At 40.2% G+C, this 72,089-nt stretch overlaps 1 protein-coding gene across 3 annotated transcripts; it reads right to left on the bottom strand.

The window, feature by feature from the left end:
* Positions 1-5,167: 5,167 nt before the first annotated feature.
* Positions 5,168-11,832, bottom strand: LOC132621456 (uncharacterized). Of its 3 annotated transcripts, none has more exons than XM_060335734.1 (5): positions 11,616-11,832; positions 10,257-10,445; positions 6,820-7,091; positions 6,030-6,266; positions 5,168-5,938 (listed from the first exon to the last, which is right to left on the bottom strand). In XM_060335734.1, exons 3-5 carry the CDS (start codon positions 7,072-7,074, stop codon positions 5,465-5,467), a joined length of 966 nt encoding a protein of 321 aa, XP_060191717.1. In that variant the 5' UTR covers positions 7,075-7,091; positions 10,257-10,445; positions 11,616-11,832; the 3' UTR covers positions 5,168-5,464. The 3 variants fall into 3 exon arrangements, with proteins under 3 accessions (XP_060191717.1, XP_060191716.1, XP_060191715.1); XM_060335733.1 differs by having other exon boundaries at positions 10,245-10,445; XM_060335732.1 differs by lacking the exon at positions 10,257-10,445.
* Between the last annotated feature and the right edge of the window lie 60,257 nt (positions 11,833-72,089).

Below are 72,089 nucleotides of genomic sequence, written 5' to 3' on the forward strand. Positions count from 1 at the left end.
AACTAATCTTAGTCGACCTATGATGCTTACTAGTATGTGTGGTGTACTGATACTACTTTTGCTACATCCTTTTGGGTGTAGGTACATTGCAGGTTTAAGTCGAAATTTCTTCTATGGATTATCAAACATCTTTCTACAGTCTCGCTCATCTCATTTCAGGCAGAGGCGGTGTCATTTATTTTGTTATCCTTGTGTAATAGGAGCTCTTGTACCTGTCTAGACTAGATCCGAGGAATTGTTCAGTTTTCTTGTATCGATAGAAGAGTCAGTATGAGGAATTACTTTTAAATTTGTGATCATTAAGTATTTGTTATTAATAAAACCGTCTGAATATTGGGTTAATTGGTAAGGGTTCGCCCACTAGTTAGTAATATGGTAGGTGCCCGCACAGCCCGTAATTTGGGTCGTGACACTAAGTGACCATTAAAATCTCCTCCTATCAATAGTTTCTCGGTCTGTGGAATACCTCTCAAAACCTCGTCTAACTCCTCCCATAAGCGAATTTTGACCTCCACGTCCAAACCCGTTTGCGGCGCATATGCACTAATTATGTTAAAATTAACCCTCCCAAGACTAGCTTACTGACCACGTGTGAGAAGGTGCAAATATACCCCTAAACTCTGCAAAAAGGTGCAAATATACCCTTACAGTAGCTTTTATTTTAATTAAAAAAAATTCATCAGCGAAAAGGGTACATTTGCACCATTTGTGTAACGGCAGGGTATATATGCACTACTTTTTTTAACAAGAGGTATATCTACTTTAAATCGCAAAGTTGAGGAGAATATTTGCACCTTTTCCCTTATTACTATTACATATTTTGTAACTTTTGAATATGTTAAAAAAATAGTCTTAGTATCTAAATCAACAATGAAATAAAATGCATTTATTTTCTTATTCAGTCCATCAATATTTTGGTTTGGGGAAGGAGGAGTACATATTTAGGCTATACCACACATAAAATATGGTTCAACTTAGTTTTAAAAAATAACAAAAAATGAAATATAAGGTAGACAAAATAAAGCTAAAAGAGTTCAAGAAAATGTTAAAACAACCCAATAATTCAAAACCCCAAATAGAAAGTTAAAGTTCTAAATTTTAATATCTCATATCATGACTTTAAATTTTAAATCTCAAATCCTAAACTCTGATTTAATGATACATCTTAAACCCCAAATTGTATTATAAATTTTAGACCTAAACTGTAAGTACAAAAACTAGATATATAAACTTTTGGTGGTAAGATATACACATTATTCCCCTCCACTTCATTTTATGTAAATTTATTTGACTGGACACAAGAATTAGGACATTAAATGAATGTTTTTGAAACTTATAATCTATGGCGTATCATTTGCAAAAATGTAACTTCTTAATCATACATAACTTATTTTTAAACATCAACATTTGATTTTGTTAAGAAATATCATAAAATTAATTTTTCACGATAATTTTCCTGTGTTTGGGTCCATGGGCAGCAGGTTTTATATAATGATGAGTAGATAGTTGGCAAGTGCTCGATGCCCCTAGGAAAGGGGAACTTTCACAATTACAATTTTTCTAGAAGTAGATTATACAAACTTATATATATATATATATATATATATATATAACCACTTTCAATATTACATATTGTATAACCTATATGGTATACTTTAAAAGCTGTCAATCCTCCCTCAATTATGACTATTCCTAAAATCTTGAATTAATAAATTGTAAAATATTAAATATAATTACTCCTTCCCAAATATCTCTCTCTCTCTCTCTCTCTCTCTCTCTCTCTCTCTCCTAGACTGTCGTGGGGCCACACTATGTAGGAAGTAGGAATGAAAAACCAAGTATATTGTAATATTGTATACGGTATATAATATTATTCACACTTCAACATGAAAATTATTCTAGTAACTTTTACATCATCAAAAATAATATATCAAGTATATTGTAATATTGTATACGGTATATAATATCAAGTATATTGTGTTAATGTATACATTATATAATATTAAATATATTATACAACATATAACATTGGTATAATATTAATTATTGTGCTATTGTATACATTACATAATATTAAGCATACTATATGCAACATTTAACACTGGTATATCATCTATTTTAATGAAATAAAATACATATATAAACTCACACACACAAACATATATGTACAATTAAAAAAGTAATAAGAATAGTTTTTATGCTGAAGCGCGAATAATAATTATTGTATGTTCATGTACTTTTCTTAATATTACTATATTCAAATAATTTCTTTTAGTCATAAAATATAATTGCATCAAGTGAAAAATAAAAGAATAAAAATAAAAAGAAGGAAATGAAAAAGAATCTTTTCAAAACAATAGATGTCAGATTTAAAAATCTATTAAAAATAGTATTCATCTAATTTTATTTTATTTGGAAAGTTACATTAATTCTCTCTCATGTCCTCTCCATATTTGAAAGAAAGAGAAAGTAAAAAATAAAAGAATAAAAATAAAAAGAAGGAAATGAAAAAGAATCTTTTCAAAACAATAGATGTCAGATTTAAAAATCTATTAAAAATAGTATTCATCTAATTTTATTTTATTTGGAAAGTTACATTAATTCTCTCTCATGTCCTCTCCATATTTGAAAGAAAGAGAAAGTAAAAAATATATGCATTAATGATAGTAACTCCTAAAAATATGTGTTACAAAGATACTTAGAATTTAAAAAGTTGTAAACTATGTAAATAAATTGGAGTAAATTGTATTTGTGTAATTTTTTTTTAAATAGTCATAATGTTTTTAAATAACTTTCCAAAAACTTGTATTTGTGTGACTTTCCCCCAGGGAAATTTATTGAAAATGATTGCATTTAGCTGGAAAACTATCTCGTCGGCCAAAAGGCCTTCGGGTATTCATGGATCACTTTGGGCGTAAGCTTTGGGCTATAAAAAATAAACATTTTTTTGCGCGGATTGTCCTTCTTTTGGGGTGGTCTTTAAATTTCGTCCCTTATATTTATGGTCTTTATGTTTTGCCCTTCGCTTGAAAAGGTGAGAGAATACCTGAGGTTCTGGGTTTGAATCCCGACTCAGGCATAAAATAAAAAAATAATTTCGTAAGGTAAGGCTGGGGGCGTGTATGCCGGATTCGGCATACACTCTTTAAGGAAAAACTAAAATTATGCCGGATTGGGCATAACTAAAAGTCTGCCCCATAAGGCAGAACTTTTTCTTAAGGCATAGTCTAGCTATGCCTTATGGGGCAGATTTTTAGTTAAGGCATAACTAAAAGTATGCCCTATAAGCCAGAACTTTCCCTTAAGGCATAGACTTTGCTTATAAAGCAAACTTTTAGTTATGCCTTAAGGAAAAGTTCCGCCTTATGGGGCATACTTTTAGATATGTCTTATGAAGCACACTTTTAGTTAAGGCATAACTAAAAATATGCCCCATAAGGCGAAACTTTTTCTTAAGGCATAACTAAAAGTTTGACTTGAAAAGTAAAAAAAAAAAAAAATATATGCCTTAAGGCAAAGTCTGTCGGAGGGGGCAGAGCGAAATTCAAACTCTGCCTTGCCAATTTTTTAAAAAAAAAATTGACTGAGCGAGGGTTCGAACCCTAAATCCATGGGTTTTATGCAAAGGGCAAAACTTAAAGACCAGCAATTTGAGGGGCAAAATTTAAAGACCACCCCAAAAGAAGGGAATAAATAAAGGGAAAACTACATGGCTTGACAAACTTCTAGAGGTAATGACATTTAGTAGCTACAGTTTAACTTAATTACTCCCCATAACAAACATTTGTATATTAATATCAGTTAGTAACTAACCCTCCCATCTATCTCCCCCACCTCTTCTACCCATTGCTCTGCCGCCGGCCACCACCGACCGCCGGAGCTCCGGCGAAATGTCATGCCCCTTCACCATCGTCACTGCCAGCCCCTTCCCCTTTTCCCTTTCTTCTCCGGCCGTGCCCCTTTTTCCTTTCGTCTCCGGCGCCAAAAAGGAAAAAAAAGCTCAGATCTACGCCGGAAAAGAGCCAAGACCGACGAATCTGAGCATTGTTGGAAGCAAAAAGAAAAAAAAAAACTCCGATCTACGACGGAGCAACCTTCTTCTCATTTTCCCTTCTCCAGCGTCTTCTTCACCTTTGACCGGAAAATACATTATTTCTTCGAATTTTTCAGATCTGATCGGAATTTTCAGATCTGAAGGTGACGGTGATGATGATAGAGAAAAGAAAGTGAAGGAGAAGAAGGTGTACACAGATCTGATCGGAATTTTGGATCGGAAGTTTTTTTCCAGATCTGTGTATACATACACTGTATACATATTTTTCGAAAGTTTTTTTTCAAATTTGTGCATACATACACTGTGTACAATATTTTTCGCGTTTTCTGAAGAAATCTTTTTGTATATCAATTTTATTTTTTGTATTGAATATTTGAGTGTATTCGTTATTTTTTTGGTGTACATATATTGTATACAGTGTTTTTCGTCTGTTTTTGTTAATTTTTTTTGGTGTATCTATGTTGGATACGCCTGTATTTGTTGTATACATACCAAAAAATATGGTGTTTGTAAATTTTTGATGTATATATGTTTTTATGTATTCATTTTTTACTCACTATATTTATGAATACAACAAGCCAATTTATAAATACAGATAGTCATTTTCATGAATACAGTGAAAAAACAAGAAAAAAAAATTGTTGTATACAATGAAAATAAAAAACGAATACAGTGAAAAAAACGTATACAACCGTTGGCAGCTGGATTGTTGCTACAAAATGTAAATATTGAAACATTTACTATGTGGCTTGATTAAAGCCCAAATGTTTGTCATTTATGTAGTTTGGCCCAATAAATAAATGAGTGTAGTTGGACTGTGCCAAAACTTAGCCCATCCTTGGTGTAGCCCATGCCAAACCCACTAAAATCTGGACGGATTGGGCGGGTCAAATAGTTTTGGACTGAATTTTCCACCCCTAGAATTATTCCATTACCATACATACTAACGATATCCTGGTAAATATGTTGACTAGAGAAACACTTGAAAGCATCTGTTTTTGTGAGGGATAAGCAGTCATTGAAGGCATATATCATCAACTGCTGAACTTTCCCATAACAAGTCTTACATGAAAAAGAGCAAATATTCACTGACTAGAAGAAAAAGCAAACTCGTTAATTCTCAGGAACTAAAGTTTTCATTGAACAAAGTAAGACTATCATTACTTGGTGAAAGGATAGAATGAACAAGTTAGACATCATAGCTTTAGTATGCAAATCATCTATATATTCCTTTTTCTTTCCCTTTTCATTTTGTAGTTACAAATATGGAGGGGTGTAAAAGAGGCCTCTGTACTCAAATTATTTACACTAGGCTCCTTAAGATAACCCAGGCCTGAGACACGTCCTACTAAAAGACGAGGGGAAACTGAAAAAAAAAAAATCCTCTAGTAGCGTGTTTGGTTGGAAATATCAATCCAAACGCATGATTTTTCCACTGGGAAGCGTCCCCATTTCCAACTTGCCGTTGCCATTCTCAAAGGCAGAGCCTTCACCATCGACCTCTTCTTCCCTTCCAAGTTCATCAAGTGTCCTCTTCGTATACACCGTAAAAACTACTGTAGTGATGATTGCTATAATGAAAGAAATCACATTATATACAATTTCAAGTGGAGTCAAGTGGATGTTTCCATATTGGACATCAGCAAATGTCTTTATTAGCAGGCCACTGTAGATGTAAATAAAGGATTCAGGGATCATTCCTGCTACTGATCCACATAAATAAGGCCAGAATCTCATGCTTGTAACTACTACAGCATAATTGAAGATTGTGTAGGGGAATGGTGAAATCCTAAATAATGCAACCACACGAAATTGATGGAACCAACTCCCTTCTCCTGCCAATCTAACCATGGCAGCTTGTCGAGGCCATCTCTTCAGCCATTGCTGCCATATTTAGTAGGAGGAAATGGAGCAGTTAGCAATTCTTAAAACTGATGAACCAACAGAGACTAGATATAATGTACCGAAATCTTACATGAATTCTGTTTCGGAAAAGCAAACCAATGGAGTATGGCAGGATCATCCCCATTGTTGTTCCAACCATGATTATGACAAATCCAAGACCATATCCAAAGATCATTCCTGCGAGCCACATCGACGGTCCAGAAGGAAGTAGGACTACTGGAAAGAGAGCTAAAGAAGCTACAAGCACGAGGGCAAGCACTGGACGACCAAATGCAGTGGATTCCCATTGTAGGAAGGGAATGAGAACCTATGTAAAAATATATTAAGAATCAGATACCAATAAAAAATAAAAATAGTGATCAAGTATTCTGTATTCAATGGGATCAAGAGGATAAAGTTAAGAACTGCAGAGATGGAACATAAGTACATAACAAAATAGACTTAACCATGGAACTCTACTATTAAGAAAAAGAGAATAAACATTTGTTGCAAAAGTAGACACACTTATAAGCTCCATCAAGACTCTTAATTATGAAAACTTGCACTGAATCATTTTCATTTCACCTATCCTTTTTCATAACAACATGGAGACATATAGACTTATCTTTTTATAGGCTACAAAAATTCCTAATATATACAATTCACAAAGATATTGTCCCTATTTTTAGACCTTGGTGAATTTTTTAAATATATCCCTCCTTTTTGTGTCCTGGAAAAACTGCAACAATGAGAGAAAATCTGCTGAGTAGTGACATGTCATAGGTCCCATTCAAATCTAATGATTTTGTTAAAATGAAATCTCATACATGCTAATTTGCCTAAACAGGGCATGAAGGAATAAGCTAAGTGGGATGAAATACCTTCTCAAAAAGAAAGGGCACTCCCCACTTTATGAAGATCAGAAGAATTATTACAATACTAGAACACCATATTATGGCCTTGATCCACCACACAGTAAACCCTTTTCTGGCTGGAACTTCAGATTGTAAATTAACAGCCTCAGTTGTTCTTGGTTCATTTCTTATAACAAGTCTCACATACTCACTGCCCTCGCTTATGCAACTCTCACCGTTTGCATTGGCTTTGGTTGAATCATCAGTTGACTCTGGCTTCATTATTTGAGTCCTCGAACCTGTCAAACACAAAGGCGCATGAACAATTGGACAACTTAAACGCATTAACACTCATAGAGTTCTCTCATGAAGGAACAAAAGGAGGAGTATACTCCATGCGATTCTTCAACGTAAATTCCAAGAGCCAACGTGATGTTGCACAATAAGAAATGAAAATGGAAACGAGAGAAAATAGGTGCTGAAAGGTCCATCAATACTTAATATTATTGTTGCCTCAACTTGATTCAAAACTACTAGTCCAACATTTGATTTCTTATTTGTTCAATAATACTAAAGACTTTTATTCCTGGTAAGAGGGAATTCCTAAGCCGTGGTTTGCATTTTTGAATAATCTTGAAAAACGAATTAATGATAAAACTTTCAAACGAACAACAAGGTGAAGTGATACGGTGTGTATGTGTTGGGCTCACCGTCCATTTTTAACTTGGTATCAGAGTCAAACTCATCTATATGGTTGTGTTTTCTAATTTTGGGCCCCACATTAGGTTATCCGCACTCATAGTTACAACATTGGGTGTGCGCGTGATGGGGCTGTGAGAGTGTCCCATATTGATTAAGGAAATGGGTTGTTGACTCCTTACATGATCTTGGGAAATCCTTACCGCTTTAGTTAGCTTTCGGGTTGAATTAAGCCCAAGTTCCATTTCTTAACAGGAATGAATGAGCAAAGTCACTACAAGCCATTAAAGTTCTACCATGGGCCAGTTGATTAGCAAAGGTCAAGCTTTTGACACATACAAACTCCAGGTACAAATGGAAAAAGAATAGGAGTTACCTAGTGAGATTGCATAAGTGTTAAGAGTATCAATATGTTCGAGGGACCAAAGACCCTAACACATAGAAGAATGCATGATCGTGTTATACCATTGAAACCTTGGGGCTAACACTTTGAGCTTAAGGCCCTACAGTTACAACAATTTTGTAAAAAAAATGAAATTTAAGAACTACTCCCTCCGTTTCAAAATGTTTGTCTTGCTTTCCGTTTTAGTCCGTTTAAAAAAGAATGCCTCTTTTCAATTTTTGACAACTCTTCAATAGCAACTTTCTACATGGCATACTTAAGACCACAAGATTAAAGGGAACTTGGTACATTCTACATATCTTTAGTTAAAAACCACAAGATTCAAAAGTCTTCTTTACTTTCTTAAACTTCGTGCCAAGTCAAAACCAGACAAACAATTTGAAACAGAGGGAGTAGTAGCTAAATGCTCAAGAATGGTATCCTACAGCCTAGCTATTCACCATTTTTATCTCCTATCCTGGTTGGTGAAGAAGGATGATACACAGGGATTCCTATTGAGAGCTTAACAGGTGACTACGAAGAACAAAGGTGATTTTCCTGATGAGTTGGCAAGACCAAGGTTCGAGTCTATGATAGATTTGAGGGATGGATATAATCAATCTAAGAAAACAGGAATCTGACATTTTAAAAACATGTTTTACGATCCATCAAGGACATTATGAGTACAAAGTAACGTCCTATGGTTTAACAAATGCCCCGACCACATTTCAGGGCCTAATGAATCATATTTTTTAAAGAGCAGCTTAGACAATGTGTGGTGCTTTTTGTCAATGATATATTAGCCTACAGTTTTCCTTTAAAGGACCACATTAGCCACTTCAGTCAGGCTTAGAAGATACTGGGGAAGGACCAATTATTTAGGTCAGGTGTACTCCTTTTCTCAAGTAAAGGTAGAATAGACGGGGCATATTATAACAGAAGAAGGTGATTCCACTGACCCATCTAAGATAGAGGCCACGGTCCCTCGGTCCAACATAATAATCTCAAAGCATTAAAGGAGCTTCTATGTTTCAAGGTCTCACTGGTAAATATAAATGATTTGTAAAATCTTATGGGAATCTGATTGTGCCCCTCATCATAATTGCATCTTATGATTCAAATGGAGAAGCCCAGCAGCTTGTAGCAGAACTGAATAACAACCTGATCGTCACCCAGGTTAAACTCTTAGTAATGAGATGTCAGGATAACAGAAGAGGATTTACACTGGAGCTCCACTATACTGAGAAGGAAAATTGACGAGGTTCTTCATCAACTCTAACAGGGGTCATCCATCCTAGCCAGATTATTACACTGAAAAGGATCTAGCTGCTAGTCTATTGGCCAAAGATGAAGGAGGAAGTACAGAGGTCCCCGTCGAAATATAACACTTGTCGGAGAACCAAGTCAGAAGTTATCCTACTATGGTTTCCTGCAGATGTTAACTACACCAGCTCACAGAGTTCATTAAGGGCCTACTCTCCACCTACAACAAAGATGTTGTACTAGTGATAATAGATAGATTGACAAAACATGGTCATTGTTATTGCCCTGAAGATCGTTGCTACAGGAGGGATAAAAGCTGCATGGCTTACCACAATCCCATCAGCATTTATAGGGATCCTGTATATATTATTTTTTCTCGGATGACCGAGAAATCCCTGAGAGCTATAGTGACGCACAATTCGAAACCGGTGGATAATGGGGCCGCCCCTCAACTCTTCACCGCTTAAATACCAGGCTTTTGTTTGTGACAGATTCTACTCGTGTCGTGCGCCTAATCCACACATCACACATTGAGCTGTTACCACTAGACTGAAATGGAGGAATTTTTACTAGTGTATCTTCACAGAATCTATTCAAGGTAACGGAAACTATTCTTAACATCTGTACAACCAACCATTTGTAAGCAAATAAATGAAAGGCTTCATATGTGTTTAATCGGCTACTTCAGGGCAATGACATTTCAAGGGTCAAAACAATGGTGTAAGTGGATTGCATTGGCAGAATAATGGTACCAAATACTATTCTGTCCTAATCTACATGCTGCCACACTTTGCATAGATACAATTATCAATTGAGGTCTCTTTCCCTTGTACCAGTAGAAGATATAGTATAAGAGAAGTCACGTACAACAGTGGCAACAAATGATGCACAATAAAGGATAATCTGAATCAAGCCTAAGTAGAATGAAATAATTTATAGTTGAACAGGTTACAAAGGGTGTTAGAAGCGGGATTGCTGCAGCTAAAACAAACCACCCTATAGGCAATCTTGAATAAACCTGTGAAAGAATGTTAAGATGCATGCACAATATTATGATCCCTAAGAAGTCTCTCCAAAAGAAGTGCTGTTACATACAAGCTGGCAATACCTGTTGACTCACCAATGCATCCAGTTTTCCATATTATATTTTCCAATTAAAGAAGAGAGTAGGTCCTCATGAACATCCACAGATTCACTGCCTCTGACAGGAGAACACAGCCAATTGCTTCAACCATTGGCCATCCTAGAGCAGAAAATTGCTTGCTATTGAAGTGATTAGTACATTGGGAACATTTGGTTCCTGAGGATACTACATCAGAAGGATCAGGAAAACCTCAAGGGCTGTTTTTCAGGAGGGAATGAATATGACATAAAAAGAAAATGTGGGTGAATTTAAAGAGGAGGCTTCGGACTATGAAAGAATTCTAAGCATCCTAAAAAAACAATAAGGCAATGGGTACAGTAACCCAAGACATATAAACCTCTCAGGAAACACTTACGCAATACAACAATAAAACTCAATGCCCTTTTGTACATGTAACCAGATTCTGGAGTGCACATGTGAACGTTGATGTGGACATAGTAATCTGGAATGACCTTATCAAAGGTTTGCTCAGTACCATGTTGAAGACTCAGACCTCCAATCCAAAAGCTTATAAGGCAATGGGTGGAGTGGCAAGACTTTTAGAAACCTCTTTGCAAGCCCTTACACAATCCATATGGTACAACTATACAAAACTATATTCAAGGAATTTAACAAAGTACTTTCCCTCATTTCCTTCTCTTCTCTCTTCCTCACTTTGATCTTCTTAATTCCAGGCCCAAGTTGGAGCTGCGAGAGATTTTTGTTTTTTCTTGTAATCATAATTGTTGATTGGATTTATGAATTACAATACCCTTGTAATGTGTTCTCTGAGAATGAATAAAATTACCCTTGATTGACTTGCATAAATTACAGTTTTGGTTGGAAAAGTAGTGCCACCCCATGTATGAAGTGAAAGGATTGATCAGCAAAATTGAAGGTGTAAGGTACTCAGTCATCCTACTTATGCAAATCTTATGATTATTAAGAGTTACTGTAACATTCAAATATATACAGCCAATGTCCATTTAAACTACTTAACCTTTGGATCGTCCTAATCCTCACAATACTTAATTTCAGAAGCCTAGTGATTTTCTACTAAACTTGAAAGTGGGGAGAAAGATTCCTATTCTAGCTAGAATATGGCAAGTATAGATTACAATATTCATATACTCCTTCTCTAACTGGTTGGGGTGGATTCTTGTATATCCACTCGGCTTTATTCTAGCCAAAAATATTTAAAAAGATAAAAGCAATTGGATCCATTTTAAAAAGATAAAACTGGTATTCTATTTACCACTGTGGCTAGAATGACAAGGAAATAAGCAGTACCCAGAAAGGGGGAATAGAAGTAACCCATGGAATCAAGTATGGAAGTTGTGAAGAGATAATACTTACAGAAACAGGCAAGGAAGTCTAGACGATCAAGAGAGAAAGTAGTATATATATATATAAATGGCTTTAACAAGGATTCTTCTTTCCGGTAGGTGACTCGCCGTTGGGTTGGTTGTTGTTAGGTACTACAACTCCCTGTCTATACTGCTTGCTTCCGTGCTTTGTTTTGTTACTCTTTTCCTTTTTTTTCCCAGCATGCGTTTTTTCTTTTTTTTTTTCTTTTTCGTGAATTTATATATTGGTTGCTCATTCCTTGGAGTCCGCCAACCTCAATTGACCTTTTATTTAAATTATTACTCCATAAGTTTCAATTTATTTGTTTCGTTTTGACTTGACACAGAGTTTATCAGAGCAAAAAAGACTTTTGAATTTTTTCATCTTAAATTAAAATGAAAATATGTGAAATTACTAAAATATTCGTTAATCTTGTTATCTTAAACATGCCATGTGTAAGGTTAAAATTAAAGAGTTGCCAAAAAATGTAAGAAACATTCTTTTTAAACGGAAAGTAAGACAAACAAATTGAAACAGAGTTAGTATCATTTTCTTCTGGCTTTCATTTCGGATGCAATTAATATAAATAAAGTCCTTTAAAAAAAGTTAACGTCATTGTTACTTTGATTATAAATGGCATGTTTTATCATAAGGAAAAAAAGGAAACAATCTTTCTACTTATGAACGAAAGTATATTCATTGTTATTAGTTTAAATAAATTCATATTATTTGTCCTCAATAACATTTAACCAAAATAATAACACTTAGATATAATTATTAATCTTTAATACTTAAAAATTTCGTTAAAATGCTCTTAAATTTATTAAAATTATTATTAATCTTTAATAAGTAGTACTTTTTCTTGAAAAATATTTTTCACTTACCGATCAACCACTAAAAAATACTTTACGCGAAGCACACATTTTGAAATAAACATTTTCGGGTATTTCATTCCAAATGAGTATGGACTATATTGCGTCTCTCTTTTTAAAAATAATTATGTTATGAATGATATGTGAATTGATATTCCTTGGTAGCAAATTCAGAAGATTATTTATCGTGTGATAACTTAATCAGATAACTGTCATTCTTTAAAGTACAAGATAAATGACGTTTACTGAAGCTTTTATTTAATCGTATTCAAAATTGGCTAGTAATTAACTAAAAATGGTATTCTTAATCAAATATATATAGTAATAATTACTAATCGAAGTAACTGTCACACCCCAATCCCGCCAGGGTGTGATGGGCACCCGACCCCATATTCGGGGCCGAGCGAACCCTCTGACCCTTATCACATACTTAATCTCTTTAGATTCTTACATCAATAAGAAATGAAAAACATAGTTAAGCCTTCAGAATCTTTCTTTCGTTGTTCTCAAATCAAACAAAATCTGCGGTCATGTGGAATCTGTAACATAATATATAAAGACACATCGGCTGGTGAAGCCGCTTTCAAGACTGACAAACTACACCCACGACTCTGTCTGCAAAGTGTCTAACTTCGGACAAGACATCATAGAATAGTACTCTAACCCGGCAACACTCCAGAGCAAATGTGTCACGACCCAACTAGGGGCCGCGACGGGTACCCGGAGCTAGATACCGAGCACCGCTCACTCTACTACTCATTTTACTCATTTAATGATCTTTTGCCAGTTTTATGCATGAAAGTATAGGAAACATAATTTGTATCAAAACATAAGTACTTTATATACATATGTCTCTCGGCTATCAAAATAATATATACATAATAATAGCATCTTTTGAGACCACCTGACCCACACTACGTATCTACGAGCCTCTACTGTCATAATGAATACATAGACGGAACAAGACTTCGTCGTGCCCAAAATATATATACATATATACCAAAGAGAAATCATAAGCACCTCCGAACAATGGAGTGCTCTCCACCGCTGACAGCTCCTAAGTATCTGGATCAAGCTCGCCTCCCTGTCTACCTGTGGGCATGAACACAGCGTCCAAAGAAGGGACGTCAGTATGAATATTGTACTGAGTATGAGAGGCATGAACAATGAAGAAAGGCATCAATAATATAATGAGAGCATCAATATAAAGCATATGGATCTGACCGATAATCATAAATGGAATAATGCATGTTGTCTTACTCATACTTATCATCGTAACATGTATGCATCATATGCAAGCTGCCCGCCCATGTCGGAACGGTGTGATAATCAATAATATAAGCCCGCGTCCAGGCCTCCCGCGTCCGGGGTACCATCTCATGCCGCCCACTAGTGGTGTCTGCCTACGCCCGAAGGTCGTGGTGTATCCGTATCGCCGCCCGCCGAAGCGGTGTCTGCCCGGCCAACTAGGCCCGGTATGCAATGCTAATGCCATGCTTATCATAAAATAATCATAATAATGTACTCATTGTAAAATACTTATCTTATCATAGCACATGCGTAAGGTTTGAGAACAACTTTACTCTATCGGGGTGACGTAAGGTCGTGACCCCCCGATTACTTTATGGAGCAATTACGGACATTCTGCCTCACCTTGAAAGGACTAGTACATAAGGTGAGTGTAGGCAAGGACTAACATCATCATCATCCTAGCATCATCATATCGTATAACTTATCTCATATAGGCATTTAACTTTTTGGAATGTAGGAGCTCATGGAAAGATGGTAATTCGGACTATAAGATTCATGCCATTGGAAAGAAAGGACTAGCCTCACATACCTTGCCGTTTAGCTAAGTTGTTGTCCACTTATTCTCCTTCGATACCACGTCATCACCTTCATGGGAGAATTCGTACTTCATTAGTTAATTAACTACAAGAACGGATCGCTAGTTCTAGGAAAATTTGGGCAGTACTTCCTTCGTTTATACTACTTTTCCCATGTTCTATATCTACCCCCAACATTCACAATGCTATTCGATCGCAATATCGCAATCAAAATCATCATTTATGCACCATTAGCAAAATCCACCATTTTCCTCCAATTTTCCCATATCTATAGCTCACCTTAGTGCTTTCGTGCATTTACTACTTGTTTCACGTTATAAATATCATTTATATCGTATTTGTACTCACAACACTTCAACATTCATGATTCAATTCCACTATCATTCATTTATGTCACTATTCACTCAATAATGACTCATTCCTATGTTCTTCTACATTTTAAGTATCTAAGCCTTCCAATACCCTGAATCACGTGGTATAGTCATGAAACATACCTTAAATGATGATTGAACAGGCCTTGAGTTGAAATACTTCACTTAGCAAAAACCCTAGTTCCACCCTTTTTAAGGATTTCTTGACTTAGATGATCCTTTGATGTGTTCTTACACTTGTTTTCATGAATTTAGTGGTGTTGGTCATGATGTTCCCTTTGATTCTCTTGAATTCTTATGGAGGAAATATTTGGAGAGTTCTAGAGCATTCTTGAGTTATATGGAAGAAAAATGAAATGAAATGAAGCCTAAGTTCCTTTTAATAATCACAAAACTGATCTTTAATGAAACATTGTCGGGATGAACAGTGGTCGTAAACCACAGTTTACGGACCGTATTCTGGTTTACGGTCCGTCCTCCGCGATCGTTTTTAAGCATTTCAAAAGCAGAAAGTTTGGCTAAGGGACATGGCAGTTTACGACCGAGGTTTACGGTCCGTAAACCAGTTTACGGGCCGTCCTCCAAGTCGTTTTTAGCCATTTCAACACTTTGACAGAACTTGAAATTTTTGGACAGCTGGAGGACGATTGCACTATACGGTCCGTAAATCACTTTACGGGCCGTATAGTGCCCTTTACGACCACTAAGCTGAAAATTCTCCGCCACTTCCTTATTTCCAAAAATTCATAATTAGCCATTCCCGACTTAGTAAAACATCATACACTCAAGCCCTTCATTGCTCTATTCATCACCCAAGTACGGAAAAATTTCCGAGGTGTAACATTCTTCCCCCCTTTTGGAACATTCGTCCTCGAATGTTCGACACTCGGGAGTTCTAGAAAAAGTTTGCCAGAGTCTCCTTTGTAATTTGACTCTACCAACCTGTCACAACAACCCACAATATCATGGCCTTACAGGGCTATATCACACTATCAACACATCCATGGCCACACACGACTAAAAGCATAATACTAAAGTGTACATACCTTACATCTTCGACGTTTCATCTTGAATCCCTTCTGGGGGTTGGAATAAATGCGGGTATTTGGCTTTCATCTTTTTTTCCGCTTCCCAAGTCATTTTTTCGAGGTTGTTGTTTCGCCATCGAACCTTGACCGAAGCGACTTCTTTATTTCGGAGTCGTCGCACCTGTCTATCTAAAATGGCAATAGGTACTTCTTCATATGTCAGCTTCTCTGTCACCTGCACATCGTCAACCGGGACTATTCGTGTAGGATCCCCGATACACCTGCGGAGCATCGAAACATGGAACACCGGATGGAGTGATTCAAGCTCCGAAGGTAGGTCCAATTCATATGCTACCTGTCCCACCTTACGGACAATTTTATAAGGTCCGATGTATCTTGGACTCAACTTCCCTTTTTTGCCAAATCTCATCACCCCTTTCATTGGCGATACCTTCAGAAATACCCAGTCATTTACCTGGAATTCTAAATCTCGTCGGCGGTTGTCCGCATAAGACTTTTGGCGACTTTGGGCTATTAACAGTCGGTCTCGAATCACTTTAACTTTTTCAACTGCTTGTTGGATCAAGTCGGGGCCAATCAATTGTACTTCTTCGGTTTCAAACCATCCAATTGGGGATCTACATTTTCTTCCGTACAAAGCTTCATATGGGGCCATTTGAATACCGGAATGGTGGCTGTTGTTGTAGGCAAACTCAATTAATGGCAAATGATCATCCCAACTACCGCCAAAGTCTAGTACACACGCTCGTAACATATCTTCTAAAGTTTGAATGGTACACTCGGCTTGCCCGTCAGTCTGTGGGTGAAATGCCGTGCTGAATTTGACTTAAGTACCTAACCCTTCTTGAAAATATTTCCAAAACTTAGCTGTAAACTGGGCCCCTCTGTCTATAATAATGGCTACAGGAATTCCATGAAGTCGCACAATTTCTTTCAAATACAACCTCGCATAATCTTCCGCCGAATACGTGGTTCTGACTAGGAGGAAATGAGCTGCTTTCGTGAGCCTGTCCACGATCACCCATATAGAGTCATATTTGCCTCGGGAACGGGGTAATCCCACAATAAAATCCATATTAATCTCTTCCCATTTCCAGGTAGGAATTTCCATTGCTTGCAATAAGCCCCCTGGCTTCTGATGTTCTGCTTTCACCTGTTGGCAGTTCGGACATTGCGCCACGAAATCTGCTATGTCTCGTTTCATGCCATCCCACCAATATAGCAATTGAAAGTCATGATACATTTTGATCGTACCTGGATGGATGGAATACCGAGAATGGTGCGCTTCCTCTAAAATTCGCTGGCGTAATTTTGCCACATCCAGTACACACAGTCTGTCTCGGTATCTAAGAACCCCATCTATGGAAACTGCAAATGGAGACTTCTCTTTCCCACGGGATACATCCCTGTGATGACACATCTGTGGATCTTCGTACTGGCGGTCTTTTATCTCCGCATTCAAGGGCGAGACTGCAGGATCATTAACACTAATTCCTGCCTTACCTGAATCAATTACACGTACCCCAAGATTTGCTAGTTGATAGAGCTCACGAACCATTTCTTTCTTTTCTGAAGGGACTTCACTTAAACTGCCCATTGATCGACGGCTAAGCGCGTCTGCTACCACATTCGCTTTCCCGGGGTGGTATAAAATATTCACGTCATAATCCTTCAACAATTCCAACCACCGCCTCTGTCGTAGGTTCAACTCCTTCTACTTAAAAATATGTTGAAGACTCTTGTGATCTGTATAGATATCGACGTGCACACCGTACAGATAATGCCTCCATATCTTTAAGGCATGCATAACCACAGCCAATTCGAGATCATGAGTCGGATAATTCTGTTCATGATTCCGCAACTGTCTCGAAGCATATGCAATAACCTTGCCATGCTGCATCAGCACACATCCTAGTCCCACACCGGAAGCGTCACAATACACGACATAACCATCCGACCCTTCTGGAAGTGTTAACACTGGAGCTGAGGTCAATCTATCCTTTAGCTCTTGGAAACTACGCTCAAAAGCATCATTCCACTGAAATTTCGCTGACTTCTGGGTTAGCTTCGTTAATGGGGATGAAATAGATGAAAATCCCTCTACGAATCTTCGATAATAACCTGCCAAACCCAGAAAACTACGAACTTCTGTAGGCGTCGTAGGCCTTGGCCAAGTCTTCACAGCTTCTATTTTCTGGGTGTCGACTCGGATGCCATCATCCGAAATAACATGGCCTAGAAATGCCACAGAATTTAGCCAAAACTCGCACTTTGAGAACTTCGCATATAATTCTCGGGCTCGGAGAACGCCAAGAACAATTCTTAGGTGGTCTGTATGTTCTGACTCTGTGCGAGAATATACCAGAATATCGTCGATAAATACTATCACGAAGAGATCCAAAAATGTCCTGAACACATTATTCATTAAATTCATGAACACCGCCGGGGCATTTGTCAATCCAAACGACATCACTCGGAACTCGTAGTGACCATATCTTGTCCTGAAGGTAGTCTTAGGAATATCTGCTTCTCTGATTCTCACCTGATGATAACCCGATCTCAGATATATCTTGGAAAACCACTTAGCACCCTGTAACTGATCAAACAAATCATCGATTCTGGGAAGAGGATATTTATTCTTTATTGTCACCTTATTCAGCTGCCTGTAGTCGATACACATTCGTAGAGATCCGTCTTTCTTCTTTACGAACAAGACTGGCGCTCCCCACGGCGATGAACTGGGTCTTATAAACCCCTTCTCAAGTAAATCTTTTAGCCGTGCTTTTAGCTCTTTCAGTTCTGCCGGAGCCATTCGATAAGGGGGAATAGAAATAGGCTCGGTGTCTGGTAATACATCGATAGCAAAGTCGATTTCCCTTTCTGGAGGAAGACCTGGAAGTTCATCCGGGAATACATCTGGAAATTCATTTACTACCGGGACAGATTGGAAAACTGGTGGCCTTGCCTCCGTATCATGAACCCGAACTAGATGATAAATATAGCCCTTGGCTATCATCTTTCTTGCCTTGAGGTAGGAAATAAACCTACCCTTAGGGGATACTGTATTACCCTTCCATTCAAGTATGGGCTCTCCCAGAAACTAGAATCGAACCATTTTCGTTCGGCAATCAACATTTGCGTAACACGACGCTAACCAATCCATACCCATTATTACGTCGAAGTCTATCATTTCCAGTTCAATCAAATCGGCCCTTGTTTGTCGGTCACATATAACGACTACACAATTCTTATATACTTGTCTCGCTATTACGGGATCACCAACCGGGGTGAACACCTCGAAAGGTTTAATCAGCTCGGCTTCCACCCCGATACAATTAGCAACATACGGGGTAACATAAGAGAAAGTAGAACCTGGATCAATCAAAGCATATACCTCACGGGAAAATATAGTCAAGGTACCTGTGACAACATCGGGGGAGGATTCAAGATCCTGTCGCCCTGCCAAAGCATATACGCGGGGCTGAACAGCTCCTGAAGTAGATGCTCCCCCTCTGCCTGTACCTCTACCTGCTGTAGCCTGAGAAGTCTGTGCTGTCGGACGCACTGAAGAAGAACCCGCTGCTGAACCTGTGGGCTGAGTCCCTGCTCTATCTCTCACCGAAAGGCAATCCCTCATCATGTGACCAACTTGCCCGCAGGCATAACAAGCATCGGTACCCTGACGACACTGTCTGGAATGTAATTTACCGCACTGGCTACACCGCGGTACTGGGGGTCTCCTCTGGCTAAAATCTCCCTTGAACTGAAAATCGGAGGCCCTCGAACTCTGGCCTTGTCCCGACTGAAAAGAACGATCGGACCTCCTGTCTGAGAACCTGGGAGGCGCACTGGTCGCTGACTGACCTGAGTGCCTAGAGTGCGTCTGCCTCGGTCCCCCTCTATACTTGCTACTCGCTCCCATCGATCTAGCCCTCTTACCTTGTTTCCAATCACCGTCACGCTCACTCCTTTGCTGTTGTTGTCATTCCTTAAGATTTTGAGCGTGAGCCTGTATCCGGGAAATATCCATCCCATCTTGCAAAGAGGTCGTCAAACAATCTCTAAACAAGTGGGGTCCTAAACCACTCACAAATCTGTAGACTCTATCTCCCATGTCGACCACCATAGTTGGAGCATATCTGGCCAACGTATTGAACTGCATACTATACTCTCGAGCACTCATGCTTCCTTGCTTTAAATTCAAGAACCTGTCCGCTCTAGCTCGGCGGACCTCGAGCGGCAAGTAATGACGAATAAAGGCATCCACAAATTCTTGCCAAACGGGAGGTGGTGCATTCTCTCCTCTTGATATCATCCAATTTTTGTACCATAGCACCGCCACATCGCGGAGTCTATAAGAGGCCAACTCTACCGATTCGGTCTCAGAAGCATGCATAAGTTTCAGCGTCCTCAACATCTCATCAACAAAGCCTTGGGGGTCCTCATCCGGCTTCGACCCAAAAAATTCCGGAGGATTTAAAGTCAAGAAATCACGGGCTCTCGTACTGGCGGAACGGTCACTTAGGCCCGCATTCGGCCGCTGTGCCTGGGCGACAACCAATTGTGTCAGTAGGTGTATGGGACTGAGGCTCCTCCCTGCTCTCCTACATTAGGTGAGGCCTCATTCTGTGATTCACTTTCCTCTACATTCGCCGGAGGCTCCCTTTCTACCCGCTTCTTCATCTTAGCTTTGTCTTTCTGGGCAGCTGTAGTTTTTCCTTTCGGCGGCATTCTAAAATCACAACGCACTTTTAGGGAAGGATAAAATCCTATGCATGGCTCTATCGCATGATCTAGTAAAAAGAAAGATGGTCATTTTCCTAAATGCCATGTAGCCTCTTGTTTATTGATGTGGCGCGCAACACACCATAAACAAGACTCTACTAGACACGGCTCGTAGACACTTCCTAGGACGAACGGCTCTGATACCACTTCTGTCACGACCCAACTAGGGGCCGCGACGGGTACCCGGAGCTAGATACCGAGCACCGCTCACTCTACTACTCATTTTACTCATTTAATGATCTTTTGCCAGTTTTATGCATGAAAGTATAGGAAACATAATTTGTATCAAAACATCAGTACTTTATATACATATGTCTCTCGGCTATCAAAATAATATATACATACTAATAGCATCTTTTGAGACCACCTGACCCACACTACGTATCTACGAGCCTCTACTGTCATAATGAATACATAGACGGAACAAGACTCCGTCATGCCCAAAATATATATACATATATAAAAAAGAGAAATCATAAGCACCTCCGAACAATGGAGTGCTCTCCACCGCTGACAGCTCCTAAGTATCTGGATCAAGCTCGCCTCCCTGTCTACATGTGGGCATGAACACAGCGTCCAAAGAAGGGACGTCAGTACGAATATTTTACTGAGTATGAGAGGCATTGTTACACCCAGTAAGAGTCTGTGCTATTTTAATTAAGACAAGAAAGAATGAGTTAAGAAAGTTCAAGGAAAGTTAATCGAGTTAGTAAGAATATCGTTATGTATATGGTTGCCTTAAGTATCCCGAGGTGACATCGTAACCTAAAGGATTTGAAATCGCGTTATGAGCATATATGAGGTAATGTGAGTGCCCTTTTAAAGAATTTGAGATTATTAGTAATGATATAGAAGATGGATAAAAGATATGAATATATTTTTGCGATTGGAGTTTCGTCGAAGCTTCGTAAGTTCTCCAGTTACGTTTAAGGTTATGGTGATTCTCCGGACCCTTCGAGACGTGTATGGATTGTTATGTATGTATATGGGTATGTATAAGAGGTTACATGAGAGTTGGAAGAGGATTAGAAGATAAACGAATCTAAACAAAATGAATCGGAACAACTTCAGTAAAATCTCGGACCAGATTTTTAGCCCATATTGTTGGGGGCATATCTCCTAGTATATGAGGAGTTTTAAGGTGTTTCAAAAGCCTAAAATGAAGTTCATCGAGTCTAGTTTCCAACGCAACAAACCTCTCGTCAAAATGATATTTGGATAAGGAAATATGGACGATGCAATTTGGGCTGGCAGGGCAGCAAGTTTGGACCCGACCCAAACACTAATGTTTCGGCCCATGAGGCCCATTAACGTTAATATATATGGAAAATTCACTTGAGGGCTGATCATCTTCAGCTAATATCCTCCAAAAACATTAGAGAGAGAGAGAGAGAGATCCTAGGCTAAGGAAGCCATTTTGATCAAAATCCGAGCTCCGAATCCCGAAGCTCATGAAGAGAAAAACATTGTACGTTGCGTTGCCTTCAATTTGAGATAAATATTGGTCTTGGGGGATGCAATTTTCGTGGTGGAGCTTCTGATAAGGTATTTATAAAATTACTTTTATGTTATTAAAGTGTTTATTTAGAGTTTTAACGAATTAGAACGGAGAAAACAACATTATAAACTCGGTTGTTGTTTTGTTGAAATTTATGGGTGAGGGGATGTTTTAATTGAAATTGATGGACTGATTTGAATTAATATTTTGGTTGTTGTAATCATGGATATGTGAGGAGAGTGAAGGAATTTAATGGTTAGAGTTGAAATGAAGGTTTTTGCTTTATGAAGAAAAGAGGAATCTTTGCATTTTAGTGCGATTTGTGGTAGTTATGTATATTGTTGAATGGGTTGTTGTTGTTGTTGTTGATATATTGAGCCGAGCTAAGTCTCGGGGATGTCATATATATAGGGGAAATGCTGCCGAAATTTCGGTAGGCAAGTATGTAACAAGCTTGGGCTATTGAAAGGCTTGAATTTGACATTTGGCAAACTTGACCATTTGTAGATTTTTGACGAACTTGAGGCTCGATTTTGGAGACGTATAAAGGGCGGAAAAGGTATGTAAAGCTTATCCTTTCCTTCTTTGGCATGCCCTAGGTCTACTAGGTTGAGATTTCGGCCTCGGGGACCATCCTGCTCATCGTAACCCGAGATTAGTTTTCGTTACTATTCATTCAATAGAATTGAATTATAAAAGGTGCATTTTACTAGAAAAGTGGTTGGACTTCCAAAACTTTTACAAATGTAACCCGATCGTTCTAAAACTTTCCTGGATGACTCCGTAGAGTCTAATGGGCGTGATTCTCGTCCGCCGCCTCGACTTGGCCCGAGGTGGGCCCGCTATCCCCGATGCCTCTCTTATTGTTCTGTTTGTCTTATTCCCGTACGGTAAGTCAAGGGAACTCATGGTTATTATTCCGACTACTAAATGGGAGATATTTTATCTATCCCGAGACGGATTTTAATGATTATTGACCCAATTGTGGGGACCGAAACCCTGACATGTGATGTACGGCTTTAGCCAATGTACTCTTGTCCGGAGATCGCAGGTAACTCCTGGTTATTATGCTGTTCACTATATGATAGGTGTTATGACCACCTTCATGAGCATTATAAAATGTTTTTGACATCTAAAGCGTTTTTAAAAATCTTACCTTGACATTCTGGACAAACTACTTATTTTCTTTATTTTCCGATATACGATTTTGGTATACCTGAGTCCTGTGTGATGCATGATCCTGGCATGTGTGATTATGTTTGGAAAGTGATAATTTGGCATTTTGTCTGGTTATCTTCTGTGTTACCGAGTCCCGGGCCGGTTATGTGAATATGCGCATATGTGATATTGGCCGCTGGACCCTCGACCGCGGCGTGCCCGACATTGACTGCTGGACCCTTGACCGCGTCATGCCGGACGTGTGGCATTGACTGCTGGACCCTTGACCGCGTCTGCCGCACTTGTGATTATGCCGATATAGACCGCTGGACCCTTGACCGCGGTATGTCGAACTTTTGATAGAAAACCGCTGGATACTTGACCGCGGTATGTGTGATTGTGACCGCTGGACTTATGGCCGCGGAAATTGTGCGTTGATTCTTCTATGTGTGTGAAACAAAGATGTTTTCCAAAAGAAAGCAAACATTTTGTCATCCCGATTGCCGTGTTGATTTCTCCGGAACTTCTTTTGCCTGTTGTACGCCGGATACGACTCCTTAGTATGCTGGCTATTGTGCTCGCTTTCTATATATCGTATTTCAGTTGTGACTTTGCTTTCTGTGTTGTATGCTTTACATACTCAGTACATATTTCGTACTGACCCCCTCTTTTCGGGGGGGCTGCGTTTCATGCCCGCAGGTACAGATTTTTGTTTTGGTGACCCACCGGTATAGGATCTCCATCCTGCGGTTCGGAGTGCTCCTCTTTCTTTCGGAGCCGACGTTTTGGTATATACTCTTTTGGTGTACATGTTTATGTTGTTCAGGGTACGGCGGGGCCCTGTCCCGCCATATGTTTCTGTCATTCTGTATTAGAGGTCTGTAGACATAGACGTGGGTAATGTATAGTTTTGTCTGGATGTGTCATGTGATTTGGGTTCGGGCGGCTCATCCGCCGTGACGACCCTATCGGTTGCATATATGTATGTCTTAATACGTTGTGTATGATCTGAAAGCCTTGCCGGCTTCTCTGTAGGGTATATGGTTGTAGGCACCCGTGTGGAGCCTCGTCTGGTATTTACTTATATACAGGCCATTTGTATGCTGAATTTGGTAACGAGCATGTTGGGGGTGCCCAAGTCGGGCACTAGTCACGGCCCACGGGGTTGGGTCGTGACAGAAGTGGTATCAGAACAGTTCCGTCCTCGGGTTGTCTACAGACCGTGTCTAGTAGAGTCTTGTTTATCGGTGTGTTGTGCACCACATCTATAAACAGGAGGCTACAGGGCATTTAGGGTGTTATCCTTTCTTCTGAACCTAGATCGTGCGATAGAGCTGTGTTATCAGGAGTGTTCTTCCCTGACGAATTGTTATACTTTCAGCGATGCCTCCGAGGAAGGCCACAGACGCCCAAAAGGGCAAATCTACAGTGGCAGGTGAGACCAGCCGAGCTCGGGTGACTACTAGGGCTCGTGCCCAGACCGAGCCAGATGTTGAGCCTTCAATGGCCAGTTCTGCTACGTCACCAGTACCGGAGGGGTCTGGAGCAGCCACAGCTGCAGTACCGGGGGCGGCCCCACCGCCAGCTCCCGCGGCACCAGTACCTGTACCCCCAGCCCCCCAGCCACGGGCAGATGATGGGACCCTGAGAGAGGCAGTCCAGTTATTGACTCAGTTGGTGGCAGGACAGGTTCAGAGACAGGGAGCAGGAGATGATCGTGTAGACGGACGCAATAGTAAAAGGGCTCGTGATTTTCTGCTTTGTCGCCCACCAGAGTTTTCCGGGTTAAAGCCCGCAGAGGACCCTCAGGAGTTCGTCCGACAAATGCAGCGTGCCCTGCGATTGATTAGTGCCTCCGAGACAGAGTCGGTTGAGTTGGCGTCATACCGGTTGCACGATGTAGCAGCCAATTGGTATGAGTCTTGGATGTTATCCAGAGGTGAGGATGCCCCTCCAGCGGTATGGGGAGAGTTCACAGAGGCCTTCCTGGCCCATTTTCTACCTCCGGAGATGAGGGGGGCCAGAGTAGACAGGTTCCTGCTATTGAGGCAGAGGGGCAGGAGTGTCAGGGAGTACAGTCTGGAGTTTGATTCGCTGGCCAGATATGCATCCACCTATGTTGCTGATATGACTGACCGGATGCACCGGTACGTGATGGGGTTGGATGATTATTTGGTTGACAGCTGTACGGTGCTGGCGGCCTAGACAGGGATGGACATTGCCCGTATACAGGCCCACGCCCAGAGTATGGAGGACCGACGCCGAGGGCGCCAGCCTGACAGGGATTATGACAGGGGGGTCCGCCCAAGAGATCCAGATCCGCGAGATATTCTGGGGGATCGCGAGGCAGGCAGCCTCAGCAGCAGCAGAGCGGATATCCTCCCCAGCCGGCACAGAGCACCCCCCCACAGTTCTCCGGCTGGGAATCGGATGGTGCAAAGTATTCGAGGGCAGGCCAGAGCTCTAGGGCTTCAGACTTTCAGAGGGACAGAGATTCCAGCCAGTGGAGGCCACCTTTACCCCGCTGCCCTCTCTGTAGGAGACACCACCGGGAGGGGGAGTGCCGTCGTACCACGGGTGCTTGCTTTACCTGTGGCCAGCAGGGCCACTATATGAGAGACTGCCCACTCGGGGACCGTGCCGGGGGAGCAGCACAGCCTACCGGATCAGTCGCTAGTTCGTCTTCCCCTTCCGTAGCCATGCGCCCGATGGGACGGGGCACACCGGCACCAGCAGGTCGTGGCAGAGGTCGAGGCAGAGCCTCCAGTTCCGGCGGTCCATCGAACCGCCTATATGCGCTGACCAGCCGACAAGACCCAGAGATGGCACCAGGTGCCGACCCAGGTATATTATTAATCCTTTCTTGAGAAATATGCGTGTGGATAGATCTTTCTATCATATTATGTGATTTTCTTCTTCCGGGTGTTAGTAAAGGTAAAGTGATCTTCAACCCAGTAGAACTATATGAGGTGACCAGAAACGTACCCTAGGGAATGGACATTGAGGATTCAGAGGGGCGATAGAAGAGTTGAGTCAAAAATAGAGAAACGACACGAGATAATATGCTTGAAGTGTTATAAGTGGGATTAAGGGAAATTGCGAAATGGTTTAAGTGAGATGGTCAGAACGAGCTAGTTACTAGAAGACAGTGAATTTAAAGAGAACGAGCAAGAAGAACTCGACTTAAGCTTCAAGTATAGATGGATATGGTAAGTTGCAGTCGATTACGGAGGTAGCTAAATCGTGTCTACTATATTTGGAAGACCAATATTAACAGATGTCAGGTGGAGAATGGCATTAGGCTAAGTAAAGAAAGGCACAGCATGATAGATGAGTTCAAGTTACAAGTGAATCGTTATAAGATCACCAGAAGCAGTATAATTATGTAGGACTAATTTGACATTCGGGGACGAATGGTCCTAAGGGGGGGAGGATGTTACACCCCGTAAGAGTCTGTGCTATTTTAATTAAGACAAGAAAGAATGAGTTAAGAAAGTTCAAGGAAAGTTAATCGAGTTAGTAAGAATATCGTTATATATATGGTTGCCTTAAGTATCCCGAGGTGACATCGTAACCTAAAGGATTTGAAATCGCGTTATGAGCGTATATGAGGTAATTTGAGTGCCCTTTTAAAGTATTTGAGATTATTAGTAATGATATAGAAGATGGATAAAAGATATGAATATATTTTTGCGATTGGAGTTTCGTCGAAGCTTCGTAAGTTCTCAGTTACGTTTAAGGTTATAGTGATTCTCCGGACCCTTCGAGACGTGTATGGATTGTTATGTATGTATATGGGTATGTATAAGAGGTTACATGAGAGTTGGAAGAGGATTAGAAGATAAACGAATCTAAACAAAATGAATCGGAACAACTTCAGTAAAATCTCGGACCAGATTTTTAGCCCATATTGTTGGGGGCATATCTCCTAGTATATGAGGAGTTTTAAGGTTTTTCAAAAGCCTAAAATGAATTTCATCGAGTCTAGTTTCCAACGCAACAAACCGCTCATCAAAATGATATTTGGATAAGGAAATATGGACGATGCAATTTGGGCTGGCAGGGCAGCAAGTTTGGACCCGACCCAAACACGAATGTTTCGGCCCATGAGGCCCATTAACGTTAATATATATGGCAAATTCACTTGAGGGCTGATCATTTTCAGCTAATATCCTCCAAAAACATTAGAGAGAGAGAGAGAGATAGAGATCCTAGGCTAAGGAAGCCATTTTGATCAAAATCCGAGCTCCGAATCCCGAAGCTCATGAAGAGAAAAACGTTGTACGTTGCGTTGCCTTCAATTTGAGATAAATATTGGTCTTGGGGGATGAAATTTTTGTGGTGGATCTTCTGATAAGGTATTTATAAAATTCCTTTTATGTTATTAAAGTGTTTATTTAGAGTTTTAACGAATTAGAACGGAGAAAACAACATTATAAACTCGGTTGTTGTTTTGTTGAAATTTATGGGTGAGGGGCTGTTTTAATTGAAATTGATGGACTGATTGGAATTAATATTTTGGTTGTTGTAATCATGGATATGTGAGGAGAGTGAAGGAATTTAATGGTTAGAGTTGAAATGAAGGTTTTTGCTTTATGAAGAAAAGAGGAATCTTTGCATTTTAGTGCGATTTGTGGTAGTTATGTATATTGTTGAATGGGTTGTTGTTGTTGTTGTTGATATATTGAGCCGAGCTAAGTCTCGGGGATGTCATATATATAGGGGAAATGCTGCCGAAATTTCGGTAGGCAAGTATGTAACAAGCTTGGGCTATTGAAAGGCTTGAATTTGACATTTGGCAAACTTGACCATTTGTAGATTTTTGACGAACTTGAGGCTCGATTTTGGAGACGTATAAAGGGCGGAAAAGGTATGTAAAGCTTATCCTTTCCTTCTTTGGCATGCCCTAGGTCTACTAGGTTGAGATTTCGGCCTCGGGGACCATCCTGCTCATCGTAACCCGAGATTAGTTTTCGTTACTATTCATTCAATAGAATTGAATTATAAAAGGTGCATTTTACTAGAAAAGTGGTTGGACTTCCAAAACTTTTACAAATGTAACCCGATCGTTCTAAAACTTTCCTGGATGACTCCGTAGAGTCTAATGGGCGTGATTCTCGTCCGCCGCCTCGACTTGGCCCGAGGTGGGCCCGCTATCCCCGATGCCTCTCTTATTGTTCTGTTTGTCTTATTCCCGTACGGTAAGTCAAGGGAACTCATGGTTATTGTTCCGACTACTAAACGGGAGATATTTTATCTATCCCGAGACGGATTTTAATGATTATTGACCCAATTGTGGGGACCGAAACCCTGACATGTGATGTACGGCTTTAGCCAATGTACTCTTGTCCGGAGATCGCAGGTAACTCCTGGTTATTATGCTGTTCACTATATGATAGGTGTTATGACCACCTTCATGAGCATTATAAAATGTTTTTGACATCTAAAGCGTTTTTAAAAATCTTACCTTGACATTCTGGACAAACTACTTATTTTCTTTATTTTCCGATATACGATTTTGGTATACCTGAGTCCTGTGTGATGCATGATCCTGGCATGTGTGATTATGTTTGGAAAGTGATAATTTGGCATTTTGTCTGGTTATCTTCTGTGTTACCGAGTCCCGGGCCGGTTATGTGAATATGCGCATATGTGATATTGGCCGCTGGACCCTCGACCGCGGCGTGCCCGACATTGACTGCTGGACCCTTGACCGCGTCATGCCGGACGTGTGGCATTGACTGCTGGACCCTTGACCGCGTCTGCCGCACTTGTGATTATGCCGACATAGACCGCTGGACCCTTGACCGCGGTATGTCGAACTTGTGATAGAAAACCGCTGGATACTTGACCGCGGTATGTGTGATTGTGACCGCTGGACTTATGGACGTGGAAATTGTGCGTTCATTCTTCTATGTGTGTGAAACAAAGATGTTTTCCAAAAGAAAGCAAACATTTTGTCATCCCGACTGCCGTGTTGATTTCTCCGGAACTTCTTTTGCCTGTTGTACGCCGGATACGACTCCTTAGTATGCTGGCTATTGTGCTCGCTTTCTATATATCGTATTTCAGTTGTGACTTTGCTTTCTGTGTTGTATGCTTTACATACTCAGTACATATTTCGTACTGACCCCCTCTTTTCGGGGGGGGGGGGGGGGGGGGCTGCGTTTCATGCCCGCAGGTACAGATTCTTGTTTTGGTGACCCACCGGTATAGGATCTCCATCCTATGGTTCGGAGTGCTCCTCTTGCTTTCGGAGCCGACGTTTTGGTATATACTCTTTTGGTGTACATGTTTATGTTGTTCAGGGTACGGCGGGGCCCTGTCCCGCCATATGTTTCTGTCGTTCTGTATTAGAGGTCTGTAGACATAGACGTGGGTAATGTATAGTTTTGTCTGGATGTGTCATGTGATTTGGGTTCGGGCGGCTCATCCGCCGTGACGACCCTATCGGTTGCATATATGTATGTCTTAATACGTTGTGTATGATCTGAAAGCCTTGCCGGCTTCTCTGTAGGGTATATGGTTGTAGGCACCTGTGTGGAGCCTCGTCTGGTATTTACTTATATACAGGCCATTTGTATGCTGAATTTGGTAACGAGCATGTTGGGGGTGCCCAAGTCGGGCACTAGTCACGGCCCGCGGGGTTGGGTCGTGACAGGCATGACCAATGAATAAAGGCATCAATAATATAATGAGAGCATCAATATAAAGCATATGGATCTGACCGATAATCATAAATGGAATAATGCATGCTGTCTTACTCATACTTATCATCGTAACATGTATGCATCATATGCAAGCTACCCGCCCATGTCGGAACGGTGTGATAATCAATAATATAAGCCCGCGTCCAGGCCTCCCGCATCCGGGGTACCATCTCATGCCGCCCACTAGTGGTGTCTGCCTACGCCCGAAGGTCGTGGTGTATCCGTATCGCCGCCCGCCGAAGCGGTGTCTGCCTGGCCAACTAGGCCCGGTATGCAATGCTCATGCCATGCTTATCATAAAATAATCATAATAATGTACTCATTGTAAAATACTTATCTTATCATAGCACATGCGTAAGGTTTGAGAACAACTTTACTCTATCGGGGTGACGTAAGGTCGTGACCCCCCGATTACTTTATGGAGCAATTACGGACATTCTGCCTCACCTTGAAAGGACTAGTACATAAGGTGAGTGTAGGAAAGGACTAACATCATCATCATCCTAGCATCATCATATCGTATAACTTATCTCATATAGGCATTTAACTTTTTGGAATGTAGGAGCTCATGGAAAGATGGTAATTTAGACTATAAGATTCATGCCATTGGAAAGAAAGGACTAGCCTCACATACCTTGCCGTTTAGCTAAGTTGTTGTCCACTTATTCTCCTTCGATACCACGTCGTCACCTTCATGGGAGAATTCGTACTTCATTAGTTAATTAACTACAAGAACGGATCGCTAGTTCTAGGAAAATTTGGGCAGTACTTCCTTCGTTTATACTACTTTTCCCATGTTCTATATCTACCCCCAACATTCACAATGCTATTCGATCGCAATATCGCAATCAAAATCATCATTTATGCACCATTAGCAAAATCCACCATTTTTCTCCAATTTTCCCATATTTCTCCCTATAGCTCACCTTAGTGCTTTCGTGCATTTACTACTTGTTTCACGTTATAAATATCATTTATATCATATTTGTACTCACAACACTTCAACATTCATGATTCAATTCCACTATCATTCATTTATGTCACTATTCACTCAATAATGACCCATTCCTATGTTCTTCTACATTTTAAGTATCTAAGCCTTCCAATACCATGAATCACGTGGTATAGTCATGAAACATACCTTAAATGATGATTGAACAGGCCTTGAGTTGAAATACTTCACTTAGCCAAAACCTTAGTTCCACCCTTTTTAAGGATTTCTTGACTTAGATGATCCTTTGATGTGTTCTTACACTTGTTTTCATGAATTTAGTGGTGTTGGTCTTGACGTTCCCTTTGATTCTCTTGAATTATTATGGAGGAAATATTTGGAGAGTTCTAGAGCATTCTTGAGTTATATAGAAGAAAAATGAAATGAAATGAAGCCTAAGTTCCTTTTAATAATCACAAAACTGATCTTTAATGAAAAATTGTCGGGATGAACAGTGGTCGTAAACCACAGTTTACGGGGACCGTATTGTGGTTTATGGTCCGTCCTCCGCCATCGTTTTTAAGCATTTAAAAAACAGAAAGTTTGGCTAAGGGACATGGCAGTTTACGACCGAGGTTTACGGTCCGTAAACCAGTTTACGGGCCGTCCTCCAAGTCGTTTTTAGCCATTTCAACACTTTGACAGAACTTGAAATTTTTGGACAGCTGGAGGACAATTGCACTATACGGTCCGTAAATCACTTTACGGGCCGTATAGTGCCCTTTACGACCACTGAGCTGAAAATTCTCCGCCACTTCCTTATTTCCAAAAATTCATAATTAGTCATTCCCGACTTAGTAAAACATCATACACTCAAGCCCTTCATTGTTCTACTCATCACCCAAGTACGGAAAAATTTCCGAGGTGTAACAAAATGGAGCTTGCCAACTCCGCTGGAACATCCTCTATCATAGCTTCAACTCATCTGGGTGTACCTGCGCGGCATGAAACGCAGCCCCCGAAGAAAAGGGGTCAGTACGAGCAATGTACTGAGTATGTAAGGCATGAATTACATAGTAAGGGATATAAATATGAATAGTAACAGAATGGAAATATAGAACATATCATGAGATAAAAGAGTAACCTGTACATCTGAGTGCCTCTTAGGGCGGATGCCATGCATGCTTATCTTTCCTTTGAAAACATTTCTTTTTCATATACATAGAACATAGAACATGTCATAGCGCCGAGCAACGTCGGCTCCCCCACATATGTCCCGCGTCCGGGCATCCCGCGTCCGAGATGATAAATTACGCCAACTGACCAGGTGGCAATGCGTCTATAGCGCAACATATGGCCCTTTTCCCCATATCCCCCACATACATATACATATATCATATAAGTAGCATGCATGAGAGCCCAAAGAAAGTCATGTATCCATCGGAGTGACGTAAGGTCGGTAACCTCCGATTACATTATGGAATAACCATGGCTGCTTTGTCTCACCTTGAAGGAACAATTATTATAAGATGAGACGAGCAACGAATAACAGCATACATAAACCGACACCTGGAGGCTCAGAAACAAGTTTCAGGTCAATCCGATTTAGTATAAGGAAGTTATGAGCGTTTGAAGTACAGAACCTTTTGCGAACATTTCAGAAGTCATTTTGGAAAATCATTCTTATCATAGTCATCATAGAAATATTCTCATCTTTGACATCATCATTGTCATCGTGAAACATATCCATCGTTATGGTCATAAAAACTTACAAAATCATAAACCTCTGTTTTGATAGAGTACGGGCACTTTGGAAAAAAAAACATTTACGAGTTATCGGGAAGAGAATCATGCCTTGGAACCATAAACATGTAACTTTTGAAAACAAGGAAATATGGAAGCAATTATGAAATCATAACATCGGAATCATGCCTTGAAAGAAAGGGACGAGCCTTAACATACCTGCTCCACGTCCTATTAGCTACGCTTAGTTGTCCAAGCTCGCTATCGCTAGTCTACATTCAAGAAGATTTACACAATCATTAGACTCATCATAATATACTTGTCTTAGTCCTTCAAATAAACTCATTTATAATCTGCCGAAATTTCGGCAGCATTTCCCCTGTAATTATAACCATCCCCGAGAATCCAACTCGGCCAAAGTATCAATCAACAACCCGAGAATTTAACTCGGCCAAATTATCCACAACAAATTCGAAATCTTCCAAACTTAATAAGGGCAACAACAACACATTTCTCATTTCCAAATTCATGAATTACATCTACAATCCACACATTAGCACCTTTATTCATACAAATATAAGAATTCATGCTAGTATCACATTAACTTCTCCAACAATTCCACAATGATTCCAACTTCATTTCAAACCATCAAACCTTCATTTTTATTATGAAATCCACAACAATAACAATCAAAATACTAAATAGAATCAATTCATCACACCTTATCAACATAGCCCTATATTCGGCCACAACCTACAAACAATTGCAATCCCAACTTAAACCATTAAACCTTCATTTGCATCATAGGACCCTCAACAACAACAGCTAAAATACCAAGTAAAATTAATTCATCGCTTCTACACAAGACAACCACCCACACGGCTACAACCAACATGCATATATTTCATGAATTTCATCCATTCCTCAATACTATAACATGCACAAATCACTCCTAACACATGTGAAAGAGGATTGAACACATACCTTTCTCACCCAACTTATTTACTCGGCTAGGGCTTGTGAACTACACAAATAAAGGCTTTGCTTGCTCCAGCAACTCCTTCATGTTAATGAGGGCCTTCAAATTAGTTGGAATACTAGAAGAAAATAATTTTTCTTGATCAATTCCATGGACTCAAATTTTTGGCACCATGGACGAACACTACTATGTTTCTCTTCTTTCTTTTTCTTCTTCTCTAAACTTCTTGTCTTGAAAGATGATTATGTCTTATTTGCCCCCACTTGTTTATATATATACTTAGCCCTTCCAATACCAAGTGGCCACCTACCCTTCTTCTTGAAGCTTCTTTAAATTAAAATAAAGATGACTAATGTCTTGCCTTATAAGCTTTGGTTTATACACATAATTTAGCTCCACCAAATAAAAATATGGACACATATTCCCTCACATGTCACACGGCCCTAGTAACTTCATGACCATTTTTTTTTTTAAATTCCCCATTTTGCCCCTAGCCTTCCACAATATTACCATGAACCATTTTGTGAATTTTCCTTTTTACCCTTAGCCTTTCTCAATATTTCCTTACTAATAACAACTTATACATTGAAATACTTTGGAACATAGTCTTGCCCTTAACCTACCACGTCCACCTTGAAATATCCGAATGTACGAAATACGGGATATAATAGTAACAATAACCAACTTATATAATGTTTTAAAAAACAAACGAGCTGTGGAATGTGAAAGTGTGGGAATACATACCGAGGGAGTTGAGTAAGAATTTGAGGAAAAAAGAAAAATAATTACTAATGATAGAGAATCGGCTTGCATTGAACTAGTAAAAAGGGTCAAAAATACCCTTCAACTTTAGAAAAACAGGCTAAAAATATCATCGGAACTTATTTTGGGTCAAAAATACCCCTCTCATTCTTAAAGTTTTCAAATATACTCCTGTCTTGACGGAAATTATCCCCCAAAATAACCCAAAATCCGCTCCATCATTTAAACCCGACCCAACTAAATAATAACCCATAAGATCCCCTTATTCCCCCAATACGTAGGTTTGAAGTTTGAGGGAATTGGGGTAATAAGGGGATCTTATGAGTTATTATTTAGTTGGGTCGGGTTTAAATGATGGAGCGGATTTAAAAAATGATTTTGGGTTATTTTGGGAGATAATTTCAGTCAAGACAGGAGTATATTTGAAAACTTTAAGGATGAGAGGGGCATTTTTGACCTAAAATAAGTTTGGATTATATTTTTAGCCCTTGTTCCAAAGTAGAAAGATATTTTTGACCCTTTTCCCAATTTTTAACTTGTTTATTTCCTCCCTTCCACCAAAAAGAGAACAAGCTTTGGAATGATTAAATATGAGTATGTTTTTGCAGCTTCTTCCTTACGAACAAGTGCATTGATGTACCAAACAAATAATATTCTCCGTTGAACAACCTAAACTAACTGTTACATTTTGACCCTCTTTTCTTTCTTCAGTCAATCCAAATATAAGAAGCTCCTGCTGATTTTGTTCACAGGAAATAAGGATCTTGATTTTGGTCCCTTTTTCTTAGTCAGGCACCCCAGGTTAATTTCTACGTATTACTTCCAAACTCAAATATTACTCATTTTATCAGATTAAATCTGTTTCAATATATTTAATATTTTAAAAATGACTTATTACATTTTTGCAAATCTATCTACTGCTTCAATTAATAGAGTATTAATCAATAATTAAGACACTTAAAAGAAGAGATAAAAGATCATTTAGAAAAATATACTTATTGATCTTATCGGCCAACAAATTGGAGATGGGCGACCATAATCCCAGCTTTACCAGTGGCGAAAGTGTACTTATCAAGAAACCCACGAAATCAACTTTCTTTTATGACACTAAGCTGAACCAAGCCTTGTTATGGCTATTAAATATTTTTCAAGGAATGTATAAAAATAAGATTAATAACTAATATGAAACAAAGGAAGTATCCAACTTGTATTATGTCGTCAAATGGATAACATATAATTTAGATGACTTGATTAATATTCTGTTTGATCAAGCTTTTAGGAAGTTCATTCGGTTTTTGGCCAAAAGTAACAGGTACTTTTGAGCATTTATAAAAAAAAAAGATATTTGGGAGAAACGACAAATTATTGCTTGTCCCCAAAAACATAAGCAAATAATTTCTTTTTCACGATAAAAATAATGTCATACCTAATTCTCATTCACAAAACTATCCTTATTAATCTAATCAGTTTTTTAAATTGTTCCTACTCCTTCACCATGAATTTTTCCATTATTTCTCGCACTTATCAAATCTAAAAAAAAATAAGAAGTATTTTTAATAAATCGACTTAATTAAAGTATCTAACTGAAATAATTAAAACCGTTTTTATATTTTGATAATATAATTGAGAAATACAGTAATAAAGATTAATTTTTTGTTTTTAGATTATATTAATTGCTATTAATTATGTACATGTTCTTTTCATCATTTGACGTTTAAGGGCATACCTTGGAAAAATTGATCAACCATATTTTAATTATCAAATATTGAAAAGAGAGCACTTTTCAAATGAATTAATCAAACACAAATTGATATTCTTTAAAAATAGCTCTCTAAAATATTATTCTAATAAAAATACTTTTTTCAAATAAACAGCTTATAAGCTCGGCGGCCAAATGAGCTCTAATACTCTTTGGTGTCTTGCGTTTAACGCTGCTTCTGGTTGGTTTCCAAGCTTTACCATACAAATTTGGCTATTTGACTTTTCATTGCATTTGTTTCTAGATATTCAATGGACAACATGTAGATGCATGACTCCTCAGGGAGCTTTGGAACCAACCTTTTTTGAACCATCTCATGCAATTTGAACCACCTATAAAGGAGACTCCCGTCAGGTCAAACATATACTTATTTTTCTCTTATAAGAAAACATATACTTATTTTTCTCTTATAAGAAAACAATGAGAAGAGAAGCACGAAAGCAAAGTTGCGTAGACAAAAGACCTATACACAATTGTTTACCCCTAAATCTGTAACCTAGGATAAGAAGTGAATTTATATTTGAAGGTCAAGGGCACGCAAATTTTAATGATCGAATATGAATTTCTTGATGCCTAAGAACTTGCTCGTAATAACAATTGAAACAGTAAATAAGAATAAATTATAACGTAATATACTCCCTTCGTTTCAAAAAGAGTGTTCACTTAGTCATTTGGACACCCCTTAAGAAAATATTAATAACTTCTAGGTAAAAATAGATAATTTGACTAAATTACCCCTAATTAAGTAGGTATCAGGATTTGGTCACTAACACTTAATAAGGGAAAATCTGAAAATATAAAGTTAATTCTTTCTTGATTTAGTAAGTGGACACTCTTTTTTAACCAAAAAGTAAAGGCTAAGTGGACACTCTTTTTTAACCGAAGGGAGTAACAAGAAAGTAAAGAAATTCTTATTCGGTGGTTCCCGCTGTAGCTATCGTGCAGTCCCACTGGAAAAGAATGAGAATTGCTTGCTTGTTACAAAGTATGATTATAACAGCTATGATGATGAAAATCAAACGGGTTACAAGTGAAGGAAAGAGGTATATTTATAGTCTAAACCCTGTATAACGTCTTGCATTTTCAAGCCCTTCATAATGATCATTATCTGCACGTTGGAGCCGTTGCGTACGTGGGTTTATAACTGCTAGAGTAAATTTTTATTTTTTTGAGGCTAGTTACTGGGTGAAGCTTATCTTGATCGGTCGCAAATGAGCCACTGGTCATAAGGAGTAAGGCAAGTTACCACCGTTGCACCGGATTTTGGGTGAATTAGGATCTTAACTTAGGTACGAACTTGTATTCTGTTTGGAACCGTATTCGCTGAGTTGGATTTGACTAAACCTTGATTGCCACGTGTTGTTTTCTGATATGCCCAATTGCCATATCCATACTTTGACAAATACATATAGTCCCCCCACTTTTGGGGCAGGCACTGAGATCTAAACGGAAAGCGAAAGAGTGTCATTTAGGCGAGAAAGCAAGTGAAAGAACGTCTCACGTCCTAGAGTGATTTGTGCCTCTTTACATTTGTTTACCCCTTAAAAAGGTAACAATTGAATTTATACGCGGTTAAAATGTACATGGTGTAATTTGTTGATAAAGTAATGAAATAAGCAACAACAAGCAAAGATTCGTAAAGAGCAAGAGAAGAGAGATAACATTGATTGATAATTGTGGAACACAGCTAATTGATCCATCTTGGAGCCTTTTGTCTCGAACCCGAGCCAATCGTAAGAGAATTTGAATAACTTTAATGATTACAGATCTGAGAGTGTGAATATGTGTGTAAAAACGAGAATCTGCCCCCTAATGAGAGGATCCACCTCTATATTTATATTACAAGAGTTAGAGTTATACATGGTAACTAAATCTGTCAAGGAGATAATGGTCCTGATGATCTCGGGCGCCTCAATGATCGGTAGTGTGACGGTCGGCGCAACGAGCTGCGAGAAATCCGTTTCAGGTCGAATTTCTCGCGTTTGTGTCAACTAACGCCCCTCCGGTTTGTGATCCCTCGGGATAATCTATCTGACTGGTCGTGTTATATCCCGTGTTTTCACACATTTGGAAAATTAGAAATAATTTGGACTTGTAAGAAATAAGGTCATAATGGATTTTATTTAACACATGAGTTGTTTATGAAAGAATATTAATGTGGAAGTGTCGAGGAAGGCCAAGGGAAAAAATTGAAATTTCGGAAATTAGTTTCGGGAATTACAAAATAAATTTATAGCCAATTGGGCTCACAAAAATGGAAAGAAAAATGAGGCCCAAGAAGTTGAGGGTGGCCGGCCATGGACTTGGTCTTGGCCCAAGTCCATATAGTTGATCATGTGACTAAGCATGTGATCAACTAAAATAAAGGGGGCCAATGTTCATGAAAATTCAAAAAACAAAAAGAAAAATTGAAGAACACCCCACAAGGAGGCTCTCGGCCGAAACCCTTAGGAAAGAAAAAAAAAATTCTAAGTCCTTCAATCTTCTTCTTAAAAATCTTGTTTTTCTTGTATTGGTAGCAAGTTCAAGACGCTCTCCGACGTGATATAATTGGTTTAGCGAGAGGGCGACGTTTGCGGCAAGATTGAAGTTTGAAGAAGAGGTAAGAATTTATCCCTTATTATTGTGTTATGAAGTCTTGTTTGTGTTGTAGTATGTAGAAATGTGTTGATTGTATGAAGAAATGGAAGTTTGCAAAGTGGGTGTGTGGTATATATGTGTAGCCGTGTGTATGCATGCATTGTATGCCAATGAAGAATTGAAATTATGTTGTATTCTAGTTGTGAATGTGATGGAATTCATATTGAGAATGAAAGTTGAATAAAATCGGATGAATTGGCAAAAGAGCATTGGGCCGTGTGGTATGTTGGAGTAGGAATAGAAATGAATCAAGTTTGGGTAATGTGTTAGTTGTGTTATTGTGATTCTTGCAATGTAAATGAAAGTAAAACGATATGAGTTTGCTTTGAAATGGAATGTAGAAAACTTATGTCGTTTAAGTATGATTTTACGACATTATGAAAATGAAGTTATTAGGTTGCAAATTATGACGGGTATTGATGAATTTGGAAGATGGAATCATGTTATGAATACGTAAGTCAAAGATTAGAAGTTTCGAATGCGTTATGACTTTGGCGGAAAGTTTGTATATTATGTATATCGTGTGTATAATTTGAGGAAACGACATGAAACGCTTATAAACTATGTTGTGATGATCTAGTTTGGTAATGCATGTGAAATCATTGAAATTGGTTTGGAAATTGAAGTTGAAATGAAGGTTATGGCATTATGTCGGCAAGTAGAACTAGTTGTGCCATATTGTGTTTCTAGTGTTTGTTGTTGATGTTGATGTTGTTGTTTGGGTTGTTGTTGATGATTGTGAGCCGAGTTGAATTCTCGGGGGTGCTATATGTATAGGGGAAGTGCTGCCGAAATTTCGGTAGACAAATAAGAGTTGAATTGAATTTGTAGCATCTATAACTTACAATTGGTAAACTTGACCATTTGCAGATTTTTGACGAAACGCGAAGTGAGTTTGGAAAGGCGTAAGGAGCTTGAAAGGTATGTAAAGCTACCCCGATCCTTCTTTTGGCATGTCTAAGTGTTTTAGGATCGGATTCGGGCCTCAAAAGACCTTCTTGGCCATCGGAATCCGCAAGAGAAAATCTCAGTTTTTCCCTCAGTAGAATTGAACCATTTTGATATGCTTTTCCTGAAATTATGTAAACTTTCTCTAAACTCCTTGAAAAGCTATAGAATATCCGTAGAACCTTTATAGGTGACCCCATAAGCTTAAAGGGCGTAATTTGAGCCCACCGCCTTGCTTGTTCCGAGGTGGGCCCGCTATTCCCGGTTTTGCCCTTAATGTACTATAGTCTCCTTTTCGAACGATTTTTGAAAGAAACATTTCGACTACCCTTTTAATTACCTAACGACTATGGTTTTAAATATTCCATTAAGTCCGATAAATTGTTTTGATACTCGAAACTCATTTACTATGATTCCTTCCGACTTCATTGGATCGGTTTGTCTTTGATATACCTCATCGAGTCTATGGAAACATTCATGATATTTTACTTGCATTAGTCTCTCACTACTCCATTCGTGGATGCCCCAATGTTTTCCACACTGAGCCCGGGCCAGGATATGTTGTCAAGCGTGATCCTTTGCATTGTTCGCCGTGCCTCGATGTGAGGGGCAGGTATACGCGTACATGGGTTTGTGGAGTATGCTGTGCCATGTACGCTTGTTCTGATATGATTTGCTATGGCCATCTGATATGATATAATATGTGACGGGGTTATGCCTCATTCTGATTCTTCTGTGTTGTGGCACCAGCGTCGGGAGGGTGACCACGTTCTGTCTACCGAGTCCCTTGGCAGGGGCCGGATTTGATATGACACATGTTTCTGTACACACTCTGCATGTTTTGAAATTATGTATCTGATACTTTGGATTTTTCTGTTTATTTCTGTACGTTCTATACCAGTTATGATTTTGTTTCTGCAACTCAGGCTTTACATATTCAGTACATATTTCGTACTGACCCCCTTTCCTCGGGGGCTGCGTTTTCATGACACGCAGGTACCGACGACAGGTTTGCTGATCCGTCCGCTTAGGATCTCATTCTGCTATTTTTGGAGCGCTCTTTTATTCAGAGCCACCTTTTGGTATAGTCTGTCACTTCTATATATGTATATTCTCGTTCATGGGTACGGCGGGGCCCTGTCCCGTCATATGATTCTGTCGGTCTGTTAGAGGTCTGTGGACATGTTTGTGGGTTGGGATCTTTCTGTACAACTGTATGTATATGTTGTGTTTGGGTGATCCCATTCGCCGCGGCGGCCGGTACGCATATATTTAAATGTTACTCTGTTGGCCCTGTGTGGCCTTTGTTGGTATTTTCTGCGTGCAGGGTATATGGGATAGTCCGTAAAACAAAGGAAACTCTGCCGAAAGTTTTCTGGAAATTAGCTAAATTTGAAATAAAGCCTCGTCGGCTTCTGCTGTATATTAGAATGGGTTTGAGTGCCCAGATCGGGCTCTAGTTACAACCTACGGGGTTGGGTCGTGACAGGTCGAACCCGAACTGACGTTACATCTCAAAACCAACTCCTATATCTTGCTCTGATCTCCCATCGACGGACCCAAATGTTTTACCCTGGTTTATACCGTATACAGATAGTCCCTCAATTTCCCGGTAGAAAGTATTAACTCTAAGGAATGGATTTGAACCAACAATGAAAACGAACCATGGTAGCAACACCGAAGGTCCAGTTCTGATGCCTGAAAAGACATTCTCCAGTTCTGCACTTGTGTCGAAACGAAAGAGTAATGATTCTTGATCATGTTTGTTAAAAATTCCTAGTCTTGGTTTCTATTTTTCCAGATGTATTAGAAACCCTTTACCTTACCCCCACATCCTTTACGTATAATATACGACGTGGTGGACAAAGAAAACAAAAAATGATCAGCCTTGGAAACCATGTGGCATCAAGACTTCTAACCTTTCAACTTCCAATCTTTTTTGTATAAAAGGTAAGTTCTTCATTCACATTAGCCATGCACCTATTTTCCTTCCACAGCAAAAACCCTGACGAGAAAACCTACGTCAGAGCTTTTAGAGACCCCTTTCAACAATGTCTTTTATTCCCCTGCTAACTCACTCTCCTTCTAATCCTGCATCGCCATCTCCTTCTTCACCATCATCTGCAACGGCAGCTTCTATTACCAGTGAAGAACTTGAGTTTCTTGTTGCCGACATTCTCCCCGTTGGCTTCAAGTACCACAACGATTGTAAGGTTTCAAACCATCTTGAATCCGTAGAGTGCTTCGAATCGCTAGTTGATGTTGCCACTATACCTAAGGTTTGGAATGATTGTAACTTGGGCGCCGACATCGACGTCGTCCAAGTTAGCCATGGGAAGAGAATCAACCATCATGTCGCAGGTTACTCCCTGGTTTACACATACCCTTTTGCTATTGGTTATTCACTCCCCGTTCCTCAGGTAATAGAGGACTTTTGTCGCTGTTATCGAATTTGTGTTGGGCAAGTTGCTCCGCAAGTTTGGAGATTGGTGTATTGTATCAATCTTTTGGCCAACATAGTCGGAGTCTCTTTTACCCTCAATCATCTGATCCACTTCTACACTCCACGAGTTATCCGAGGTGGCTTAGTGCATTTGTATCCTCGTAGGGCATGAGGTCTCATTGACCTAGAGGCTGGCTGCACCGATTTGTTATGATTCAGACGAACCAACTCCATCGTTCTTTATCCGAGCCTTTTCCTGAAGCGTGGAATCCCACTCCGGTTCCGGTCGAACCAGAGCTTATAATTAGAATTTTTGATTGGGTTGTTGCGTTGTTAGGTGCTTCTCGTGACCTGACCAGCTCTTAGAGAAACATTTCTTCCGAATGGTGGAGAGGTAAGAACTATGGTACGTTTTTGACCTCCTTTCACATTTACTCGCAGTTCTCATCCATTATGTGTCTTACACTAGGATCCTTATTTTCAGGAATTCCAACAAAGAGGCTTTCCTCGAAGAAAAAGAGTAAGGATGATGCTACTGAAGATACCGTTCCTTTGAGCAGGACACCGCAACAAATAAATGATCCGACCATCTCGGTTGCCTCCACAGGAATTATCTCTCAGATCAGATCTCGTCGCCTACTTTCAGAGGCTAGGAAGGGAGCTTCTTGCGGGAACCTAACTCCTGTGATTATCCTTGATTATAATGAGTTGCCAGTCGGGTTTAATGTCATTGTGCCGAAGTATGAACCTGCCAAAGCATCCGGGGTTGCGCATCGAAGACCCTAACCTTCGGGGCGCCGGATTGATTTGCCCCCGTTTTTGTTTAAGATCATGTTTGGCCATGTTTTGTATGGTTGCTATAATCGAGATAGTTGCGTATCTTTCAATATATAAAAGTTTTATTTGAACCTAATATGATCTCTTTGGATGGTGTGCTTTTATCCACTTTCAGTTTCATTCGAACTGAATTGGATCATTTTTGTGCACGAATTTTTCCCTTTGTCCGAATTTTCCTCGGAATAACAATGAGCAAATATTGATCTCAGAATAACAATGAGCGGATGTTGATCTCAGTGTAGTCTTCCGCTGTCAGATTTGTTTTCAAAAAATGAGCGGGAAACCAACCGTCCCATCATGTCATGTCGCTCAGACGTGGTGCATGTGTCTGCTCATTGGCCGCCTCTTCGGTTACGAGTGAGAACAGCTTCTTGCTATTTCAATAAAAGCCCTTTTTTACTTTTAACTTTTTATCACCCGATTATCTATCTCCGAAATCTTCCGAGCCTTCAAATCTTTAAATCTTCAACTTCAAACCTTCAAATATTTATCTTCAAACCTTCAAAATCTTCATCTACAAACCTTCAAATATTCATGTTTCACCTTCAAACATTCATCTACTTCTTCAATATTTTTACCCAGATCTCCAAATCTTCATTAGATTTTATTTTCCTCCGTCTTCATAAGAAATGGCTTCAAACTCAAGATCCTCTTCACGAACTGTCTCTCCGGCTGCCTCCCATCTAGTAACCGAGGTTGTCGCTGACCCTGCGGTTAACATACCAATTGAGCCCCAGGCACGCGATGTTTTGCCTTCGCAGTACCATTTTGATACTGAGTTCGTGGTCGAGAAGCCTTCGACGGTGTCCGACCGAGGATTCGACGTCAGACGCTACCCCTCTTCGATCAATGAGATGAATATTGCACTAGTTCGTTCCGAATGCGGCTGGACGACTAGACTCTCCAAGATCATATTCCCGAGCCCGAATGATGACGTGACTACTTATAAGGAAGGGTACTCGAATGTTTACATTTACCCCATTACATTCAACCTCGAGCCCCCTATCGATCAAGTCATTGTTTATATGTGCAAGACGTACAACTTGTGTCTTGCACAAGTTGGTCCGAATGTCTGGCAGTTCATCACTTGCCTCCGTGACTTGGCGAACAACGTCAATGTGGACTTCACCTTGCATCACCTGATCCGGTTGTACAGCCCACCGGTTTTCCATGGTGGGATCATATCACTCGTAAAATGAGGAAAGCATCCGATACTTTCCAGTGTGAATGAAAATACAAATCGTGGCTGGACAGAACATTTTGTCCGAGTTAAAACCGCGAAATTAATCCCTACAAGTTCCATGCCCTTCCCTGAGCGATGGAACGACAAACGTAAGTACTTTGCACTTCTGATGTGTTTCATTTTTTATGCCTTCAACCGTTCATCTTGACTCTTTGTATTTTAGCCACTGCATGGGTACCAAATGAGATACCCAATTTTGCGAAGTGGGTAGAGGACATCATGGCCCAACATCCTCACGAGCTTTGCACTTGGATGGATTTATCCGAGGACAAGTGGGTAGCAAAAAACCACTGTAAGCCATTTGCCTATCTCTCCTTGTAATTTTCTTTCTTATCCCCTCGTTATTTTTCCTAACTTTGGTAATGCCTCTCATAGGTCTGTCTGCCAAAGGGCAAGTCCACACCGAGGCCTATACTAGCGGGTCCTCCTCTCATGCCGGGTTTGATGTTTGACCCAGCGAGCTCAGGAAAAGTTATTGCTGAGGCAAGGAAAAAGAAAAAATAAAGCAAGTCCTCCAGGCCCCTAACTTTATCTTCGGATGGTCGAAAAAGGAAAAGAAGATCCAAGGCTGCTGGCGGCTTCTCTCAGGTTCGGGGTTTAAAAGACACCCTTGAGGATGATATTATCATAGTGGCGGTTCCTCCTGCTACTGCCGCTGCTAATACTACCGAGACAGAACCTGTTCCTATCAATAGGGCAGAGGAAAACGTAACGGGTGCAACCGAACCCGCGGCCAAAGGTATGGCCGAGAATATATCAGTCCCTAACTTAGAGTCCCTGCCAGCCCGTTACGAATCGTCACTCCTGAGGACACCATTTTAGTTGAAGACAACTCGCCCTCGGGTGGAGAGCCTGTGACCAAGAGGGCCAGACAAACCGAGGTAACACCTTCTCCCACCTTCGAGCAGGAAGACAATATGCTCCTCGGGGAGGGATCTTCTTCCGCATATGCTATTATGGTGGATGCCTCGGGGTTTGGCCATCTTGTTATACCACGATGGCCAAGGAGGTCCCCAAAGGTTACTAAGACTGGCTCGCGAGCCTATCTTGTGGATACTTTTCCAGCTCCGAGCGCAGATCTAAGCAAGATAAGGTCGGTCACCATTGCCATCCCGGAGGATACCCATTTCATGTCCCGACCTTTCGGAGTGGCCAGCTATCTCCGACCTCTTGTGTCTAACTCGACAAGGAGAAGATGCAGCTAGTATCCTGGAAATGTCTCTTTAATGAGAGCATGCATTCCTCTAATCGGGTAAGCATTCTATTTTCTCTTTTTATTTATCCCATATATTTTTTGTGGATTATTGATTCTGCTTTGTATTCTTTTTTGCAGTCCGTTGTATTGCAGAATGAGGGCTTCATTCGGGACATGAAGGAGAATGAGGATTTATGGGGTCAATTGGATGCCCAAGGTTGAGAAATCGAGAAGTTCAAACTTCTCCTGTAGCAGAAAGAAGACCAGATGCAATGGATTGGTGACCCCTCGGCCCTTAATACCGAGCTTGAAGCAGCTAAGGAGAAAGCCCTCCAAGCCAAAAATGACCTTGAGGTCATGGCTGAGAAACACGTGGCTCTCGAGGCTAATACTGGGAGGCTTATCCGAGAAGCCGAAGCCTGTGCCAAAGTAACTGAGGAGAAGGTAGCGGCCATCACTGAATTGAGGCTAGAGTTAGATTCTGTTAAACTAACCTCATTTTGGAACTCGACCTCCTCTACATCTGTAAGCAGCACATGTCCAGTTCTCCTACCTGTCGTTGACTTGAACTTCTGGGCCGCTATAGCTTTTCTCTTCACAGGCATCGCTGGAATCATAACACATGATCAGGAAAAAGAGAATCCATATAACATGGCTCTATCGCACGATCTAAGACGAGAAAGAAAGGTCAATAATTCCTAAATGCCCCACTACCTCCTGTTTATAAGTGTGGCGTGCTTTACACTCATAAATAAAACTCTACTGGACACGGCTCGTAGACACACCCTAGGATGAATTGCTCTGATACCACTTTTGTCACAACCCCGTCAGAGGGCCATGACGGGCACCCGGAGCTAACCTACCGAGTACCTCTTGACATACATCTCATAACCATATCTAGGTGGACCACAGAGATAGCACATAAATATCATAATCTGTAAGGGCATGAGTACAAGATATAAATGCACATCTATTCATTCGCCTTCAACTATGCCCATTTATACGAGCTGACAAGGCTGCCAAAAATGATATACAAAATATGAACCGATGAGGTTATAGAACATCCAACTATATACATCTGTCTACGAGCCTCTATATGGAGTGCTTAACATTATAAAGATAATACAGGACCTCGCTATGCCCATATATGCACATAAAAGAATAATACCAGCTGAACTGCAGATCCAAAACAAATGGAGTGCTCCTATACAGTGGCTGATGAAGCAGAATAAAGGTTTGGTCCGTCTCCCTATCTACCTGTGGCCATGAACGCTACAAACAAAAAGATGTCAGTACGAATAATGTACCGAGTATGTAAGACATGAATAACAAAATAAGGAAAGTATGAAGACAACATAAGATAAAGAGATCAATCTGTACCTCTGAATGCCTCTTTAGGCGGATGTCATACATGCTTAGATTTAAAAAAAACATTTTTCATACATACATATATATAGTATCCTTCCCGGCCATTGGTTTGGTATTTCTAGAAATGGAGTCATCATGGAGGACATTTGCATATATGTTCGTATCGAAGTGATCATGCCATAAGAAGAAAAGGGTTAGATTTAACATACCTTTTTGTCTCCTTAACTAATTTCCATTGTAAATTCGTACGGAGCAATCAACGAATTCCGGCGAAATAGAAGATCTACGTGACCAAATTTTCTTGTGAAAAAGAAGATCATGCACTATCTCCCTTCAACCCTTTGAGGGAAATGCGATAAAAGAAAAGGAAGGAAAATCCATGTACCGACCCCATCATCTCCACCCCGTAGGAACTACGAGATCACCCCAAGGACGCCTTCGACATCCAGGGGTCACGGACCGACCATAGGGAGGGCCCTAGCAGAGAGAAAAGTTAGGATAACGAGCGCTCCGCCCGCCAAGCAAGCGGCAGGAGCTGCGGGCAAGTGCAGTTTGCGGAGAAGGGTTGAGTTGCGTAATAGCAGATTCGCTCCTGTTTGACTTCAATTACCATATGGAAATGGAGATCGTCCAACATTATGTTCCAGCACTGCCCCTGAATTAATCAACCTCGCATTCCAGATTATCCAGATGCTTACGCTGGATGGAATGCCCTTAGCAGTTTTGGCTCTTATATATCCCACAGTCTTGACCTCCGATCGGGCTACGAACACGAGTAGATAGGCGGTTAGGGAATTCCAGGGCGTCTTGCGACGATCGCATTGAGTACCATTTTCTCTTCACTTAACCCATCAACATCATTGGGTAAGCTAAAGCTTGCTGATGGCTCCACTACTTCCACACTTTTCCAAACCCAGAAAACAGACGGAATTCTAGGGTTCCTCCTGGAGGCAAATACTTTTATGCATACCTCTTCTGGGCGAAAGGTTGCTTTACTAAGTAAGATAAGGCAAGAAGCAAGGGCGCAACAACTGCACAAAAGCCGTCAACTCCATCATACTCACTGTACGAGAGTGCTGTAAAAACTGTTTAAAGGCTTCTCTTATTTTTCTGGTTGCATTATTTTTTGAAGCAGTGGAGTTCTTTATTGCGACGTGTATATGCACGTTTTTCCTCCGAAGCTCGCAAATATACATTCAAGAGGATTTATACTAGAGTTAAGTCTTGAAAACACTCATAAGTTCAAACTAGAGTAATTAGTGAGCTAGCGGAATTTGGGAAGCACTTCCCCTATTTTATGTACTTCCACCAAATTCCAAAACATCTCCCAAACAACAATAACAACATCAACAATACCATATTCAAAAGATTTCATTCAAACTAAACTTAAATTAATCCAAAATGCCCTTTCAAATTCAACTCATAGCCATCGCTTCAACTTGATACTTTATGACCTCTCTACTATGATTCCTTTCCTCCTCAAGACTTGCTAACCCTTTATATTTGTCATGACCCAACCCCGTAGGCCGTGACTAGTGCCCGAGCTGGACACCCATACACACTTACCTAACCGATCGACATATCCATAACTTATTCTTGTCCAACATATATTAGATTATATAGATGCGAAGATCGGACATAATCTTAAGCGGTCGCAGATAACAAACGTATCGTATAAACACACACACACATACACACACACACACATATATATATATATATATATATACACGCGCCAGCCGTTAAGGCTGTCACAGCAATTGGAGCCACTTAGACGCAAACTACACAGACATAACAGAATCATAACGACCCATGACCCACATACATGTCTACAGGCCTCTAACAAAGATAACCGAATCATATGGCGGGACAGGGCCCCGCCGTACCCCTGAATAGTCATATATGCATAAATATGTACATTGGAAAGATCGGTACCAAAAGTGCGGGCTCCGGATCAAAGGAGCACTCTCAAGTCGCAGAATGGGCACCCTAGGCTGGCGGATCACCACAATAAGCGTCTGTACCTGCGGGCATGAAACGCAGCCCCCGAAGAAAGGGGGTCAGTACGGAGTATGTACTGAGTATGTAAGGCATGAAATACAGAAAACAGAATCATAACCGGAATAATAGTACAGAACTAGGTACACCGTCCAGAATACCAAGATACTTACCTTCTAGACACAAATCACGTATACCGATGTCATATGTCAGAAAAGTACAGAAAATAAGTGAATCTTCCAGAGTGCCAAAAGAGCTCACTTTCCAGACACAGATCATGCATGACAGAATCATATATCATAGATGCATATAACGTGCCCCGGCCCTCCCGTGAGGGACGCGGTAGATCATGTATCATGTAAACATATATCGTGCCCTGGCCCTCCCGTGAGGGACGCGGTAAATCATGTACCATGTATGCATATAACGTGCCCCGGACCTCGGTGAGGGACGCGGTGAATCATATATCATGTATGTCAATATCATGTATCATCTATGCATGTAACGTGCCCCGGCCCTCTTTTGCTGAACGCGGTGAATAGAATCATCATATGCCATCTTGGCCACCACCCCGTCATCATATCATCATGTCAACATATTATATATAACGTGCCCCGGTCCGCAAGTGAGAGGGACGCGGTGAATAATGCAGAGGAGTACGCACGAGAACATATCCTGGCCCGGGCTCAGTGAAGGACATACTGAAGCTGCATGAACAGAGTAGTGCGAAACCATATACACATAAATTGAGACCCGATAGATAGGTATACTTATCGACACCTGAAGGTTCAGAACAAGTTTCAAACCAATCGGAGCTAGTATAGGAAAGTTACGGATATTTTACCACAGAACCTTTACGGACATTTCAGAAGCCATTTTTTGGAAAACCGAAGCAATCATCATATATACATATAACAGATTTTGGAGCAATCATGTTAAGTACCTTTCGGATCTCGTGATGGATAAAATCAAATATAGCTTTTGGAACCGTACGTACATATCAAGGTATATCAAAACTTAACGGAATAGTCGGAAGTGCTATCATTCGAAAATCAAGACATTAATCATATCACTTATCTCTTAAATGCCAATTCAGGAACATATCAAATAGGTCTTTGGACATCATGCCGACATCATATATCATCTATATATACATATAACAGATTCATGCACGCATACTCGTAGAACATCGTACATTGTATTGCTGCGGAACGTGCAGCCCGATCCATAAACGTATTATAGTATTGCCGAGGAACGTTCGGCCCAATCCAAGATTGTATGCAAAAGTTAGAAACATTAATACTTACAAAATCATTTTAAGGACATGAATTCTTATACTTGGCTTATTACCCAATTATGCAATAATCTCAACCATACTACGTATACTCGTATCAATAGGCCAATAGAAATCGTAGACGAACTCGGAAACTTGTCAAATAGAGCTTCGGAATCATGAATACGTATCGAAACCATATCGAACGGCTTATGGAGGTCAAAGATATTAGCCACCCTAATGGCTCTAAGAACGAGAATTTCTTTGAAATCATACATATACATCATTTGTTCATTTCATAGAGATCATGCCATAAGAAAGAAAGGTAAGCCTTACATACCTTGCCAGCTACGTAGTTCTTCAACATTCAATTCAACTACGTACATTTAAACCGATATCAACACTCACATATTCATTATTAATCCGAGATCATTCAAGCACAATTCAAGAACATTCAAACAGTCTACACAATGTTCAAACAATTCCACCAACACACCATACTCCACCCGAAACTTCCAATTCCAACAAGGACAATAACAACACGTTTTCTATTTTTCAAATTCATGACTACACTTAACAATTCACACGTTAACAATGTTATTCCCGCAAATACAAGAAACGATAGTAGAATCACATTAGTCTCCAAATCATCCCGTAACCATCACAACTTCAACTTGAATCATCAAATTCTCATTTTCATCATAGAATACATATCAACAACAACCAAATTACTACATAAAAATTAGTTCATCTTTCCTACACTACACACACATACACGGCCAACCCTCCAACATGCATAGTTCCATGATTTTTATCCATTTCTACATACTACAACATATATAAACCATTTATGACATATAAAAGAGGATTAAATCTTACCTCTTCTTCTCAACTCCTCAACTTAGCTAGGGTTGTGATTTTGCAACAAAGAGCGATTTTCTTGTTTCAACAATTATACCACATTGAAGAGGGTGTTGAACTTAGTAAGAATTCAAGAAGAAAGGAATTTTTGGACCAAGGATGAAAGGCTTCAATTTTTTTTTTGTTGGCCGAATGGCCCTTTCTCTTGCTCTCTTCTTCTTTTTTTTTTTCTTGAAAGTTCTTGACTAATGAGGAATAATAGGCCCTTTTGTCTATTTATTAATATCACTTGGGTTTAATTTTTACATGGGCTTGGGCCATGCCCATGGCCGGCCACATACACACCTTGGGCCCCTTTTTTTTATTTTTCCTAGCCCAATTACTTGGTTAGTATTTTGTAATTCATGAAACTAATTTCCAAAATTCCAATTTTGCCCTTAGCCTCCCTCCATATTTCCACATCAATATTTTCATGAACATCATATATATTAAATAAGATCAAAATTATGGCCTTGTCCTTAACTTGTCTTGGTTATCCCAATTTATCCGAACGTACAAAATACGGGATATAACAAAATTAACTCTATCATATAAATAAGATGAATAACATTCCTTACAATAGGAGAACTTCCCCTTACTCAACTTCTTCCAAGACCATTTCATCACAACATTGAGTAGAGGCAAGAATAATCATCTTCCGTGGATTCTCTTGGGGTTTTAATGTTTGATCTTATCTTGTGATGGTGTGGAAGGTTTTGGAATGTTAGAGTAGCTTCAAGAAAACTCTAATAATATAGGGAGAGAAGTGTGGAAAGTGGATATGAAAAATGAGATCTTTTGGATATTAAAAAGGGTTGAAAACCGCCCTACCGCCTCGTGTTGCGGGGAGGATGTGGCACCGCAAACTCAATATGTGGCCGTATAATCCTTCCACAACATGGAGGTGGTGCTGGGTAGTAATCTCAGCCAAAATGGGAAGTGTTCAGCCAGTATGCTGCACCTCAAACTCAGTATGCGGCCGCAAACTGTGCACAAACTCCAATTTTAGCGAAAATGCGTTCTTTTCGATTCATTTGACCTCCATTCCTTATGATACCTTATTGACACTTATGTAAGCATTCATGAACCATCTAAGGAGCCCTATAACTCCCTCGCAAGCTAATTCTAACAATGTATAGCAAAAACAATGCGAAATCATCCCAAAATATGACACCAATCCTAACCTTCAACGAACTTGCTTCCGCCGATTCGTTTAACTCTGAAACCTTAAGGTACATACTTAAAATTATTAGATATCCTCCTTAACCTTGAATGGGCTTCATTTCCACTTTGGGCTTAAGTTAATTTACTTATAATGCAAACGACGCGGAATTTTCCAAGGTGTAACATCCTTCCTCCCTTAGGAACATTCGTTCTCGAATGTTAGACTCTTAAGGATTTTTCAAAAATTTCGGTAGAGTTTCCCCTGTAACTATACCACTGACATCCTGTCACAACAACCCAAAATATACATAGCCTCACAGGGCCAAAATAATAATCACAATAATGGCCCCACACAACTAAGAAATCACAAAAACAGAAAGCATTACGCGTCTGAAGACAATGGTGTCTATGTCTGAACCTCATCTGGAAGTGGAAACAAGTGTGGATACCTGGACCTCATATCTTCTTCAGCTTCCCAAGTCATTTCCTCCTTATTACTATTTCTCCAGAGAACCTTTACCGAAGCTACATTCTTAGTCCTCAATCTCCGAACCTGCCTATCTAGGTAGCAATGGGAACCTCTTCGTAAGATAATTGCTCAGTAACTTGAACATCATCTACGGGTACAACTCTGGAAGGATCTCTAATACACTTGCGTAGCATTGACACATGGAAAACCGGATAGACTGACTCTAAGTCTGATGGTAAATCCAACTGATAGGCCACCTGGCCCACTCTGCGAACAATCCTGTAAGGCCCAATGTTCCGAGGGCTAAGCTTACCCTTCTTACCAAATCTCATAACGCATTGCCCGGATGGTACAAGATGCTAACATCATAATTTTTCAATAGCTCCAACCATCGCCTTTGCCGCAAATTCAACTCCTTCTGCTTGAAAATATACTGGAGATTCTTGTGGTCTATATAGATATCAACATGGACGCCATACAAATAGTGCCTCCACATCTTCAATGCATGAATCACCGCAGCCAACTCTAGATCATGGGTCGGGTAGTTTTGCTCGTGTTTCCGTAACTACCTTGAAACGTAGGCAATAACTTTACTGTGCTGCATCAATACACAACCTAGTCCAACACCTGAAGCATTACAATAGATAACATAGCCCTCCGATTCTTCTAGAAGTGGTAGAACCGGGGCCGAAATCAATATGCTCTTCAACTCCTGAAAACTATACTCACAAGCATCCGTCCATTGAAACTTAGCTGATTTCTAAGTCAGCTTCATCAGTGGTGCAGAAATGGAAGAAAAAGCTTCTACAAATCTTTTGTAATAACCTACAAAGCCCAGAAAACTATGAACTTCCGTAGGTGTTGTAGGTCTCGACCAAGTCTTTACAGCTTCAATCTTCTGGGTATCCACCTGAATACCATCAACCGAAATAATATGCCCCAGAAAATTCAAAGAATTCAACCAGAACTCACATTTTTAGAACTTTGCATATAATTTTCGGGCTTGAAGAACTCTAAGGACAACATGTAAATGGTCTGCATGCTCTGTCTCGGATCGAGAATATTCTAGGATATTATCAATAAACACAATCACAAACGAATCTAGAAAAGGCCTGAATACACTGTTCATCAAATTCATAAATATCGCTGGTGCATTAGTCAATCCAAACGACATTACCCGAAACTCGAAATGGCCATATCTAGCTCTGAAGGCCGTCTTCGGAATGTCTTTCTCTCTAACTCTCACCTGGTGATACCCAGATCTTAAGTCTATCTTTTAGAATCATTTGGCACCCTGCAACTGATCAAACAGATCATCAATTCTTGAAAGTGGATACTTGTTCTTTATTGTAACCTTATTCAGCTGTCTGTAGTCGATATACATTCGCAAGGAGCCATCTATTTTCCTCACAAACAACATATGTTCTCCCCACGGTGATGAGTTAGGCCTGATAAAACCTTTCTCAAGCAAACCCTTCAACTGTTCCTTCAATTCCCTCGATTCTACAGGTGCCATTCTATAAGGAGGAATAGATATTGGCTTAGTATCTGGTAACACATCAATGGAAAAATCAATCTCCCATTCTGCTGAACGACCTGGAAGCTCGTTCGAGAATATATCCGAAAACTCATTAACTACTGGGACAAATTGAAGAGTCAGCGTCTTTGCTTCTATATCTTGAACCCGGACAAAATGATAGATATAACCTTTAGCAATCATCTCCCTCGCCTTGAGGTAGGAAATAAACCGACCTCTCGGAGATGCTGTATTGCCCTTCCACTCTAGAATTGGTTCTCCCAGAAACTGGAAACGAACCATTTTCGTCCTACAATCAACATTGGCATAACAAGAAGCCAACCAATCCATAACGATTATAACATCAAAATCTACCATACTTAGCTCAATCAAATCTGCCATGGTATGATGGTCACAGACTATAACAACATAATTTCTATATACCCATCTAGCTATCACTGGGTCACCAATGGGTGAAGACACTTCAAAAGGTTTAATTGACTCAGGTTTCACCCCAATCCGACAAGCAATATAAGGAGTAACATATGATAATGTATAACCTGGATCAATCAATGCATATACATCATGAGAAGACACTGATAATATACCTGTAACCACATCAGGTGAGGACTCGAGATCCTGCCAACCAGCCAATGCATAAATGCGGTTCTGAGGACCGCTCGAACTGGATGCTCCCCCTCTACCTCTACCACGGCCTGCTGATGTCGGTGAGCTTTGCCCTGGAGGGCGTACAGATGATGAAGAACTCGCTGCTGATCCTGTAGGCTGAACTATACCTCTACCACCTCTCGATGGACAGTCACGCATCATATGGCCTACATGACCACAAGTATAACAGGCATCTGTGCCCAAGCGGCACTATCCCGAATGTAGCTTACCACACTGAGTACATCATGGTAAAGGTGGCCTCATCTGGCCTGAATAACCCCTATACTGGGAACCGAGGCTGTAGAACTCTGACTTGGACCTGAATAAATGGGTCGATCAAATCTCTGACCTGTAAATTGTGGAGGTGCACTAGCCGCTGAATGGCCTGATTGCCTAGAACACTGTTGCCTCTGATCCCCTCTAAAATCACTAACAGCCCCTGAGGATATGGATCTTTTACTATAACCCCTATCATCCTAACGCTCAACCCTCCGTTGTTGCTGACCCTCCTCAAAATTCTGAGCGTGGGCCTAAATACGAGAAATATTCACACCTTCCTGAAGTGAGGTCATCAAGCAATCATCAATCAAATGTGGTCCCAAACCACTCATAAATCGGTGGACATAATCTCCCATATCAGCTACCATAGTTGGAGCATACCTAGCCAATGAATTAAAATGAAGACTATACTCCTGAGCACTCATGTTCCCATGTCTAAGGTTTAGGAACCTATCAGCTCTGGCCGATCGAATCTCTAGCGGCAAATAATACCGAAAAAACATCTACAAATTCCTGCCACACGGGTGGAGGTACATTAATCCCTCTAGAAGATATTCAGGTATTATACCAATGAACAGCCACATCCCGTAATCTATAAGAGGCCAACTCTACTGACTCAATATCTGAGGCATGTATTACCCGCAAGGTCCTCAACATCCCATCTATAAAGTTTTGCGGGTCCTCATCTTGTTTCGACCCAAAGAATTCCAGAGGGTCTAAATTGATGAAATCACGAACACTGGCACTAACATCCCTATCACCATAACCCGCACCCTATCGCTGAGCCTGAGCGGCTACAAATTGGGTCAACAACTGAATAGCCTCCCTCATCTCTTGGCTTGAGGCATCAGGTGGAGGAACTGGGGGTGCTGGAGCTAGAACTCCTCTATGCTCCTTTGGAGAGGGCAGAGTGTGAGAGGACCGAGATGGAACCTCATTTTGGGACTCTCCTTCCTCTACATCTGTAAGCGGTACCTGTTCAATTATCCTACCTGCCGCTGACTTGCCCTTCTGGGCCGTTGTAGCTCTTCTCTCCACAGGGCATCGCTGAAATCATAACACACGGTCAGGAAAAATGGAATCCTTATAACATGGCTTTATCGCACGATCTAAGATGAGAAAGAAAGGTCAATAATTCCTAAATGCCCGCAGCCTCCTGTTTATAAGTGTGGCGTGTTTCACACCCATAAACAAGACTCTACTGGACACGGCTAGTAGACACACCTTAGGACGAGCTGCTCTGATACCACTTCTGTCATAACCCCACCAGAGGGCCATGACGGGCACCCGGAGCTAACCTACCGAGTACCTCTTGACATACATCTCATAACCATATCTAGGTGGACCACAGAGATAGCTCATAAATACATAATCTGTAAGGGCATGAGTACAAGAGATAAATGCACATCTATTCATTCGCCATCAACTATGCCCATATATACGAGCCGACAAGGCTGCCAAAAATGAAATACCAAATATGAACCGATGAGGTTATAGAACATCCAACTATATACATCTGTTTATTAGCCTCTATATGGAGTGATTAACATCATAAAGATGGGAAAGGAACCCACCATACCCATATATGCGCACAAAATAATAATACCAACTAAACTACAGCTCCAAAACAAATGGAGTGCTCCTGTACAATCGCTGACGAAGCAGCCTAGAGGTCTAGTTCGACTCCCTGTCTACCTGCGGGTATGAATGCTGTGTCCATAAAAAAAAGAACGTCAGTACGAATAATGTACTCAGTATGTAAGGCATGAATAACAAAATAAGGAAAGTGAAGATAACACAAGATAAAGAGATCAATATGTACCTCTGAATGCCTCTTAAGGTGGATGTCATACATGCTTAGATTTAAAAAATATATTTTTCATACATACATATATATACTATCCTGTCCAGCCATTTAGGCTCAATTTTATCATCATATCATCATCATCCCACGTCTGGGGCATCCCGCGTCTGGGTAACATCATAACCTGTCAACTGCAGTGGTGTGCACATCTACGTGCCTACCCGATCAACTATAGCGCGGTGCAGTGTGAGAAAATATATACGTATATATAAAGCATGCATAAGAACCCAATGAAAGCTATAACTCTTATCAGAGTGACGTATGGTCGTTAAACCTCCGATTTGCCATTATAGAATCATCATCATCGCTAGATCTCACCTTGAAGGAACAATTACCATAAGATGAGATCAACAATGAACAAGATCAATAATCATGAAACAAAGATCAATAATATCATAAGAACTATAAGCTTTGGTATTTCTAGAAATGGAGTCATCATGGAGGACATTTGCATATATGTTCGTATCGAATTCGTCTCCTTAACTACTTAACGTTTTTCCTCCCAAGCTCGTAAAACTACATTCAAGAGGATTTATACTAGATTTAAGTCTTGAAAACACTCATAAGTTCAAACTAGAGTAATTAGTGAGCTAGCGGAATTTGGGCAGCACTTCCCTTATTTTATCTACTTCCACCAAATTCCAAAACATCTCCCAAACTACAATAACAACATCAACAATACCATATTAAAAATATTTCATTCAAACTAAACTTAAATTAATCCAAAATGCCTTTTCAAATTCAACTCATAGCCATCACTTCAACTTGATACTTTGTGACCTCTCTACTATGATTCCTTTCCTCCTCAAGACTTGATAAACCTTTAAATTAACTCTATCATATAAATAATATGAATAACATACCTTACAATAGAAGAACTTCCCCTTACTCCACTTCTTCCAAGACCAAGTTCATCACAACATTGAGTAGAGGCAAGAATAATCATCTTCCAAGGATTCTCTTGGGGTTTTAATGTTTGATCTTCTCTTGTGATGGTGTGTAAGGTTTTGGAATGTTAGATAAGCTTCAAGAACACTCTAACAATAAAGGGAGAGAAGTGTGTAAATGTTACACCCTGTACTTTTATACGTAAAGTTTTGTCATGAGTTGGTTGATGAAGATTTAAAAGGCAAGGTTGTCGTCAAGGTCATAAGGAATTATACATGCTCATTCTTCATACATGAGAGCTTGGTATCATTATTAGTAAGTATCGGGAAGGTTGGATGTTAAGCGAATCGAAGAAACAAAGGTTGTTGAAATTTTGGGAAAACTTGGCAGAATTCCGGACAGACTTTTTGGGACCACTTGTGATGGGCATATCTCCTAGAATATAAGGAGTTACGGAACCCATAACTTATGAATTCATAATTTAAGCGAGTCTACTTTCCAATGCAATTGGCAGAACTGCATTTTTACATCGACGGTGGGAGTCATGATCCGTCGAAGATCGATGGTCCGTCAACAGTGAGGCGGTGGACAGGCGTACCATTTGTTATATGTTGATTTGTTTCGTTTTACCCTTCATTATTTGACATGAAAACAAACCCTAAATGTCCTAATACTCCTCTCAACCCTTTTCCTAATTCCTTCCATCATCCAAGTAAGATTTGAGCCCGTGAAACCCGAGACTATTTAGCACATCATAGTAGCTTGTGTTTCTATTTTGTTGGTGGTCTTGTGACCTTAAAGCAAAGTGTTGTGGTTGAGGTTTTGGAATATAAAAGGTATTTTTTCCACATAATCTTTGATATTAAATGGTTATTGAATGATTTTAATAGTTTTAAGTCAAGGAAATTTTGACATAAAGATTACATGTTGGCATGTAGATGTTGTTGGCTTGGGGTCTGATTTGAAGGAAGTTTTGGGATTGATTTACTTATGCTTTGACTTGTAGTTCTTGATTATGTTGTTGTTGATGTTGGTATTGATGTTTGAGCTTGATTTGGAATGGAAATTGTAGGGGAAATGCTGCCCGAATTCCGTTAACTTAAGAACTAGTTTAAACTTGGATTATACGTTTGCCCTTAACATAATTATGTGGTAAATGGTCTTGAATGTATATTTTTGAACTCAGGAAGATAAGAGTTAAGTGAGTAAGGAGACGCAAAGGTATGTTAAGGTTGTCCCTTCTTTCATTTTTGCATGATCCTTATAATATGAATGAACGAACGAATGAACGAGCTTCCATATTACTCTACTCTTAGAAGCATTAGGAGTACTTCAGTCTTTGATGATCCTATACCCTTTTATGATTGTTCCTTCTGTCCTTGGGTCCTGAGATTTTGTATATTGATGATGTTAGCTCAAAAGATGTCTATCAGAGGTAGAACGACCTTATTTCACTCCGAGAGTTCTAGTTACTCATTATACTTATGCATTGCATTCACTATACATATGCATATTGACCCATGACCAGAAGGCGTTATACTCGCATATATTATATGTATATGGGGGTATGAGGAAAGGGATAGGCATTATATACGCATTACCACATGATCAACTGGTGCACAGTGATGATGATGATGATGATGATGGCCGCAGAGAGGCCGATGGGATATGATATATGGATCGGGTAGTACGTTCCTCAGCACTAACATATGATATAAGGATCTGGTTGTACGTTCCTCAGCACTAACAATTATATTATGACGTATGAATATCATATGCCCTTGGTGGCATTTTCAGTTGTACAGAGTTGTATAGATGTTCCTAGATGGTTAGTCGCAGATTTTCAGATATTGAGATTAGCTTTCATGTTTCATCTATCTTTCATGATTCTGATGTTCTTGTTGTTCTTATACCTTACATACTCGGTACATTATTTGTACTGACTCCCTATTGCTCGGGGGGGCTACGTTTCATGCCCGTAGGTCTGCAGATACAGGTTGGTGATCCATCTATTTGGATATCTACTCAGCGGATGAAGTTGAGGCACTCCATCTGTTTCGGAGATGCCAGGAGTCAGCATGGTCTTATGTATATAGAGATATATACACACATATGTTTATGGGTATGGCAGGGCCCTGTCCCGTCCACGTTATGTTATGTTTCCAGTAGAGGATTATAGACAGTTATGTACAGTCAGATGGTGTCGATACTTGAAATTTCATTTGTCATCACAGTTGGTTATGATATCCTTACCAGCTCATATAGCATGTTCAGTATTTTCATACAGATGAGTCTTTCAGAGCAGTTGATATATGCATGTTCCCTATGAGTTATTGTGAGTCACATGATGGACCTATCGGCCCACCTATGTTCATATTCATGTCAGATATATGTCAGGTGGTACTTGACTAGTACGGTTAAGTGCCCGGCATGGCCCTCCAGTTTGGGTCGTGACAGAAGTGGTATCATAGCAGTTCTGTCCTAGGGTTGTCTACAAGCCGTGTCCAGTAGAGTCTTATTTATGGGTATGAAGCGCGCCACACTTATAAGCAGAAGGCTGCAGGGCATTTAGGATGGTTTCCTTTCTTTCTCATTGTAACACCTCGACGAGGAGTATGACAGCCTCTGACCCATAGATCGGGAGCCACCTGACTTAACAGTTACTTTGAACATTATATACCGTGACTCAAAGAACACCTGCACTGTCACGACCCAGCTAGGGGCCATGACGGGTACCCGGAGCTGACTACCGAGCACCACTCATACTGCTAGCCATCATATTTATTCTCATACTCATAATTATAGATAAAGCCATTTGACACTTGAAACATATTTTCCTTTATATACATAGGCCCTTCGGCTATCAAAATGATTTTTTTATATATATATATATATATATATATATATATATATATATATATATATATATATATATATATATACAATGAGGAAACCATGAGGCCATACTACCCACACATACGTATCTACGAGCCTCTACTAAAGTGCTAGACATATGGACGGGACAGGACCCCGTCGTGCCCAAAATATATGTACACAAAAACACTATCTCAAAATAGCACCTTCGGAATAATGGAGGGCTCTTGTAAATCTGCTGATAGCTCTTATGGATCTGCACCGTCTCCCTGTCTACCTGTGAGCATGAACACAACGTCCAAAGAGAAGGATGTCAGTACGAACATTTTACTGAGTATGTAAGGCATAAAAAATAATAATACAACAATGAAATAAGGAGACATCAAGTAAGGAGCAACCTGTAACTAACTGTCAATTATGATAGAAATAATGCATGCTGACTTACTTCATAATCATCATCATATCATGTATGCATATATGTATAAGCTTCCCGACCATATAGGTACGATGTGATAATCATTAGCCCGCGTCCAGGCCTCCCACGTCCGGGGTAACCATCTCATGCCGCCCACTAGTGGTGTCTACCCATGCCATCTAGACATGGTGTATACGCTGCCCGCCTTAGTGGTGTCTGCCCGGCCATATAGGCGCGGTGTAATATCATCATCATGTACTCATCATAATGCATGCATAAGAACTTAAAGACAACTGTACTTTATCGAGGTGACATAAGGTCGTGAACCCCCGATTCCATTATGGAGCATTTATAAGCATTTTGCCTCACCTTGAAGGAATTAGCATATAAGGTGAGTGTATACAATCAACAACATCAATGAATCGTAATTAGGATCATTAGCTTTGTAGAACATCATATCATGAACTCTAGAATCTTTACACTTAAGCTCATCATCATCATTATCGTACTCATAACGTATCTCTTATCTTTATCTCATATGGCTATTCATGAACCTATATCATAATTTTCGGAATGTAGGGAAGTCATGGGGAAGGAGGGAAAATCATGACATAAGATTCATGCCTTAGAAAGAAGGTATTAGCCTCACATACCTTTTCGTTTAGCTATTCTATTGCTTGATCGTTCTCCTTCAATGCTCACGTTTCTACCTTCAAGAGAGTTCGTATCAACATTAGATAATTGATAGCTTAGCATACTTGACTAAAGCTAGAGAAAATTGGGCAGAATTTCCTTTGTTCATACAACCTTCCCCATATCATCTATCAACTCCCAAACATCTATAATAACATTCACAACATTGTAACCTACAATCTTCATTCATCTACATTATTCACATTTCACAATTTCACTTCAATTCATCCATAATCATGGTCGTAGTATACTAGTACGTTTTCTCACATATAATTCTTTTCCCATGTTCTTAATGTCATCTATAACATATTTACAATCACAACATATCAAAAATCATGACTCATCGCAAGCTACTACTCAAAATCTCATTATTCTCATCTTTGTAACTCATTTTCTATCTCCTTTCATAATCTAAGTCTTTCAACCTCTCAATACCTTAAACAACATAGAATGATCATAAAACTTACCTTAGATAGTGTGGGAATGAGCCTTGAGTGGAAATACTTCACTTGAGCCAAAACCCTAGTTCACTTCCAATGGAATTTCTTGACTTGGATGAACCCTAATGAGTTTCTTGCACTTGATTCTCTTGAATTTATGATATGAATCTTTGATCTCCTTTTTATTCTTGAAGATGAAGTATGTAGAACCTTCTATAGGTCTTGAGAGAGATGAAGAAGTGTGGGAAATGAATTTAGTGAAGTGAGAACATGTATTTATATTTGCAACTTATTCAGCTCGTCGGGACTTCCACGGACACTTATAGGGTCCGTATAACATTATACGGTCCGTATAAGTGGTCGTGGTTCACCATCAGGAAAACATCATCTCTGTTGGGTGTTATACGGACCGTATAAGTCGGTCGTATAACCCCATTTCCCTGAAATAGTTTCCGTCGTTCGTTTGATCTTCAATCCTTATGGAACCTTCTTGACACTTGTTTAATACTTTATTACCAATCTAAGGATCGTTATAACTCTTCCTTAAGATATCATATACCTTGACCTTCTTAAAGAACTTTCTCTTCTTACTTCCAGCGTCTTTGGAATCTTAATTAGAATCGTTAAATGACCTTTCTTACTTATAAGGACGTCATATACTTCTCGTACTACGTTGATCTATTTACTATGCAACAACATGGAATTTTTTGAGGTGTAACATCCTTCCCCCTTTTGAAAACATTCGGCCTTGAATGTTAAATTCTCGGGAACTCTACGAAAATTTCGCCAGAGTTTCCCTTGTAATATGGCGCTACCATCCTGTCACAACAGCCCGCAATAACAATGCATCACAGGGCCACAATATACAAAAAGATTTTTATGGCCACACACGACCAAAAGCATGAAAAGAAAATATACATACCTCATACTATTGATGTTTCATCTTGAATCTCTTCCGGGGCTGGAAACAAATGGGGGTACTTAGACTTCACATGTTCTTCCGCTTCTTAAGTCATCTCTTCTCGGTTATTATTTCTCCATAAGAGTTTGACTGAAGCTACTTCTTTATTTCTGAGTCTTTGTACTTGCCTGCCTAGAATGGCAATAAATACCTCTTCATAAGTCAACTTTTTTGTCACTTGAACATCATCTACTGGAGCAATCCTCGTAGGATCTCCAACACAATTGCGGAGCATTGAGACATGAAATACCGGATGGACTGAATCAAATTCTGGAGGTAAGTCCAATTCATAAGCTACCTAACCTACCTTGCGGATAATCTTGTAGGGTCCAATATATCGAGGACTCAATTTTCCCTTTTTTCCAAATCTCATCACTCCTTTCATTGGCGACACCTTTAAGAATACCCAGTCATAAACCCGAAATTCTAAGTTTCATCAACGGTTGTCCGCGTAGGATTTTTGACGACTTTGGGCTATCATTAATCGATCTCGGATTATCTTAACTTTTTCCACTGCTTGTTGAATCAACTCAGGGCCTATTAGCTATACCTCTCATACTTCAAACCACCCAATCGGCGATCTACACTTCCTTCCATATAGAGCTTCATACGGAGCCATTTGGATACTGGAGTGATAACTGTTATTGTATGCAAACTCAATAAGGGGTAAGTGGTGATCCCAACTACCACCGAAATCTAGTACACATGCCCGTAGCATATCTTCCAAGGTCTGATTGATACGTTCGGCTTGTCCATCAGTTTGCGGATGAAATGTTGTGCTAAGCTTTACTTGAGTACCTAAACCTTCTTGGAAAGATTTCCAGAATTTAGTTGTGAATTGCGCTCCTCTATCAGTAATAATAGACACTGGAATACCATGGAGTCGCACAACTTCTTTAAGATACAACCTTGCATAATATTCTACTGAGTACGTAGTTCTGACTGGAAGAAAATGAGCTGATTTCATGAGTCTGTCCACGATCACCCATACAATGAAATCCGTGTTTATCACTTCCCATTTCCAAGTTGGAATTTCCATTACTTGTAATAATCCTCCTCGCTTTTGATGCTCGATTTTCACTTGTTGGCAATTTGGACATTGGGCTATAAATTCTGCTATGTCTTTCTTCATTCCATCCCACCAGTATATTAGCTTGAGATCATGGTACATCTTTGTCGCCCCTGGATGAATAGAATATCGAGAATAATGAGCTTCTTCTAAAATTCGACGGGGTAGTTCCGCAACATTTGGGACACATAGCCTGTCTCAGTATCTAAGAAATCCGTCTATAGAAATATCAAATGGCGACTTTTCTTTCTCAGGAAGTGTGTCTCTATAGTGGCTCAACTGAGGATCTTCATATTGACGTTCCTTCACTTCCATATCCAAGGAGGAAATAGTTGGATTATTGATACCAATTCCTGAACTGCCTCAATCAATTAAACGAACTCCAAGATTAGCTAGTTGGTGGAGCTCACGAATTAATTCCTTCTTTTCCGGAGGATCTTCACATAGGCTACCCATTGATTTGCGGCTAAGCGCATCAGCTACTACATTTGCCTTCCCGGGGTGGTATAAAATGCTTACATCATAATCTTTCAATAATTCCAACCACTGTATCTGTCGTAGATTCAACTCCTTCTGCTTAAAAATATATTGGAGACTCTTGTGATCTGTATAGATATCAACATGAATACCATACAAATAATGTCTCCACATCTTTAGTGCATGAACAACCGCAGCCAATTCAAGGTCATGAGTCGGGTAGTTCTTTTCATGTTTTCGCAATTGTCTCTAAGCGTAAGCAATGACTTTTTATACTGCATCAATACACATCCTAACCCAACGCCAGAAGCATCACAATATACAGCATAACCATCTGGCCCTTCTAGGAGTGTCAAGACTGGGGCCGAAGTTAGCCTATCTTTCAATTCCTGAAAACTGCATTCACAAGCATCATTCCATTGAAATTTAGCTGACTTCTGGGTTAGCTTAGTCAATGGGGCTGAAATAGAGGAAATCCCTTTCACGAATCTTCTATAGTAACCTGCCAATCCCAGAAAACTATGGACTTTTGTGGGCATTGTAGGCCTTGGCCAAGTCTTCACATCCTCGATTTTCTGAGTATCAACTCGAATGCCATCATCTAAAATAACATGGCCCAGAAAAGTCACAGAGTTCAACCAAAACTCGCATTTTTAAAATTTTGCATACAATTCACGAGTACGAAGAATTCCAAGGACAATGCGTAAATGATCTGCATGCTCAAATTTTGTCCGAGAATATACCAGAATATCATCAATAAACACGATCACGAACATATCTAAGAGTGGTCCGAATACATTGTTCATCAAATTCATAAACACTGCCGGAGCATTTGTCAACCCAAATGACATTACCCGAAATTCATAATGGCCATATCTTGTTCTAAAAGATATTTTAGGAATGTCTTCTTCTCTGACTCTCACTTGATGATAACCCGATCTTAGATCTATTTTGGAAAACCACTTGGCACCCTGTAATTGGTCAAACAAATCATCGATTCTCGGGAGAGGATATTTGTTCTTTATCGTCACCGTATTTAGCTGTCTATAATCAATGCACATCTGTAGAGAATCATATTTATTTCTCACAAAAGGACTGGTGCTCCCCACAGTGATGAACTACGCCTAATAAACCCCTTCTCAAGCAAATCTTTTAACTGTTCCTTTAGCTCTTTCAATTCTGCAGGAGCCATTCGGTACGGAGGAATAGAAATAGGCTTGGTGTCTGATATTTGGCACAAATATCATGTTTTGTGTCGTATTACAACTTCTTCTTATGAATTTTATTGCTTAATTCATGACGTAACCGCCGTATTTGAACTTATGTCGTTATATTTCATGTGTATAGGTACGATGATGACAAACGATGGAAACTGTGCTTGAAATGATTGGAATCCGTAGCATATGTGGATTGGCTGAGGTGTCGAGTCGAAGACCTCAAAGGATGAACTAAAAGGAGATTTAATCGACTGAAGAGACCTCGCTTTCCTTCCGCATCGCGGAAGCATTGCGAGAAGCCTCAGAACTTCAGGCCATCGAGGCGCTTCGCGTGAAGAAAGCGGAACAACCAACTCAGTCATCAGCATCTCGCGATCCTTCCACATCGCGGAAGAAAAGCGAGAAGCTTCAGTACTCTGCGCGATCCTTCCGCGATGCGGAAGGAAAGCGGGGATCTGCGGAAGTTCTCCCGATTAGACTAGGATTTGGATTCCTTATTTGTTATTTTACCCTAGCCTATATATAGACGTTTTAATAGCTGAGAACGGTGTGCTGGGATAATTGAAGGATTTGTAAGCCACCGTTCTCCTTTTTCTCTCTCTAGGTTATTTTATTTTCATCTTCTTCAACCCTAGTTTATTCATGGCTTCTTTTGTCTATGAACGAATCATGAGTAGCTAAATCTCTTAGTTCTAGGTTTGTGGCGAAAGACTTGAAAGTTGATTTGATGACAATTATTATCTATTGATTTTCCATATTTTGGGTTGCTTATTTATTCTTGATTTTAATTGTTTGATTATTTGGCCAATAGTTAGACACTATCTGTGGTGCGTGAATTGAACTTGAGAAAGGGAATTCACGTACGTAATAAGAATAAATAGAATTTGTTTGATTTAATCGTTTCGCTATTGAGGATAGAGATATACCCTTTAGCCCTACTTAGTTGAATACGGAGAAATAAATGCGTTCTTGTTACCTCTGATGACCATAGAGATATAGGCGTTATAGTAACATCTACAAGCTTGTGAGTAGTTCGAGAGAATATCATAAAGCATAATTAACCCGTTAACTAGTAACCCAGGAAATAAAATAGGTGGAATTGTCTGAAGATCAACTGGATTGTCGAAAGCCATAACCCTAGATCTTTCTCTCATCTGAAAATTCTTACAGTCCTTGTCAACATAGTCCCAGTCATAAAAACACCTATCACTAATTTTTTACTTTTCAGTTTTAGTTTAGTACAACAAACAATCTTGATTTTCACTTTCTTGAATAGTTTCATTCGAATTTGAATTAGTTTAACAGTAGAATCTAAGTCTCTGTGGGATCGATATTTGGACTTAACAGTCTATATTACTTGTACGACCACGTATACTTAGGTGTGCGATTGGGAGCAACAAGTTTTTGCGCCGTTGCCGGGGACTTAGAAAAATTTACTGTTTTTCTAATTTGAGTTTATTTTTCTATTAAAGTCTTTACTTTTTTTTTCTTTCGTTGTTCTACTTGTGATTCTTCAGGCTTCTCTGGTTTATGCCAAGCACTAGAAGTTCAGGACAACCGTTAGTTGATCTTGATCAAGAAATTGAAAGAACCTTCCGACGACAGAGACAAATGGCTAACGAAGCAGCAAGACTTGCTCTTAAACAAGCAGAAAGGGATAGAGCCAAAAACGCAGATGAACAGGGAGAGAGAGCAGCTGCGAGGGCACAAGAACAACGAATTCTGTTATCCAGTTATGCTAGGCCAAGTCTGGAAACCATTGCTAAGGCTATTGTTAGGCCTGAAATTACTGGAAATTTTGAGCTAAAAGAAGGAACAGTGCGGCTGGTGCAACATACGTGCCAGTATAAGGGTAAATCTAGTGAAGTCCCGCATAAGCACTTGATGCAGTTCGTGGAGTTGAGCGAGAATTTCCAATATAGAGATGTCCCCGATGATTATGTGAAGCTTTCCTTGTTTCCGTTCTCACTTATTGGCGAAGCGAGGGAATGGTTGACGAATCTACCTGCAGGTTCTATCACTTCTTGGGAGATATTATCAAATAAGTTTATCGACAGGTTCTTCTCACCCAAGAAGACAAAGGAGCTGCGAGGAAGAATTGCTAACTTCACTTAGAGAGATTCCAAATCTCTACCACACGCTTGGGAAAGGTATAAGGGTTATCTGCGAGATTTCCCCCATCACATGCAGCTAAAGGATATCATTGGCAACTATTTCGTAGAGGGTCTTAACCATGAATCAAGGGCCCTGCTGAATGCTTTAGCTCAAGGTCAGATATTAAACAAAACATATGAAGAGATGGAAGATCTCCTTGAGATGATGTCTGAGGGTCATCATGAGTATAACGAGATTAGCCGGAGGTTACCACAAAAGGCTGCTGGGGTTCTTAAAGTTGATGATGTTGCAGCTATTCGGGCTGATATAGGTACTCTTACTAACGTGATGTTGAGGGTGTTTCCTCAAGCTCAGCAGATTCAACCAGTTCAACACATTCAGCAAGCAGCATGTGTAGGTTGCGGTGAACCTCATGATTATAACAATTGTCCATTGAATCCAGAGTCCGTCTACTTTGTAGGACAGCAGAATCGTGGTACTGGAAATCGGGGGAACTATTACGGAAATAATTACAACACTCCATTTGGAAAGCAGGATTTCCACAAGCCGAACAATTATCAGCAACCTCAAGCTCAGCCAGCTAGCAATTTAGAGGAGATGATGAAGCAGCTCATAGCTCAAAATCAGGTGATGCAGCAGCAAAATCAGAAAATCCAGAGTGAGATGCAGAAATTGATTCACGAGCTTGAGCGTCAGATGGGGCAGATGGCTCTTATGCAGAATATCAGACCTCCGGGTGCTCTTCCGAGTGATACTGAAAAGAACCCAAAAGAATGCAAGACAGTCACCTTGAGGAATGGTAGAGACCTAGAGGAAGTGCCGCTGAAAAAGAAAAACATAGCAGAGACAGAACTTATCCCTGCTAAGCGAGCTGAACCAAAGCAGACACCTGCAGAGCAACATGTAGAGGAAGTGGTGCGACCACCCCCTCCCTTTCCACAGTGACTTCAGAAACAGAAAGCAGATTCGGCTTGCAGGAAATTTCTTGAACTCTTAAAACAGGTACACATCAACATACCTTTGGTGGAGCTTCTGCAAGAAGTCCCAAAATATGCGAAATATATTAAAGATGTGGTCGCGAACAAATGGCGTTGGATAGAGTTTGAGACAGTTGCACTTACTGAGGAGTGCAGTTCTAGAGTGAGGAGTAAAATCCCTCCAAAGTTGAAAGATCCGGGCAGCTTCACAATTTCGATTATGATTGGAAACATTAAAGTTGGGCTAGCATTTTGTGATTTGGGTGCTATTATTAATTTGATGCCCACCTCTGTGTTCCGAACGTTGGGTTTGGGGGAGCCTAGGCCAACCACTATTACATTGCAATTGGCTGATCGATCTCTTGCTTATCCTGATGGTATTATTGAGGACGTTCTTGCGAAGGTAGGCCCATTTATTCTGCCGGTTGATTTTGTGATACTTGATTATGAGGCAGATAAGAGTGTTCCTCTCATCATGGGGAGAGGCTTCTTGGCTACTATTGATGCTGTGATCCGAGTGAAAGATGGGAAGATGTACATGATAGTTAATGGGCAAGAGGTGACTTTTGATGTGTTTAAAGCCACCAGACTTCTATCCCATTATGAGGAGTTGAAGATGATTTATGTGGTGGAACTCGAGCTCACAAATGCCGAGTTAGATCACTTTCTAGCCTCGCGAGACCCGTTGGAGACAGCTTTGGTATATGGGGAAGATCTGAAAATTGATGCAGAAGTGGAAGAGTGTCTTAGCATTCTTGACACTTCATGTGCTTATCTACGAGCACGTACACCGTTTGAGGAGCTAGACAGACCAGAGTCATGGCAGAAGCCGAAACCATCTACTGAAGAGGCTCCCGTTCTTGAGTTGAAACCATTGCCTCCTCACCTTCGCTATGCTTTCTTGGGTAGTGGAGACACATTGCCCGTAATCCTCTCTGCTTATTTGACTGATGTGCAGGTTGAACATGTATTACGAGTGCTAAGAGATCGTATCCGAGCCCTCGAGTGGTCGATAGCTGATATTCGAGGTATTAGTAGCTCGTTTTGCATGCACAAAATTTTATTGGAGGAAGGCAGCAAACCCAGTATTGAGTGTCAGAGGCGACTGAACCCGATCATGAAAGAGGTGGTGAAGAAAGAGGTAATCAAGTGTCTTGACAGCTGCATTATTTATCCCATCTCGCACAGCAATTGGGTGAGTCCTGTGCAATGTGTCCCGAAGAAAGGGGGCATAACTGTGGTGGAAAACGAGAAGAATGAATTGGTGCCTCAATGAATTATTACGGGCTGGAGGATATGTATTGACTATCGCAAGTTGAACAACGCCACCAGAAAAGATCATTTTCCTTTACCCTTCATGGATCAGATGCTTGGCAGATTGACTGGGCACGATTATTATTGCTTTTTGGATGGTTATTCGGGTTACAACCAGATCATGATCGCGCCCGAAGATCAAGAAAAGACCACATTCACATGTCCATATGGCACATTTGCATTCCGGAGGATGCCTTTCGGTTTGTGCAATGCTCCAGGTACCTTCCAGCGATGCATGATGGCTATCTTCACCGATATGGTGGAAAATTATGTGGAGCTATTTATGGATGAATTCTCTATTTTTGGAGATTCTTTTGATGATTGTTTGAACCATCTTGATGCCGTGTTAGCTTGTTGTGAAGAAACAAACTTGGTACTTAACTGGGAAAAATGCCATTTCATAGTTCGAGAGGGAATTGTTCTTGGGCACAAGATATCGGGAAAAGGAATAGAGGTTGACAAGGCGAAGATTGAAGCAATTGAAAGATTGCCACCACCCGTTTCAGTTCGGGGAGTGCGCAATTTTCTTGGGCATGCTGGCTTCTACCGACGGTTCATCAAAGACTTCTCTAAAGTTGCTAATCCACTGTGCAAGATTTTAGAGAAAGATGTGAAGTTTGTGTTCAGTGAAGCCTGTCTGACGGCGTTTGATGAGCTGAAACGAAGGTTGGTATCTGCTCCTATTATCATCGCACCCGATTGGTCTTTACCGTTTATTTTAATGTGTGATGCAAGTGATTTTGCTGTGGGTGCTGTCCTTGGTCAGAAAAGGGAAAAGATCTTTCATCCTATTTATTATGCCAGCAAGACACTTGATGCAGCCCAGATGAACTATACTGTCACAGAGAAGGAGTTATTGGCGGTTGTCTACGCCTTTGACAAATTCCGATCATATCTGGTGGGCACGAAGGCAATTGTCTACACTGATCACACGGCAGTTCGTTACTTGTTTGCAAAGAAGGATGCAAAGCCGAGGCTTATTCATTGGGTTCTGCTGCTGCAAGAGTTTGACATCGAGATTCTTGATCGAAAGGGCACAGAAAATCAGGTAGCAGATCACCTATCGCGATTAGAAGATCGGGAACATGTGGATGTAGCAGTGGCGATTAAGGAGACTTTTCCCGACGAACAACTCTTTTCTCTTAAATCAGCTGAGGTGCCATGGTATGCAGACATGGTGAACTTTATAGTAAGTGAGGTTTACCCCCCGGGTGCTAATCACGAGAAGAAGAAGCGGATTTTGCATGATAGTCGTTTCTATGTGTGGGATGAGCCTTATTTCTACCTATCGCGATTAGAAGATCGGGAACATGTGGATGTAGCAGTGGCGATTAAGGAGACTTTTCCCGACGAACAACTCTTTTCTCTTAAATCAGCTGAGGTGCCATGGTATGCAGACATGGTGAACTTTATAGTAAGTGAGGTTTACCCCCCGGGTGCTAATCACGAGAAGAAGAAGCGGATTTTGCATGATAGTCGTTTCTATGTGTGGGATGAGCCTTATTTCTACCGGGTTGGCACAGATCAGCTGATCAGAAGGTGTGTTCCAGAGGAAGAGGTCTCAGCGATTCTCGAGAAGTGTCACTCATCACCCTATGGAAGACATCATGCTGGTGACAAAACAGCTGCCAAGGTACTTCAGTCCGGATTCTACTGGCCAACTTTGTTCAAAGATACTCATGAATTTGTGCGAGCATGTGATAGCTGCCAGAGGACCGGAAATATCTCCAAGTGTCATGAAATGCCTTTGAAGGGCATCTTAGAAATTGAGCT

The sequence above is a fragment of the Lycium barbarum genome, chromosome 12 (genome assembly GCF_019175385.1).
Source record: "Lycium barbarum isolate Lr01 chromosome 12, ASM1917538v2, whole genome shotgun sequence".
Classification (NCBI taxonomy): domain Eukaryota; kingdom Viridiplantae; phylum Streptophyta; class Magnoliopsida; order Solanales; family Solanaceae; genus Lycium; species Lycium barbarum.

Bases quoted from the DNA above. Each gene is read 5' to 3' on its own strand.
- LOC132621456 (XM_060335732.1), bottom strand. From the start codon at position 7,074: ATGAAGCCAGAGTCAACTGATGATTCAACCAAAGCCAATGCAAACGGT. The intron at 6,267-6,819 runs GTATTTCATCCC...ATTTTTACATAG, and splicing joins TGCCCTTTCTTTTTGAGAAG to GTTCTCATTCCCTTCCTACA. The intron at 5,939-6,029 runs GTAAGATTTCGG...TAAATATGGCAG, and splicing joins TTTTCCGAAACAGAATTCAT to CAATGGCTGAAGAGATGGCC.